At 32.0% G+C, this 72,089-nt stretch overlaps 1 protein-coding gene and 1 non-coding gene across 2 annotated transcripts; both read left to right on the top strand.

Annotated features, from left to right (window-relative positions):
* Positions 1-33,956: 33,956 nt before the first annotated feature.
* Positions 33,957-34,062, top strand: LOC112101320. The gene has a single exon (XR_002907446.1). It is a non-coding gene; the product is annotated as a small nucleolar RNA R71 (small nucleolar RNA).
* A 22,768-nt stretch (positions 34,063-56,830) lies between these two features.
* Positions 56,831-59,669, top strand: LOC18052626. Its single transcript, XM_006447259.2, has 2 exons — positions 56,831-57,389; positions 59,452-59,669. The coding sequence occupies exons 1-2, from the start codon at positions 57,102-57,104 to the stop codon at positions 59,617-59,619; spliced, it is 456 nt and encodes a 151-aa protein (XP_006447322.1). The 5' UTR covers positions 56,831-57,101; the 3' UTR covers positions 59,620-59,669.
* Positions 59,670-72,089: the final 12,420 nt, after the last annotated feature.

Here is a 72,089-nt window from a genome sequence, read left to right as displayed (position 1 = left end):
CGAGAGCGTAACTTATCTAGGAATAGGTGCAAGCGAGAATTGAATAAAAGCACTTTCTGACCTGGGGTGAAAAATTTTCTGATAATTTGCTTGTCATGAAAGACTTTCATTCGCTGGTTGTAAATCTTGGCATTTTCGTATGCATCATTGCGAATTTCTTCAAGTTCTGCCAGCTGTAATCTTCTTACTGAGCTAGCTTGCTGCATGTTAAAGTTGAATTTCTTAATGTCCCAATACGCATGATGCTTGAGTTCCACAAGTAGGTGGCAAACTTTTTCATACACTAGCCTGTAGGGTGACATTCCAATCGAGGTCTTGAAAATTGTTCTATATGTCCATAATGCATCATTGAGTCTTAATGATCAATCTTTTATGTCTGGCCTTACCGTCTTTTCTAATATGTGCTTTATTTCTCGATTGGAAATCTCAACTTGGCTACTGGTTTGCGGATGATATGAGGTCACCACTTTGTGAGTGATGGAATACTTAGTCAAAAGAGCTTTGAATGATTTGTTAAAAAAGTGGGTACTACCATCATTGATTATTGCTCAAGAGAATCCAAAACATGAAACAATGTTGTTTTTTAAAAATCCTATCACCACCTTGTGATCATTGGTTCTATATGAAATTGGTTATACCTATTTGGATACGTAGTCAACTGCAACCAATATGTATTGATGGCCAAAAGAAGGGGAAAAAGGTCCCATGAAGTCGATACCCCATACATAAAAAATCTTAACCACTAAAATTGGGTTTAGTGGCATCATATTCCTTCATGTAATGCTCCTCATTCATTGGCACCTATCACATGAAGAGTAAAAGGTGTAAGCATCTCAAAATATAGTTGGCCAATAAAAACCACAGTGTAAAACTTTAGTAACTTTTTTCTTAATGTTGAAATGGCCTCCACAAGCTTGTTCATCGCAGAATGAAAGGATATTTTGAAATTCAATTTCTGGGACACATCGTCTGACAATTTGATCTACACAATACTTGAACAGTGAGGGTCATCTCAAAAGAAATTCTTTATTTCCGCAAAAAAATTTTGGCTTTGTCCTTTTTGGTCCAATACTCTGGAAGTTGACATGTAACAAGATAATTAACTATATCAGCATACCATGGCAATACTTCTACACTCATTAATTTTTCATTTAGAAATGATTCATTCAATAGTAATGGTTCCATAATTGTGTCAAAATGAAGACGAGAGAGATGGTCAGCTACAACATTTTCTATGCCTTTCTTATCTTTGAATTCTAACTTAAATTCATGCAAAAGTAACACCCAACGAATTAGTCTAGCTTTTGTATATTTCTTTATGAGAAGATATTTAAGAGTAGCATGATCTATGAATAAAATTATTTTACAATCAATGAAATAAGATCGAAATTTTTGTAATGCAAATACTACTGCTAGCATTTCTTTTTCAATGGTTGAATAGTTCCACTGTGCATCATTTAATGTCATACTAACATAGTAAATAACATGGGGAATTTGATCAACTCTTTGTCCAAATACTGTTCCTACTGCATAATCAGATGCATCACACATGAGCTCAAATAGTAAGTTCCAGTTTGGGGGCAGAATGATGGATAATGATGTCAACAACTGCTTTAGTTTTTCAAATGCCAGAAGACATGCATCATAAAAAAAAAATGTACATCCTCAGCAAGTAGATTGCATAAAGTCTAGAAACTTTGCTAAAATATTTAATGAAACATCTAGAAAAACCAGCATGTTCAATGAAATATCTTACTTCTCTTACTGTTTTAGGTGGAGGAAGATTCAAAATGAGATCCACCTTGCCTTTATCAACCTCAATACCTTTATTAAAAATGATGTGACCGAGAACAATATTTTATTTTACCATAAAATGACACTTATCCCAATTCAAGACAAATTCTTCTCGATACATCTCTGTAAAGATAGAAAAGTCATCCATAAAGACTTCAAGGAATCGTTCAACCATATCAGAAAAAATGCTTAACATGCATCGTTGAAATGTACCAAGTGCATTACATAATCCAAATTGCATTCTTTTATATGCAAAAGTGCCAAAAGGGCAAGTGAAAGTGGTCTTCTCTTGATCTTTTGGTGTTATGGGAATCTAATTATATCCTGAGTAACAATCTAGAAAGCAATAAAATCCATGACCTACTAATCTATTAAGTATTTGATCGATAAATAGTAAAGGAAAATGGTTTTTACGTGTGACAGAATTCAACTTTCTATAATCACTGCATACGTGCCACCCCATAGTCACTCTAGTGGGTATCAATTCATTATCAACATTGGTAACTACTGTGACTCCTAACTTTTTGGAGACAACTTGCACAGGACTGGCCCATGAACTATCAGAAATGGGGTAAATGATACTTGCATTTAATAATTTAAGTACTTCAGTTCTAACTTCTTCCATGTTAAGGTTTGAACCGACATTGCATTTCCCTAGTAGATTTGGCATTTCATCAAGTTGAATATAATACATGCAGTCTACTGGGTTTATACCTTTTATGTCGGCTATGGTCCATCTTAATGCTCCTTTGTGCTCATTTAAAACTTCTAACAACTTACCTTTTTGTTTTTCATTTAGGGATGATGAAATGATTACGGGCAGAGTCCTTTCTTCTCCCAAGAACGCATATTACGAAGTGTTGGGTAACGGTTTGATCTCAAGTTTTAGTGGTGATTCTGATGATGGGCTGAGTTTCTTCTCTGATGGTGTTAGTTGTTCAACTCTTGACTTCCATTTATTAGTGTCCATGGATGGTGCTGAGTAAAGTAAGGCGTTGACCTCATCGACTGATCTGTCAATATCAAAATTCAAACCAAAGTGAGCTAAACATGTTTGTAAAGGGTCATTACTAAAGTTTGAAAAGAAAGTATTATCAACTAATTCTTCTATTAAATCCACATCAACAATTCCATAATCTACATTGTGAGGTTGTTTGGAAATGTTGAATATATTTAGCTCCATAGTCATACTGCCAAATGACAACTGTATATTTTCAGTCCTGCATTGAATGTGAACATCGGCAGTTGCCAAGAAAGGTCGGTCTAGGATAATGGGGATGTGCTTCTTTGAATCTTGGACTAGTTTAGTGTCAATTACAATGAAATCAATAGGAAAATAAAACTTATCTACCTGGATAAGCACGTCCTCCACAATACCATGAGGCATTTTCATGGACTGATCTGCAAGTTGTAACACCACCGGAGTTGGGTGTAATTCTCTCAGTCCAAGTTTTACGAATACTGAGTAAAGCAACAGATTTACACTAGCTCTTAAGTCCAACAAAGCATTTTCAATTGTATGGTTCCCTATACTACATGAGATAGTAGGAGAGTCTGGGTCTTTGTATTTTAGAGGAATTTTGTGTTGGAGTATAGAACTAACATTTTCTGTTAAAAAGTTTTCTTTTGAATGTGAATTTTTCTCTTTTTTAGTACAAAGGTCTTTAAGAAACTTGGCATAAGATAGCACTTATTTTATAGCGTCAAGCAAATGAATGTTAACACTTACATGTTTAAAGATTTCAAAAATCTCACATGTGGATTTTCCCTTCTTTGCTTTAGCTAACCTCTAAGGAAATGGAGCTGTAGGAACGTATTCTCGTGGGTTGGTTTCTTCTTTCTCCTTTAATGATGAGTCCTCAGCATTTACAGGTACAATTTGAGTTTTTTTTTTGTCACCAGCATCTCCACTATACTGTTAACTTTTTTTCCTTTTCGTAAGGTCATGACAGCTTTGACCTCTCCATACTGCTGAGGTGAACTGGTACTTGCTCCACAAACTCCTTTAGGATTAGGCACTAGTTGACTTTGGAATTTTCCTTTTCGAGATTTGAAACTGATTAAGTTTGTGAGTTGAAGCCTGCTCTGATCTCATTTCGTAGTTCATCAATGGTGTGGTTTTGTTGCTCAATCGTAGAGTGAGTAAGATTCTTAAAATTCTAAAATGCATCCTCTCATGGTCTGGGTTGAGGTTAGTTCAATTTCTAATTGCATAGTCTAAACGGTGGCTGAGAGGCTTAAGGAACTTGAGGAATTGGTTGCATTGGTGGAGTTGGAGCTGCTAGTCCATTCGGTTGGAATCCTTGAAACCATGAAAAATTGGGATGGTCTCTCCATCTAGGATTATACGTGTTGGAGTAAGGGTTGTAGTTTGATGGCTTTCTCATTACACTTATGGCATTGGCTTATTCTGTTTATGAGTCATGGTCATGTGACTCTGTTGATTTAGCAGCCGTTAACGATGTTATTTGTCGGTAAAGACCTTCAACCATCTCTTTGACTTCTTTAATTTCTGATCTTGACTCGCCAATGTAAACCTCATTCACTATGGTTTTGAAAAATGGAGATTTATACAATGTATTTATAATGGTTTATCCATGTTGAATCGTCATATGGTAGAGTCTGTGAATGATGGGAGAATTTTGAACCTACATGAAGGGGCTGCATGGGATTTCTTTAATTCACTTTATGAGAATTCTCAATAGTGGTATTTTTCAAATCAAAGAGAGAAATCATCTTAAGTTTCCAGAAATGGTCTATATGAAGTTAAGGATGATTTTGATGTGAAAGCCACTCTAGCTACACTTTATAAGAAAGTAGATGCCTTAACTCTGAACCAGTCAATGAATCATCATCCTAGTGTAACTAACGAGGTTTGTTCTAACTTGTCTTATACAGCACAAAATTGTCCATCCTTGAAGAGCAAGAGACTTTAGAAGCTCTTGATAATATCCTAGCTGATAATAATACCCTAGCTGAGCCTGAGCAAGGTAATACTACTAAAAACTGAAGGGATCTTAAGGCTTATCATGCTTGGAAAAAGAAGAATAACAATGCTCACATAACGATGTTGAACAGCATTCAAGATGACCTCGTATGTGAATTTGAGAGGAATAAGACTCCCCAAGATCAAGAGATGTGGCTCGCCCTGAAAGACAAGTGTTCAGTGACACTTCAACCACTAGGTTGAAAAGTGATGAGCATACAATATATACATATTTTACCCTTTATTATATAATTGCTAGTTATTTTTATTTATTATTTTTAATTAATTAAATTATTTTGTTGAATAGAGAATTAATTAGAGATTAGAGATAAAAATGAATGAAGAAACTCAATTTAGGAATCAATGGAGATTAAATTGGAAATCAATTGAAGGATAAGGAATTAAAAGAATTAATTTATTAAGATTTAATTCAATTTGAGAAGGGATGCATTATGTGATTGCCATTTTAATGCATGGCGTTAGAAAAGCAATGAAAATTTCAAGTGGAGTGCATGTGCAAGACCAAAGCAAATTAAAAGGCCAAGCCTTTGGGCTTTAGAATTGACAAGGTCGGTGGACCATTTTGGAGACTATAGCTGAACTTTGGCTTTTGAAAAAGCAACTGCCAGAAGAAGCAAAAGGGGACGCAAGACAAAGAGAAGAAAACTGGCAGCAGCAGTTCAATTTCCATGGCTGGTTTTATTTTATTTGTTGCTCCCAATTCAAGTATGTCAAGCTAATTTTCTTATACTGAGGTTAAGGATGAAGCCATATTCAATGAAATACTTATCTTTTGATTAATTCCCTACATATGTTCTTTAATATTTATGATTCTTGTTTCACATGATTAGTTGGATGTTATTAAAATCTTTTTACTAATTTTGTGATGCATTATTGATTGTTAGGATTGATATTTGACTAAATCTATGCTTGCATCTATAAAGTTTATATATGATTATCTTTGATTCTGTGTCTTTCATTAAATTGTTTACACAGAGTGCTTAGGAAAACTTTGACTCTTTGTTATTCAATATGTTTATATAGGATACTTAGGTGTCATACTATCAAGCAAAAAAAGAAATTACACAAGATTAATTTTAATTGGGCTTAATTGTTATATCCATTACATGACATAGATTGATTTCAAGTTGTCACTCTAAAATTGGGGATTAATTAATAACTAGATAATTACTAGTTGAATAGGGATGGATTCTGAAACCTTGCTAATTTTTGTATTATTTAATTCTCCTTTACTTTAATTGTTTTCTTATTTTAATTAGTTTTATTTCCCTTAAAATCTCAATTTGCTCAACTAGGTTAGGATTAATATTAATTTTAGATTTAAATTAGACTTTTCAATTTATAACAATCCCTATGGGTTCGACCTCTTACCACTATTCTATTTTTATATTCGTGCACTTGTGAGTATATTAAAATTTTTCAGAACAAATTTTTGGCGCCGTTACCGAGGATTGTGCGAGAAAGTCAGTATAATCTAGATTAATTTGATTCTTCCACTAGTTATAATTTAGGTTGTTTTTTAATTTAAAAAACAAAAAAATAGAATTGGATTTTAAATTCATTGTTTGGTTGTTTGATTCTTTTATTTTAAATTCTGTTTATTTTTATTATCGTTGTTTTATTTTATTTCTTTCCTTATCTAGTTAGTTTATGAGTGTTTGGGAATGTGATTCAACAAATCATTTGATAAAAAAGGAGTCGAAACTTGATAGTAGTCAAGCTAGTTCTTCTAAAGAGATGGATGACCCAAATAGAATATTACCAGTACCACCACCAGTGCAAGCTGAGAAAACCCTTAGAGAATATTTTTCACCATTTGCAGCCAATCAACCATCTTGTATTGTGTTGCCACAAACTACAGCAACACACTTTGAACTCAAGCCCTCTGTCATTCAGCTTTTACCATATTTCCATGGGTTAGAAAGAGAAGATCCATATTTGCACATTAAGGAATTTCTTGACATATGCTCTACATTTTGTTTTCAAAAATTTAATGATGAGTCAATTAGGCTTCGTATGTTCCCTTTCTCAGTAAAAGACAAAGTAAAAGCTTGGTTGAATTCACTTCTTCCTATGTCTATTACTACATAGGATGAATTGAGTAACAAGTTCCTCACCAAGTTTTTCCCTATGTCTAAAACAAATGCCCTTAGGAGAGAGATAACTGATTTTTATCAAAATGAGGGTGAACGATAATTCTCACTGATGCTGGAAATTTTCTATTTTCAACAGTAATTCTCACTTCTATACTTTATTTCATAACCCAAACAACGTCTGAAAATTCTGGGAATTTTTGTTACTGCACGCATACATTATTCTAAAAATATGCTTTGTTTATGGACAATATTGACTTTATTTGGGATTAGTTATTAGATTAATGTTATATGGTTTCATTCCAAATTCCTCTTGAGCTTTTGGGTGAATTTTGTGTGTTATATAGTAAAAATAATTAACAAAATCATCACTACAAGGGATGAGACCCTTATTCATAAAAGAAAATCTATAGATAAAGCAGAATCATGGAATCTACCTCAATTAAAAGTCTACCTTACTTTATAATGCCAACACAACCTACATACACTTCAACTTTGAAGTTAATCCCATATTATATTTAAAGCAAATGTTTTTACAGTATAAGAAAGCAACAGACAAATTCCTTTTTCACAACCCTGGCTAAGTTATAGGTAAAATAGACAAACTTCTTTAGTGTATGAGAAAGCAATACTCCAAATTATAGATACAATAACAGTTAACTAAAAAGAATCCATTGAAAGTTGATTAAACACGTCAATATATTATTTTTGAATTAATATGAATTAGCCTTACTATAAAAATTTTTTGCTATATTCCCAGTTAATAATCCATCTGACATTATTTATAATAGTTCTAAATCCAAAATAACTTTCGAAGCATGTAGTTGATGATGAAAATGAGGAAGTTAAAGAACAAATGGTAAATTGCAAACAATTGTAAATATTACTCCAAAAAATAAGAAAATAAAGATAAAGAACCAATACATCAAAATTGTAACAGAGAAAATTGATAAAAATGAACAAAATCTATTTCATAGTTTTCAATAAACAAAAAAATGAATCAAATGAGAAATCATATATCCACATTCAAAAATTGTAAATTAACAAATTAAAATAGAAAAGTTGATACTCACCGTTTAATTATTGATGAGAAGGCTTTGATAAGAAATCCTAAATTAACAATACCTCAGACAATAAAAAAATTACCAATTAGAAATATTTTTCAATTGATTGACTGGGGATATCAATCAAGTCATAATAAGAAGGGTGGTTTACATTAACAGAGTAAGAGGGGCGATTGGAAAAGCGAGGCACTTAGGGTTGTGTAAAAAGTTGGGGTAATTTGTACGGTGCCCACTTCTTTTTCTTATTGGTGATATAATTAAAATTGTTTTAGGCTTTTGGCCCCTTTCGTTTGTAGCTTTTTTTTTTTAAATTGTTATCAATTTATCATTTTTGTTTTGGTAGCATTCTCAAAATGCTATATTACTTTACATGATACATAGCATTTAGAAATATGTTACTAATAGGATGATAAATGTGATAAAAAGTAAAATATTATCACTTCTATAACTAATGGTAGCTGTTTTTCAGTAAGTGTTACCAAAAATTAACGTTTAATAGCATTTTACAAACAAATTCTACTGCACAATGCTACCAAAAGCGATCATTATTGTAGTGGTTGATGTGGGTTTTGTTGTAAATATTATTTCCTATTCACAAAGCAATGTAATTTATGAAAGTACTGACATTTGAGTTGAGAAATAAAAAGAAAATTATTGAAAATAATATAAATTCAAGGTAAAAGTGAAACTCATATTATATGAGATAGGCAAATTTATGTGCGATAGGCAATATGATAGTATGTGCAACAGTCATATAAAATGCGCCGCATATTCATTGTATCAAGTTTTATAGTGTATAATCATATTTTTTTTGTTTTTTAATATTTTCAAGTTTAATGGATTCAATTGTGCTTCAAATGTATCGTCATATTGGTGGGAGACAATGGCAGATAGCCATATAGAGTACATGAGTGCCAAGAATAGAGCTTTTTTAGTTCGGAAAGATTGTACATTTTGATTAGTTTTTTGCAAGAGTGTATGAGGTTTTGTAGATAAATTTTAATGAATATTATATCATGATGAACACAACTTTGAGATCTAATAACATAATCTATCATGCATGTTCACTACCTATGGACATATTTAATGATAAAATGGCCAAGGTTGTGTTATTTATGATCTTTGATGGGCTCAATTATGGGTGCATTCCTATATTTAACACCGCATTTCCTTGTGTTCTGAACCAAGATCTTATGCCACTTATATTCAAGAAGAGATGAAACTCAAAATTCTTTCAGAGCAAATGTCTTTGTCTCCAATATTCAAGAAAAGATGTTACTATATCTAATGTCATTGTAGCAAGTTACTCTCCACTTTGTGACAATTATGACACCATTAATGAGAACGATATTATGTTAGTGGATGTTGAACAAGAGATGTTACTTTTAATGAAATTGTTAGGGCAACGTTGCTCTTCATTCTGCAACAATAATGGTCTTATTGCGACATCGTCAATACAAAAGTGGATGATGTTTGCTTGTTTCTGTATAATAGTCCTATTGATGATCATTTCAATAGTCGAGTTAATGGTTAGGGATGACAAATTTGGTCTATCCAAATTGGATATTCATATATCGAATCCAATTGGATTAGATAATATCCTTCCAAAATCTTTTTGGATATGGATATTTTTAAAAATATCCAATTAGATATTGGATGGGTATGAATATTTAATGGATATCCAAAATCCAATTAATTTATCCATTTAAAGTTAAAAAATTATATTGTTAAACTAAAATGAAAAAAACAAAAACAAGTGTCCTAGATTATCGATTTAGCAAACCCTAAGATTATCAACAACCGCTCATCACTCCCCAGCTCTCATCGCTTTCTCGGCCACTCGTCGCTCACCGGCTCTCATTACTTTGCTGGCCGCTCGTCACTCACCGGCGCTCATCACTTGCTGCTAATCTCTTTTCTTCTCTTTTCTCTCTGTCACTAGAAAATGAACAAGAGATCACAGCTCATAAATCCTCCACTCCTTTTGAATCCTCATCCATTTCTAAATCTTCCTTGTATAATCACCCTCCCTCCATCTCACTAAATCCATGACCATCACTCCTGTGTTGAAGTGGTAAGGTCTTTTCCCTTTAAAAAACCTTGAAAACTCACGGCTGAACCAGAACTCATCGGAGAAATACTTGGTGAAATTCACATGACAGTACTCTAGAGCTCCGATTGTTCTTTGCCTAGATTGGGGAATCCTCTAGAGTTTCATACTTCGTGAAATTTGCACTTTATCTGAAGCGCGTTAAATCAAATTGAGACGTCAACTTTGACCAAACTCTTTGTTTTTTTTTAATGAATTAATTTCACTGGCTGCACTTCTTTTACTTCTTCGTCCAACTTGCACTTTGTCGTATATTAAAAATCTAGACTCTAGAGTCAATTTATCAAAAACAAAATCTACAGTCAAGGTATTATAATTTTTTTGTTAATTTATAGTTTTGATATTTGTTATGTTTATTATTTTTTATTTGATATTGGAATCTAATACTGGTTTTAATTATCTTATATTTTTATTTTTATTTTATATTTTATTATTTTTATATGACAAAAATAAAATATCCATAGGTATCCATATCTATATGGATAAAATCCATATCCATGTCCAGTATTAAATACTGGATGTGGATATGGATATATCCATCATGGATAATTATGGATTTGTATTTGGATGGATATTATCCATCCATAATTGGATATTTGTCATCCCTATTAATGGTAGGAATCACAATCATTTTAATATTCCTGTAAATGATGAGGACAAGGGTGAGTACAATATTGCTATTAATAATAAAGATAGCCTACTTGTTTCTCCAATGGCTCATTCGAGGAGGAGGATACAACTGACCCTCTTATAAGTCTTGCTTCATGTTGTCTTGCTGCTCATGAATATAGCTATTCAAGTTATTGATATATTATAATAAATCGATATCACAATTACTATCATTTCATAATTGCTTCAAGAACCCCTAGTAGATATGTTAAATAAAAAATAAGTACTTAACATGACTTCAAGGCATTAGGAGCTAAGAAATATCCATGAAATAATGCTTATATAAGCATTAGGCTACTATCTTTGCTTCTTATTGATTAAGCAAAGATACTCATAGGTATGTTGTACAGGAACCAAAGATAGTACACAAGATCAATAAGACTTCAAGAAATAATGCTTAACAATTTACCTCATCACTTATCAATCCCATTAAAGCGTGGCGCAAAAATACTTGAAAAATGTTATATGACTTTTCGATGGTATGATCCACTGTGATTTTATCAACAAACCACTAATCGTACTCATCTAATAGCCTTGGATCCTCCAGTCGTCTAAGTGGATTTATATCCATACTCATTCTTTCGTTGATCTCATGGTCCGTTATTTCAAGAGTTGGTAGAGGCTTGATGTTCTTTGTTCTCTTGAAAGGAAGAATCAAGTAAGAACTATTAAAAATATACAAGGGCTTGTAAGGTTGTCTAAATTTACATATGCCAAAAAGGGCCTCCGTGAAGATTTTCACACTATCACCCCTTAAATCTCTACATAAACTATACAATAAAATGGGAGTGTGATCTTTATGATTGCTGACATTAGTGTACACCCTGCAGTCATCAGAGGTCTGTCGTTTAGCCAAGATGAAAGTATTACACTCATATTGGATTAAAAGCTAAAAGACCACAATTGTCAAATGCTAAACTTGCTCACCATATACGAGCGTCTAATCAGAGAATCATCGCACGGGCATTAGGATAAATCATCATTATACGACCCAAAAAACCTCACAACAGCTTGTTTGAATTCTTTTTGTTCTTTGTACTTTACCGTAATAGCCAAAATGATGTTATCCATACTCTAATCCATTGCCGACTTCAGCTGAGAAATGGAACAATCAATCTTGTTCATCTGTTGAATGATATAGTCATAACGAAACGTTGTTCCTCAACTATTACTATAAAATAAAAATATAATAAGAGAGTATTCAAATCATTTATATATGAGGAAAGAAAATGATCTTTTAAACTAGAAAGTAACCTCTGAATCATGTACGTCATCAGAATCGTGTGCATGTTTATGACGGTCAGCTACAACATGCTCATCCTAAACAAGAATCTGTTACTCATGTGTTTGGCTCGTTGCATCGTCATGCTCCTCTATTTCCTCTGTAATAAGTCGCCCATTGATTGAAGGTTGATGCCACACATTAAAAATGAGTAAATAATTAATACGAATATCGAGTTTTGATTATATAGCACATAAACCATACTGTAGAATCTGATACTCACCTACATTCTGGACCCAATTTGGGATATATAGCACATAAACCACTACAGTCTTCCAATATTTTTCTACTTTCTCCTTTACATCTGGCTCGATGGTTTATAAACATTCCTTTACTATAGAGAAGCCCAAGTTTTACGTTAGTCTAACCATCTAGAGTTTAGTAATATGAAAAGTGGTTCTATACATACATACATACATACATAGTACTTACAAGATGAGTATCATCGTTCAAAAATGAATACACTTCAATAAAGTTTATTTTAGAAGAAACAATGGGCTTCCACTGTACAATGTGAGGAATCTTCTTTTTATTTTTCACGACCCTCTTTGACAACAGTACTTCGATTGCTTCAAAAATTCAGGCCTACAACAAGCAAAGCTACAAAGTCATAAAATTTATTATTAAATATCCATTATTACAAAACTAAGTAATCTAAAAAAAAAATTTAGCACACCTAAACCCTAGTCATAAAGCCATCAACATTGCATTTTTTTATTTAATGCTTGGCGTTTGTCGAGCAAGCATTCTTAAATTTCTTGCATTTATCGTTCAATGTATTTTCAAGACTATCATATATCATTTCCCATGACAAACAACCCCACAGACGATTTTAGAAGTGATCTATATCATCTACATTATCAAGCAATAAGAAATAATACAATGTGATTTTTAAGGCATCAATGTCGTCTATAGCCTCGAAGGTCTAAGTCCTCAAATCTTGAGCTGAATTCATCAAGAGTCAAGTTGGGTATCCTATCGTCAAAATACTTATTCAGTAACCGATGCACCATCTTTTTTTTTCTTTAGAGGAGGGTACCACGTGTTCACTATAGAAAAGTACCATAACAAGGCACCACTCTCTAATTGATAAGGATATCAAATGATCACTAATTTGAAACATGACTGATCTTTGTCATCGAATTTTCCATGGGCCACTAGCCTAAGCAATATGTTATGCATAATTACGCCACTGCATAGAAAACCACCTAACTCCATGAAATGCCCAAATGTCTTTCTTAAATAATTTATAATTATTGTTCTGTTAAACTTTCCTAAATGGCTTTTTGAACTGTATTTAATTTACACATGCTCGTAATATGCTTGGGAAAGTGATCGCCATAAGCTATCTTCATTATGCCCTGTTCTTTCCTCGTTCTAGGTGGATTATGTTTTGCTAGTTCTTCACCATATATCTATTACAAATTACACAATTAAATTGCTATATTACATTTATAACAAGTTAAGAACATTTAAAAAAAACACCAAAAACAAATTTGGTGTGAAAAGCGCAAGCTGTCGCACCAAATTTGGTACGGCAAGCACACTGATTGATAAATGCTGGAAAGAATATATTTATAAAGGTTAAATCATTATTTTACACTCTAAATCTCACTAACATCTCTACTTTTATGTATTTAAGTCTTTTAAATTTTGGTTGTGTTCTGTTATAATTTAAATATTTTATGCATTTCATAAGTATTTTGGTCATTGCGTGATCATCAAGAAATCAGACAGCAAAATAAACAACAGTTTTTAGCTTAGAATAATCTTTAAAAGGGTATAAAAGAAAAAATCATAATTTTACTCATATTCAAGGTCCTAGATGGTGGCACCGACATCATAAACAAATTCAAAAACCCTCAAAACCTATGGAATGATAGAAATCGAGGTTAAAACAAACTTCGATTACATGAAACAAGACTTATAAAGGTTCGAATCTAATGTGATAGGATCTATGCTAATTTTGATGGAGCCTGGCTAATGTGGCATTAATCGATAATAATCCCATTCAAATCATTAAAAAATAATAAAGGTAGCTTATCTACGGGTTTGGATTCTTTTCAATCCATTGGATTCGTTTTGGATTTAGATAAATTCGAGTGGATTCAGGTGGATTTAAATTTGCTATTACCTTTGTCATCATTGTTTGTCATCTTTCATCACCATCATTGTTGCCATTGATGATTCAAGAGAGAAAACCTTGTTTCGGTTTGTTACGAGAGATGAGTTTTGGTTGTGCAAATAAGGAGGGTAACTCAGTACAAAACAATTATGTTTGGCTCATTAGGATAGAAATAGTTTTGTTGCTTATATTTGAAAAATTATAAAATTTTGTGGTTATTTTTATAAATTTTCCCCAAATTAGTGGCAAATTTTGCCGCCACCAATCAAACTACTGTTGTATCATACGATGGCACCAATTGGGACTCAGTTGCATCTCTTGGCTGGTTATAGATGGCCTGAGCTGAGGAGATATTAAGTTTCTACTTGCGATTAAGGTGTTGTGGCTTTTAAGCTACAACTGCTGTGGAAAAAAAGCTGTAATTGACACAACTTAAAAGTGAGTTCTAACTCCCAAGTAGAAGAGTATCTTGTTATATTATAACTTGGTGAGTCCGAGGTCGATCCACAAAGAAATGATTTAATTTGTTTACTTAAGTTTATCAAAAAATAAAAATAAAATTTAAAAATATGCAATTTAATTTAAGAAAACTATAAAATTGAATTAGTTAGGATTATGGATCCACTCCTATTAATAAATACAATTTAATGAATTCTTTTTATTTTTATTGTATTTCCCAAAAGATTAATTGTATAAATTAAATTAATTTTCCCATTAATTTTATTATGGATTAAGAACTTAATGTGCCAAAACTCAACTTGTCTACAATAAGTCAAAATACCATTTTACCATATTTTATACTAATATTAAGAATTCATTGTGCCAAACTCCCATTTTTGTCTACAATAAATCAAAATTTCAAAATATAAAATATGGATAAAATTAAATAGAAAATAATTCAATTTGTACAATTCAAAATAGAATTTGATTAAATCATATTTCTCTACTAATAGTTTCACCTCACCCTAACTACTAATATTTAGCTAAACATATTTGAAATAGAGGAAATTATTAAAATTGAAAAACACATAATTAAAAAAAGGTGTGGAGAGGTGTATTCCTCCTCCCCCTATTTATACTAATACATGGTTAATCTACACCACACAAATAAATAAAACTAATTACATCTTAGCCTTAAATTTGTCCTACTAATAAAATATAAACTTAACTTAATTCACTTAAGCACATTCAAAATATTCCACTAACAATTACCATACCTAACATGATAAAAACTTGTAATTTCACAATTACCACATTTACCATAGTAAAAACTTAAAAATTTACAATAAAAGTATCATATCCTCCTCGATAACGACATAATTTCTCGAGCTTCCGGAATCCAAATTTGACATCCATACATTTGTTTGGAGCCTCAAATTGCATGAAATTATTATTTTTACCTAATAAACACACAAAATTACACAAAATCAAATACTTAAAAAAATAATTACAAATTCACAATATGTTAGACATTTACAAATATAAATTATATTAATAGCACAAAATAATATTTTTCCCCCTTAATAAACATACAATTTTTAACACTAATCACACCCCCCAACTAGCTTATTTCTAGACCTTAGCAATTAAAGCGTTCTATTAAATTAAGTTTATAAAATTCATATGCAACTCAATAGTTGTTCATCTATCCTCTAAACTACCAAATAAATAAACTCTCCCAAATTTTTCTAACTCTTGGTCGTTCACCCATTATCCAGAATATCATAAATCTTCTTTTGTGCTCAAGTAATTAACATGATACTTATGGGCTTCATTAAAAGAAAATAACATTTTCGTTCTAAAATTCATTAGAAATTCTATCTTTAGGCAATAGATTATTCACACTTTTTTTTAAAATATTACATTTTCAACCCATGTAGCGAGCTTTAGGCCAGTGACTCCTAGACCAGTTGACCTTAGGATACTAGGTGTTGAAATACCCCTATAGACTTAATTACTTGGCTTTTTAATAAATAAGTAAATAATATATTTATAACCCATGCAACGAGTTTTAGGCCAGTGATTTTCAGACCAGTTGACCTTAGGGCACTAGGTGTTGAAACACCCCTACAGACTTAATTACTTGGGTTCTAGATATAACAAAATTAAACACATTCAATTTTTTCTTTTTCTTTTTCTATTTTTGTTCTTTTTTTTTTGCAATATACACTTTCTACTACCTTAGATATTATCCCTAATAAATCAAAAGAACTAAATGCTGCAAAAATTTTAACTTACAAGTGTGAAAAATAATTTAATAATACTTGTTAAATGAGTAAACAACAAAATAATTTAATAACCGAATGGAGAGTTCGCAAATTTGAGTAATTCAAAGAAAAGGGAACAAAAACAATTTACTATGAATTTTAAAATCAAAATATAATACAATAGAACTATTAGGATACGTCTCAAGAATCGTGACTCTTTACACAGCCATCCTAGATAAGAAAAATTTTGTTATTTCTAGTTTTTTTTGTGTTTTTTAAAGATAAATAAATAAATAAAATAAGCACACCTAGTTACAATTTACGTCAACTATCCCTTCCACCCAACCTAATCGAAGCATGCAAAAAGGTGAAAAAGATAAAGAAAACGTAAATAATAAAAGAAGGAATAAGAAAGATCACACCTGAACAGGCCGTTGAAAATGTGTTTCTCAAGTCGCTACACGCCATATTTAGCCATCTTTGACATAAACATTATTAGGATTTACCATATTCCACAGCTGTCAACTATTCCCTTCCCCAACCTAAACAAGACATTGTCCTCAATGGCTTAAAGGAAAGAAATAGAGTTTAGAAGACATTACCTCATCACTTCAAAAAGATAGTTACAACCGAAGAGTTAAGTCCAACTTATACTTTTCACTAGGGCTAGGGTTAACATTATTAGTCAACCATTCCAATCCAATGTCCTAGGATCTAGCTAGGCTTGTAAGCTTATAAAAGATCAAGTAACACAAACAAAGAGATTTTTCGCAGAGATTGGAATAAAATGATTCTTAATTGCATGGTTAATGAATGTTAGCAACCCATCATAAAAATTATTAAGATTTAGTAAATCGATGGGTTTTTTTTATGGATGTTCAAATGGGCTCAAGATGCAAATGTAATCAGTGCATCTAAAGTTGCAAGATCTCCTGACAAGAAAATGAAAGTGTTAGCATGATTTAAAAGCTCAGATATTCACTCTTGCATACTTGAGACAACTAACTCTTCTCTAATTGGTACGTCGAACTGGCAACCCAGAGGTTTTAAGGCTTGTAGAATGATAACTAGCACCTGGTTTCCTCTAATAAAAACAGCTTCTAAGACAAGTTTTGAGAACCCGTATTCACCTCTTCCGTATACAAGGTATAGTTTCCTCTCAATTATGACACGACCAAGATCTACAGCTGCTTGAACGAACTCCTTGTATTTTCCATAATGAAATCCAGAGAGCACACAAATATTTTTGAATTGTCTATTCGAAGATGGTACCATTAGAATAATCTTCAAAAGCAAGTTGAGTGGTTGGAAAAAGAGCTCATATTTAAATATCTCAATGACAGACAAAATGAGAAACAATTATAAATGGGTTGGTGTATTTGTCAGATGATGCGTAAAGCTCATGTCTCAATAATTCAAAAGTACATAGTAAAAGAAAATGCAAACAATGAAAAAAAGAAAACAAATAATGACTAAATACAAAATCACACCACTAAACGCAATAATGTAAATGATAAAAGAACAACAAAATAAAAGGATATTTACTGGTAGTTGTGATTGTAGGTCACATATTCTTCTGGTTTTATGGCCAGTAACGGCTTGAACACCCTCTATGGGTCGAGGATAGGCATCCCATCCAGTTTTCTTATAAACTGGCAAAGATGGTCTTTTTGAGTCAGATTTCCAAGACTAAACTGTGCACTTTCTTTCGGAATAGTCTCCATAACTTGTGTATCTCATATTGCACATGTCCGCTTTGATGCGTCTCAAGAGATCGTAAGATATCATCCAATGATGCTTTACTCATGCCATCTTTAATGAATTTAATTTTATCTTCTCGATTATCAGAAAACATTCATAAAGATTTACAAACTTCTTGTTTGCAACTAAGTCTTACATAGTTATGACATTTTGAGCCAAGTCTTTTAGCAAATGTGCTTTTGCCAAAACCAAGCATGTAAGAAATAAATGAATTAGGAAACTCACCAGCTAATCAAACCTTTACTTCAATTAACCAACGAATATTAGAAGGAATTCTATTGATCATTAACAAACGCAATCTTTCACAACGAGATTTGTAAATTTTTTTTAGTGCATTTTGAGAGAGAAAATGAAAACGCTTATGCAATTTATGTTGTATTTCTTCCATGCTTGATTTTAAGATTTCAATTATTGTGAGAAACTGAGGATGCCGACTTAAGAAGTCACGGAGTACCATTATCTGCCATTTATACGGGAAAATAAATCAAAATACACTAAAATCAAATCTGCAAAATCAAATTAAACATGAAAGCAAACCACAAAAGGAAACACACAATGTAAAAAGGAAAATGAACTTACATTCGTCCTCTCATTGGGTTAACCTCAAGCTCCAATTGAAATTCGTATATACCACGCTCTATTTCTCTGATCTGTCTTTCTAAATCCTCAACGTAGGCCACTAATGTCGGTGGTTGTCGTTCCCAAATTGGATGTGATTTACAGCTTTGTATCTGGCCTCTCAAGTGAAATTTTATTCGCAAAAGGTTTTTAAGATGTTTGAACAAAATCTTCCTTATTGAGGTGCTCATGATGTATAATGATGAAAAATAAACACAATTATTAAACACACTTTAAGTAAGAAACATCACAACGCGTATCATTCAAGATAGTCAAACAATTCAAACGGTAAAACAACAATGAAAAGTTAAAACACTCATTAAAAATTTAATCAAGATTTGGTGGGTCACTAAAATTTATTTCGGTGCTTATTGTTGAGTGCTAGAAAGTGTATATTTATAAAGGAGAAAATCATCATTTTATACTCCAAGTTTCACTAACATCTCTACTTTTATGTATTTAAGTCCCTTGTGGTTTAATTATGTGTCTTTTATTATAATTAAGTATTTTATTTATTTTAAGAGGCATCATGGTCATTTTACAATGAACGAGAGATCAGACAGCAAAACAGACAACAATTCTGAACTCAGGACAGTCAAAAACCTTAAGATGAGCATAAAAGGATAAACAACACTGTTCACATATACGGTACTATTCACGACACTGTTCACATAAACGGTACGATGATGTGGCACTGACCGATGACGTAGGAGCATTCTATTGGATAAATAATGTGGCATTAACTGCTTATGTGGCATTGACTGCTGATGTGGCATTGACCGATGATGTGTTACAATTCTATTGGACTAAAATGCTTATGTGGTGTTGACCGGTGACGTGGCAGTATGTTAGTGGACCGAAAATGTGCGTACGGTAAATGCATATACACGGAATGACAGCCCTGATGACGTGTTCTATTCAGTCAGAACTTGCCACGAGTTGTAATCCTGAGCGTCTAAATTGTTTTAATTCGATTGCCATGATTTACTCATTGCATCTACAAATAGGGAGCTCCCCCCTAATTTAACACCCCTCAATTCATTTTTGAACTCTATATTTTGTAATTCCTTATCTATCTTGTATTTTCTACATATTTTAATAAATTTCTATTTTACCCCTAGTTCAATTATGAGTAGCTAATTTTCTTTCAAGCTTAGGTTGAAGGTGAACTCTTAACATGTTCCATCAGCTTAATTTAGTAAATTTATTTTTTCTTCTCCTCTAAGTTTTATGGATGTTTTGACTTTTCGTCGACAAATAGTAATAATCTTGTCTAGATATTGCACTGGTATAATTGTCTTCGTAGTGCAATGTTATTACTATTTGGCACGATAAGCACTTATAAGCACTTAGCACCATATTTATTAGAATAAAGTTCATGAGGAGTGGAAACCCCCATCATGATTTAATTGGCACTAATAAGGAATATTAAGCTCATGGTGCATGTTGAGTGCGGATATAGAGACGTAAACGCTTCATTTTAATAGTTTTCACTTTAATTTATTCCCGTCATTCTAATTTATATTTTAAGATAGTCTAAATCACTTTCACCACAAATCCAAACCACCCACTTAGAAAATTAACTCTACAAGCAATTAAAATCCACCGCCTCATGGGATCGACACTCGTCACTGTTGATCTATTTTGCAATAGATTCGTGCACTTGCGAGTTCAATAAAATTTACATAACAATTTTTTGGCGCCGTTGCCGGGGAGGTAAGTTATTTTAATTCGTATAATTAATTTTTAAATTTTTTAGTTGTTTTCTTGTAATTTTTTTCGTATTTAAAAAAAAACAAGAAGAAGAAAATGAATCTGCATTTTGAGGTAAGTTTTTCTTTTCTTTTTGTCCTCTTTAAATTTCTATAATTTAATTTTTTATGTTATTTTTCTTGGTAGTTTTTCGTTTATCTTGTTAATTTGACCGGTTCAACCGCCTATTAATTTATTTTAATTTTAGTTAATTTATTTCACTTTTTTAATAGCACTTGAGTGTATTTTCATAGTAAGCTTGTAACAGCATGATAATGTTAGTATCGTAATTTCTCACTCTTCTTTATTTTCTATTTGTTTTATTCTCATATTTTTGTGTTCTTTGCATGCATGGTCGAAAGTCACAATTACCTAATCTTAAGCCTGTAGGCTTTGAATTGGAAAAAACACTTCGCACACACAAACACGTTGCAATTAAAGATAAAATTGAAATGGATTTGCAACAACATCATCCAACACCACAGGAGAGGCCATTTCAGGACTACTTCAGTCCTTTAGCGAACTTGAGCACATCATGCATAAGATACCTAAATGTAACTGTTAGGAGTTTTGAGTTAAAACCTAGTGTGCTAAATTGTCTCCCAACATTCTATGGCTTAGAAATTGAAGACTCATATAATCATCTGAATGATTTTTATACTGTTTGTCAAACTTTTAAATATGAGAATTTTTTTAGATGATGATGTTAAACTTAGATTATTCTCATTTTCTTTAAAGGATAGAGCTCGTTCGTGATTCCATACATTGCCTGCTAATAGCATTACATCATGGGAACAAATGGTAACAAAATGTTTGAATAAATACTTCCCAGTGCATAAAAGCAATGCTATTTGCAGGAAAATTTCAAAGTTTACCCAAAGAAAAAACGAGCAGTTTTTGGAAGCATGGGAGCAACTCAATGGGCTACTCTTGAAGTGTCCACAACATGGGTATGAGAAATGAAACCAATGCCAATACTTTTTGGAGGGATTATTGTCTCATGTTCAAGAATGACTAATGGCAACAAGTAGAGGAGAGTTAATGTTAAAAAATGCATCAGAGATTTGTGATTTCTTTTAGTGACAAGCAGATAATTCCCAACAACGGAGTCAATCACTCAGGAATATCAAAAGAATTAAGGGAGTGAATGAGATTTACATTGGCGAGTCAAGTTCAGAAATTAAAGAAGACAAAGAGATAGTTGAAGGTCTTTCCCGACAAATAACGGTGTTAACGACTGCTAAATCAATAGAGCCACATGACCATGACTCATACCCAGATTAAGCCAATGCTATAAGTGTAATGAGAAAGCCATCAAACTATAACCCTTACTCCAACACATATAATCCTGGATGGAAAGACCATCCTAATTTTCATGGTCTCAAGGGTTCTAATAGAATAGACCAGTAGCTCCAGCTCCACCAATGCAACTAATTCCTCAAGTTCCTCAAGTCTCTCGGCCACCATTTAGACCATACAATTAGAATCTGAACTACTCTTGTTGTACAAATTTTAATGAACTCACAAGTGCACGAATCTATTATAGAATAGATTAATGGTGACGAGTGTCGATCCCACGAGGAGGTGGATTTTAATTGTGCGTAGAGTTAATTTTCTAAGTGTGTAATTGGATTTGTGGTGGAAGTAATTTAGATTATCCTAAAATTTAAATTAAAATAGCGGGAATAAATTGAAGTGAAATCTATTAAAATTAAAGCACTGGGGTATTTGGATCTGCATCAACATGCACAATATGATAAATATTCCTTATTAATGCCAATTAAGTCATGAGGGGGGTTTTCACTCCTCATGGACCATACTCTAATCAATATAGTGCTAAGGGCTTATCGTGCCAAATAATAATAACCTTGTACTAGGGAGCCGGTTAAACCAGTGTGGTATCTAGACAAGATTATTACTATTTGTTGATGAAAATTCAAATAATCCACATTAATTAAAGGGGAAGAGAAAGTAAATTTACTAAATAAAACTCATGGTACATGTTGAGACTTCACCTTCAACCCAAACTTGAAAGAAAATTAGCTACTCATGATTGAATTAAGAGTAAAATAGAAATTTATTAAAAAAAATAGAAAATATAATATGGAGAAGCAATTACAGAAAATAGAACTCAAAAATGAATTCAAAGGTGCCAAATTAGGGGGGAGCCTCCCTTTTACAGATACACTGAGTAAATCATGTCAATCGGATTAAAAACAATTTGGACACTCAGGATTGCGCCACGTGTCAACAGTACGCGGTTTGAATAGTGACTCGGTTTGAATAGTGAGGTGGCTTGAGTAGTGACATAGTTTGGTTGTAAATAATTCTGTGTAAATGCATGTACCGTACGCATGATTTTTGATCCACTAATATGCTGCCACGTCACCGATCAACAGTACATAAGAATTTTAGTACAATAGAATCGTGACACCTCATTAGTCAATGCCACGTCATCAGTTAATGCCACATCATCATTCCGTATATATGAATAGTGTTGTAAACAGTAACATGGACAATATCATACATGTGAATAGTACCGTACATGTGAACCATGCCATTTTTCCTTTTATACTCCTCCTAAGGTTTTCGACTGTCCTGAGTTCAAATGTGATGTCCGTTTTACTGTCTGATCTCTCGTTCATTGGGAAATGACCATGATGTCCCTAAAATACTTAATTATAATACAACACACATAATTAAACTACAATAAATTTAAATACATAAAAGAAGGGATATTAGTGAAACTTGGAGTGTAAAATGACGATTTTCTCTTTTATAAATATATACTTTCTAACACTCAGTAACTTTCAACCCAGACTATTGGAGGATGCGTTCCAGAATTTCAAGAATTTTACTCACTCCACGATTGAGCAACAAAATCGCACCATTGATGAATTACGAAATGAGATGAGAGCAAGTTTTAACTCACAAACCCGATCAGTTTCAAACCTCAAAAAGATGGTGGGACAGCTTGCCTCTTCAGTTCAAACCTTGACAATGACTGTTGAGAAAGGTAAATTCTCAAGTCAACCAGTGTTTAATCTTAAAAGAATGCATGAAGCAAATACCAGTTCACATCAACATCATGGATAGGTCAAAGCCTTCATGACCTTGCGAAAAGAAAAAAAAGTGGACAACAAAGTGGAGATGCCGGTGACAAAAAAACTCAAATTGTACCTGTAATTGCTAAGGACTTATTATCAGAGGAGAAAAAAGAAACCGACCCACAAGATTACGTTCCTAAAGCTCCATTTCCCCAGAGGTTAGCAAAAAATGAAAAATCCACAAGTGAGATTTTTTAAATCTTTCAATAGATAAGTGTTAACATCCCTTTACTTAACGTTATAAAACAAGTGTCATCTTATGCCAAGTTTCTTAAAGACAATTGTACTAAAAAAAGAAACATTCATATTCAAAAGAATGTCTTTTTAACAAAAAAACGTTAGCTCTATACTCCAACACAAAATTTCTCTAAAATGCAAATATTCAGGCTTCCCCAATATCTCATGTAGTATAGGGAACCACAAAATTGAGAATGCTTTGTTGGATTTAGGAGCTAGTGTAAATTTGTTGCCTTACTTAGTATTTGTGAAACTTGAATTGGGAGAATTACACCCAACTCCAGTGGTGTTAGAGCTTGCAGATTGATCCATGAAAATACCTTGTGGTATTGTGGAGGACGTGCTTATCTAGGTAAATAAGTTTTATTTTCCTGTTGATTTCATTATAATATACACTCAACCAATCCAGGATTCCAACCCAAAATGATTTTTTTAATCGTGTTTATTTAATCAGACTAATGATAGCAATCAAATAAAAGTATAAGTTTTATCTCCAGTCTAAAGAAATATCACTCCCACATCAACCATCAACATGAATCAGTTTAGTAGACTATGTCACAGCTACTTTCAAGAATGACACTCTCATAAGGAAATTAAACCCAATAAAAATAGTCACTTCAATGAATGCTAAATTTTAGAGAAAATAATAAAGAAGTAATATCGCACGCTCTCACTAAGATGAAAGAAATATGCCCACAACTTAAAAATAACACGATTTGAAGTCAAACAAAATGGTAGTCAACCCAATGCATTCATTTTTTATTTTTTATTTTATTTTTTTATGTATCACTACATTTTTTTAGCCCATATAACTAGCTTATACTTCAGACTATAGATCCTAAAAATCAAGAAGGACTTTTTTTAGGACATAACGTAGGCTAAGAACATGGCTGACAAAAGAGAGGAAATAAGGAAAACAAAATATATGTTTGAGAAAAAGTAGAGATCTTTTGTAAATTAAAAGGTGCATTTCACTTATTTATTATTATTGTTATTTTTTTTCTCTATTTTTTAAACAAGTATTTTTTTGTATGACACAATTTTACTGAACAAAATAATTATTTACACTTTTCTTAAACATGAATAGGTGATGAAACTTGTATGACATCGGGTAATATTCAAAATCGAAGTGGGTCAAGATGATAAGTTGACAAAGAAAAGTTTTTTTAATAAATAAAAGGCTCAAAAGGGCTAACTATAGATATTTCACAAAAGGGATGACTAGAAAGGCTCAAACGGGTCAAAGATGGTCTTTCCATTGTCTTTAAGGGCTCTAAATAATCTTCCATATCTACTAGTTAGATGGATCTTCAGATGTAGCAATGTATTTTTTTTTTTTTGAGGATTGACTCAAAGGCAATCTAGAGATCATATATAAAATAATTAACTGCTAAGTTGTATGAAGAATGGGCAAAAAAGATTACTCTCCAAGAAAAATGGCAGGCTCAAAAACTCACTTGGTATTTATTATGACATGTGCATTCCTTCAAGCAACTCATAATTGTCTCCAACATCAACATGTAGAGTAGCAAATATGGTGTAACATCACTTAAGACAAAAAATAATACAAACACTGAAATTTAAAAGTCATCATGTCATCCAAAAAAAATCGCACAATTTTTTTTTTTTTAGGTTCAAATGACATTCTACCCCCCAACCTATTCCAAACATGAAAAGAAAATATGCATGCAGAAAGGTGAAAATGATGTAGAAAAATTAATTAGAAAAATTACACTTAAAATGATAGAAAAAGAAAATGTTTGAATTTTTTTTTTTTACTAAGAAGATGCGTTTCTAGAATACCTACACTCTATATTCAGCCATCTTCGACTCAAAAATTTGAAAGTATATATTTATAAAGGAGAAATTAGAAAGAAGAAGTTAGAAAAAATAATTTATTGTCAAATCTTAATAAAGAAAAAGAAAATATCTGGATTTTTTTTTTACTTACAAACCAAGAAGATGTGTTTCTAGAGTCACTACACTTCATATTAAGCTATCTTCAACACAAAAAATTAGCCACGGTTAGTCTCTATAACAAACAATAGTAAAAACTTAACCAAGATTCCACAATTGTCAACTATTCCCTCCCTTCAACCAGAACGAAACATTGTCCTCAATGTTTTAAAGGAAAGAAGTAGAGTTTAGAAAACATCACATGGGTGGTGCAACACAGAAGAAAATATTTACAAGCAGAGAGCTAAATATAATTTGCACTTCTTACTACGACTACTGTTACTATCATTATTTGGGCACTCCAACACCAAGGTCCTGGGGTTTGGCTCTGGTTTATAAACCTGTAACGGATCTAGTAGCTCATTAGCAGTATAAGCACAAATAAAAAAAAAAATTTCGCTGTAAAAGAAATGAAATAGTTTTTTATTGCATGGTTAAGAAATGCGATAAAGCTATCATAAAAGTTATTGACATTTAACAAACTGATGAGTTTCTGGTGCATGTTCATATGGGCCCAAGATGCTAATATGATAAGTGCCTCTAGAGTTGCAAGATCTCCTAATAGGGAAATAAAAGAATCAGCAAGCATTCAATTATTCTCTCTTGCATACCTGAGACGACTAACTCTTCTCCAGTCAGTGAATCAGACAAACTTCCCAAAGCTTTTAGGGCTCTTCGGATGATGCCTAACACTTGGCTTCCTCTAATAAAAGTAGCTTCTAAGACCAATTTTGATAACCCTCGGTTACCTCCTCTATACACCAAGTGTAATTTCTCTCTGCTATGCTTCGACCAAGATCTATGGCTGCCTCAACGAGCTCTTTATGTTTACCATAGTTAAATCCAGAAAGCACACAAATGTTCTTGAATTGTTTATTGGGAGTAGCTGCCATTGGGATACTTCTAAAAAAAATTTGTGAGTGCTTAACAAAAAAAATCATATTTAAGAATCTTGGTAATAGTGGGTCATAGCTGTGTATGAGGTAGCATGTCTGTGTCAATTAAAGCGTAAAGCACATGGCTCGAGAGTCAAAAAGAAAACAGTAAAAAGGAAAAAAAACAATGATAAAATAAAATTATTAAAGATAATAATGCAAATGATAAAACAACAATGAAGTAAAAGGATATTTACAGGTAATTGTGACTGTGGCTCACATCTTCCTCTGGTTTTACGTCCAGAAACGGCTTGAACGCCCTCTATGGGTAGAGAATGGACTTCCCATCCAGTTTTCTTATAAACTGGCAAACAGGGTCGTTTATAGTCAAATTCCTGAGACTGTATCGCGCACGCTCTTTCTGGAATAATGGTCATAGCTAGAGAATCGCTCCTTGTACATATCCATTGGGATGCGTTTCAAGAGACAAAAGGATATCATCCAATGACTCTTTTTTCAAGCTATCCCTAATAAATTGAATCTTATCTTCCTTGTTATCAGACATCATTCCTAAAGAACATGATTTTTTATCGCATCTCATTCTGGCACACTTATGACAAGCAATATAAAGTTTTCGAGCTCTTCGTTTTCTTGCATAATTTTCTTTACCACAACCAAACATTTATGCAATAAATTTAGGAGGCAACTCACCTGCCAATCGTACTTTGGCCTCTATTAACTAGCAAATGTCAGCAGGTTTGTTATTCCTCATAAGCAATCTCATGCATTCGAACCGAGCTTTATAAATTGTAAAGAGGGCATTCTGAGGAAGTGAAGGGAATTGATTGTGAAGCTTTGCAAGAATCTCATTTTTGTCCATACTTTCGCCTCAGAATATCAGTTATTATGGGAAATCGAAGTAACCGACTTGATTATCACGGAGTACTGTTATCAGCCACTTAACGAGGGTAACACACTCAAGCTCCAACTGGACGTTGTAGACACCTCCCTCAATGTCTCTGAGTTGTCTTTCTAAAGCCTCAACATGGCATACTAACTCTGGTGGTTGTAGATCTTAAATATGATGTGTTTTACAAAATTGAATCTGGCTTCTGAGATGAGATTTTACACATTGAAGTCGTCTAAAAAGGTCCAAGAGGATCTGTTTAGCTGAGGTACTCATGATTAACAATAATGAAAGAAAACTTAATGGTTAAATAAACACACTTATAAAAAAATAACTTCAATTAACAAAAGAATAGTAAAAAGAAAGAAAAAAATCAAATTACTGAAAAGAAAGAAAATTCTCAATTCAAATCTGGTGGGTCACTCAAATTTATTTCGGTGTCCTCTCCATGTGGTTGGTACTCTATATATGGCTTTAATATTTGATCATTAACTTTAAAAGTGACATCGTTCTTTGGGTCTTTAATTTTAATTGCCCCATGTGGAAAAATAGTGTGAACAATAAAGGGGCCAGACCATCGAGAGCGTAACTTACCTGGGAATAGGTGCAAGCGAGAATTGAATAAAAGCACTTTCTAACCTGGAGTGAAAGATTTCCTCATAATTTGCTTGTCATGAAAGATTTTCATTTGCTGCTTGTAAATCTTGGCATTTTTATATGCATCATTGCGAATTTCTTCAAGTTCTGCCAGCTGTAATCTTCTTTCTGAACTAGCTTGCTATATGTCAAAATTGAATTTCTTGATGGCCCAGTATGCACGATGCTCGAGTTCCACAAGTAGGTGGCAAGCTTTTCCATACACTAGCCTGTAGGGTGACATCCTAATCGGGGTCTTAAAAGTCATTCTATATGCTCATAATGCATCATCAAGTCTTAATGACCAATCTTTTCTGTCTGGCCTCACTGTCTTTTCTAATAAGTGTATTATTTCTCGATTGAAGATCTCAACTTGGCCACTGGTTTGCGGATGATATGGGGTCGCCACTTTGTGACTGATGGAATACTTGTCAAAAGAGTTTGAATGATTTGTTGCAAAAGTGGGTACCACCATCACTAATTATTACTCAAGGGAATCGAAAGTGTGAAACAATGCTGCTTTTCAAAAACCCTATCACAACCTTGTGATCATTGGTTCTACACGGAATAGCTTCTACCCAGTTCGATACGTAATCAACATCAACCAATATGTATTGATAGCCAAAAAAAAGGGGAAACGGTCCCATGAAGTCGATACCCCACACATAAAAAATCTGAACTACTAAAATTGGATTCAGTGGCATCATATTCCTTCGTGTAATGCTCCCCATTCATTGACACCTATCACATGAAGAGCAAAAAGTGTAAGCATATCAGAATATAGTTGGCCAATAGAAACCACATTGTAAAACTTTAGTAGCTGTTTTCTTAGCGTTCAAATGGCTTCTACAAGTTTTTTCATAGCAGAATGAAAGGATATTTTGAAATTCATTTTTTCGGACACATCGTCTAATAATTTGATTTGCACAATACTTGAATAAATAATGGTCATCTCAAAAGAAATTCTTTATTTTTGCAAAAAAATTTGTCTTGTCTTGCTTGGTCCAATGTTCTGGAAGTTGATCTATAATAAGATAATTAACGTTATCAGCATACCATGGTAATACTTCCACATTCATAAATTGTTCATTTAGAAATGACTCATTCAATGTTAATGGTTCTGTAATTGTGTCAAAATTGAGAAGAGAGGGATGGTCAGCCACAATATTTGATGTGCCTTTCTTATCTTTGAATTCCAAGTCAAATTCCTGCAAAAGTAACACCCAACGAATTAGTCTAGCTTTTGCATATTTCTTTGTGAGAAGATATTTAAGAACAGCACAATCTATGAATACAATTATTTTACAACCAATGAGATAAGATTGAAATTTTTCTAATGCAAACACTACTGCTAGCATTTCTTTTTCAATGGTTGAATAATTCAACCGTGCATCATTTAATGTCATACTAGCATAGTTAATAACATGGGGAATTCGATCAACTCTTTGTCCTAATACTGCTCCTACTGCATAATCAGATGCATCATATATAAGCTCGAATGGTAAGCTCCAGTTTGGGGGATGAATGATGGGTGATGATGTCAACAACTGCTTCGATTTTTCAAATGCCGCAAGACATGAATCATCAAAGATAAAAGATACATCCTTAGTAAGTAGATTGCATAAGGGTCTAGAAACTTTGCTAAAATCTTTAATGAAACGTCTATAAAAACCAACATGCCCAAGGAAAGATCTTACTTCTCTGACTGTTTTAGGTGGAGGAAGATTGGAAATAAGATCCATCTTGGTTTTATCAACCTCAATACCTTTGCTCGAAATCAAGTGACCGAGAACAATACCTTATTTTACTATAAAATGACACTTCTCCCAATTTATGACCAAGTTTTTCTCTATACATCTCTGCATAACTACTGTTAGATGATGTAAACATTGATCAAATAAGTCACCGAAAGTAGAAAAGTCATCCATAAAGACTTCAAGGAATCGTTCAACCATATCAGAAAAAATGCTTAACATGCATCGTTAAAATGTAGCAGGTGCATTACATAAATCAAATGGCATCCTCTGATATGCAAAAGTGCCAAAAGGGCAAGTGAAAGTGGTATTCTCTTGATCTTTTGGTGCTATGAAAATCTAATTATATCCTGAGTAGCCATCTAGAAAGCAATAAAATTCATGGCCTGCTAATCTATCAAGCATTTGATCAAAAAATAATAAAGGAAAATGGTCTTTACGTGTGACAGAATTCAACTTTCTATAATCAATACATACATGTCACTTTGTAGTCACTTTAGTGGGTATCAATTCATTATCAGCATTAGTAACTACTGTGACTCTTGACTTTTTAGGGACAAATTACACAAGACTGACCCATGAACTATCAGAAATTGGGTAAAGATACCTGCATCGAATAGTTTAAGAACTTTAGTTCTAACAACTTATTTCATGTTAGGGTTTAACCGACGTTGTATTTTCCTAGTAGGTTTAGCATTTTCATCAAGGTGAATGTAATGCATGCAGTCTACTGGGTTTATACCTTTTATGTCGGTTAAGGTCTATCCTAATGCTCCTTTGTACTCTTTTAAAACATCCAACACCTTACCTTTTTGTTCGTCATTTATGAATGATGAGATGATTACTGGCAAATTGTTTTCTTCTCCCAAAAACGCATATTCCGAAGTGTTGGGTAATGGTTTGAACTCGAGTTTCGGTAGTGATTCTGATGATGGGTTGAGTTTCTTCTATGATGGTGCTAGTTGCTCAACTATTAACTTCTATTTATTAGTGTCCATGGATGGTGCTGAGTCAAGTAGAGCGTTGACCTCATCTACTGATCTGTTAATATCAAAATTAAAATAAAAGTGAGTTGAATATGTTTGTAAAGGATCATCACTAAGGTTTGAAAGAAAATTATTATCAACTAATGCTTCTATTAAATCCACATCAACAATTTCATCATATGCATTGTGAGGTTGTTTGGAAATATTGAAGATGCTCAGCTCCATAGTCATGTTGCCAAAGGACAACTGCATATTTCTACTCCTGCATTAAATGTGAGCATCGACAGTTGCTAAGAAAGGTCGACCTAGGATAATGGGGATATGCTTCCTTGAATCCTAGATTAGTTGAGTGTTAAGTACAATGAAATCAACAGAAAAATAAACTTGTCTACGTAAATAAGCACGTCCTCCACAATACCACAAGGTATTTTCGTGGACCGATCTGCAAGCTGTAACACCACTGGATTTGGGTGTAATTCTCCCAGTCCAAGTTTCACAAATACTCAGTAGGGTTTACACTAGCTCCTAAATTCAACAAAGCATTCTTAATTGTGTGGTTCCCTATGCTACATGAGATAGTGGGAGAGCCTGAGTCTTTATATTTTAGGGGAATTTTGTGTTGGAGTATAGAGCTAACATTTTTTGTTAAAAAGACATTCTTTTGAATGTGAATGTTTATCTTTTTAGTACAAAGGTCTTTCAAAAACTTGGTATAAGATAACACTTGTTTTATAGTGTCAAGTAAAGGGATGTTAACACTTACCTATTTGAAGATTTCAAAAATCTCACATGTGGATTTTCTATTATTTCCTTTAGCTAACCTCTGAGGAAATGGAACTTTAGGAACGTATTCTCTTGGGTTGGTTTCTTCTTTCTCCTCTGATGATGAGTCCTCAACATTATTGTTGACTTCTTTCCCTTTTCGCAAGGTCATGATGGCTTCGACCTCTCCATGCTGCTGTGGTGTGAACTAGTACTTGCTTCATGCACTCCTTTAGGATTATGCACTAGTTGATTTGAAAATTTGTCTTTCTCAACAGTCATTGCTAAAGTTTGAAATGAAAAAGTAAGTTGTCCCACTATCTTCTCGAAGTTTGAAACTGATTGGGCTTATAAGTTGAAGCCTACTCTCATCTCATTTCGTAGTTCATCAATGGTGCGATTTTGTTGCTCGATCATGGAGTGAGTAAGATTCTTAAAGTTTTGGAATGCATCCTCCCATGGTCTGGGTTTAGAATAATTCGAGTTTTGATTGTATGGTCTAAATGGTGGCTGAGAGACTTGAGCAACTTAAGGAATTGGTTGCATTGGTGAAGCTGGAGCTGCTGGTCCATTCTGTTGGAATCCTTGAGACCATGAAAAATTAAGATGGTCTCTCCATTTAGAATTAGGGGTGGGCATGGGTTAGTTTAGATTGGGTTTTAAGTCAACCCAAATCAAACCATAAAAGTTTGGATTTGGTTTGAATTTTATTATCAAAATATTTTTTATTTTGATAAATTTAATTATATAAAATTTATAATAATTATTAATTGTTATTAATTATTAAATTGATACTAAAATTTAAAACAATAGTGGATAAAAATTATAAATCATAAATATTACAAAAACTTAATCCTTAAATTAAAGAATACTAGAAAATTAAAATAAATTTTAATCCCAAAAATCATTAATTCTCCATAAATAAGAACGTAAACTCTAATAATAAATTTCCACAAACATGACATCAACAGGTAAATTCAAAGAAAGAAAAAAAAAACAACTTATGTGAGTGCCATTTAGTTAAAATAATAAAATTTCTTTAACTAAAAAATTGTAACCTTTGACTTATAATTATTGAGATGATAATTTTCTATCAAATGGTGTTTTTTTTTTTAAATAGGTTGATTGCTCATGAATTTCAAGATGGAGGATCAATGTCAATAAATCCCATCAAAATAAAAAACGGAGTATTATTTATGCTACAGTATCAATATAGCACGCAAAATGTTAATTTTATTTATAATAAGGCTTTATAATTTTTGTCACAATAATATTTTATCAGTAGAAATATCATTTTTCATAATTATTAATTATTTCCTTCCAATGGACTGGGTAACTATGCCCTCAAAAAGCATCTCAACATTATTACTATAATTTTCCTTGATTTAAGTACGAAAACAACAATATAGATTTGATATTTTTCTTATTACTGTTAGAAACATAAAAGCGGTAATTACGTAAGTATAATATGAGTTCATAAATTAAAAAAATATATATTTCATTTCATCAAACACTAATTTCATCTCATTTAACTATTTACAATAACATTTATTTAATTCATATTTGTTTTACATGTTGCTTTCCTTTTCTAACTGTTAACAATTGATCACGCTGTGAACAATTTAATAATGACTTTTCACTTATTTGTTTTTATTTTCATTTATTTCATTTGACAAGTTTGAGTGATGGAGTTTTGTTCACGATCCATGGATAAACCATACCCAACCCATAATGAAATTGTTTTTTTATGTAAAACCCACATTTAACCCATTTTCATAATTTACCCAACCCAAACCATTTAATTTGGTTTGGGTTTGAGTAAACCCATGGGTTGTGGGTTTATGCCCAACCCTATCTAGGATTATATGTGTTGGAGTATGGGTTGTAATTTGATGGTTTTCTCATTACACCTATGACATTGGCTTGATCTGGGTATGAGTCATGGTCATGTGGTTCTGTTTATTTAACAGTCGTTAACGATGCTATTTGTCGGGAAAGCCCTTCAACCATCTCTTTCACTTCTTTAATTCCTGAACTTGACTCGCCAATGTGAATCTCATTCACTCCTTTAATTCTTTTAGTATTCCTGAGTGATCGACTCCGTTGTTGAGAATTATCTGCTTGTCGCTGGAAGAAATCCCAAATCTCTTATGCATATTTTGACATTAGCTCTTTTCCACTTATTGCCATTAGTCATTCTCGCACATGTGGCAATAATCTTTCTAAAAAGTATTGGCATTGGTGTCATTTCTCGTACCCATGATGTGGACACTTCAAGAATAGCCCATTGAATCGCTCCCATGCTTCGAAAAACTGCTCGTCTTCTCTCCGGGTAAACTCTGATATTTCCCTATGAATAGCATTGGTTTTATGCACTGAGAAATATTTATTTAAAAATTTTTTACCATTTGTTTCCATTATATAATGCTATTAGTAGGCAATGTATTAAGCCATAAATGAGCTCTATCCTTTAAAGAAAATGGAAATAATCTAAGTTTAACATCATCATCTGAAAATTTCTCATATTTAAAAGTTTGACAAACAGCATGAAAATCATTCAGATGATTATATGGGTCCGCATTTTCTAGGCCAAAAAATGTTGGGAGACAATTTAGCACACTAGGTTTTAGTTCAAAACTCATATCAACTACATTTGGGTATCTTATGCATGATGTACTCAAGTTAGCTAAGGGACTAAAGTAGTCCTTAAATGCCCTCTCCTGTGGTGGTGCTTGTTGTTGTTGTTGCAAATTCATTTCAATTTTATTTTTAATTACAACGTGTTTGTGTGTGCGAAGTGTTCTTTCAAGTTCAAAGTCTATGGGCTCAAGATTAGGTAATAATTACCTTCAACCATGCATGCAAAGAACACAAAAAAAAAATAGGAGCAAAAGAAATAAAAATAAAGAAGATGGAGAAATTACAATACTAACCTTATCACGCTGTTACAACCTTACTATGAAAAAACATTAAAAAAATACGTGAAATAAATTAACTAAAATTAAAATAAATTAATAAGATAAAAAAATTACAAAGAAAAATAAATTACAGAATTTTAAAGAAGAGAAAAAGAAAAGAAATTCTTACCTCAAATTACAGATTCACTTTTTTTCTTTTTTTTAAATAAGAAAAAAATTACAAGAAAATAATTAAAAGAAATTATTTACAAAAATTAATTTTACGAATTAAAATAACTTACCTCCTCGGCAACGACGCCAAAAATGTGTTGTGCAAATTTTATTAAACTCGTAAGTGCACGAATCTATTGTAGAATAGATTAATACTGACGAGTGTCGATCCCGCGAGGAAGTTGATTTTAATTGTGTATAGAGTTAATTTTCTAAGTGGGTGATTGGATTTGTAGTGGAAGTGATTTATATTATCTTAAAATTTAAATTAAAATAGCGGGAATAAATTGAAGTGAAATCTATTAAAATTGAAGCACTTTGGTATCTAGATCTGCATCAACATGAACACTTGGGTATCTAGATCTGCATCAACATGCACCATGGGCTAAATATTCCTTATTAATGTCAATTAAATCATGAGGGGGGTTTCCACTCCTCATGAGCCACACTCTAATCAATATGGTGCTAAAGGCTTATTATGCCAAATAATAATAACCTTGTAACTAGTTAAACCAAATCGGTATCTAGACAAGATTATTACTATTTGTCGATGAAAAATAAAAAATCCACATTAATTAGAAGGGAAGAGAAAGTAAATTTACCAAATAAAGCCCATAGCACAGTTGTGAATAATTTCGTGTATATGCATGTACCGTACGCATGATTTTTGGTCCACTAGCACGCTGCCACATCACTGATCAACAGTACATAAGAATTTTAGTATAATAGAATCGTGACACCTCATCAGTCAATGTCACATCATCGGTCAATGTCATGTCATCATTCAATATATGTGAACAGTGTTGTGAACAGTAACATGAACAGTACTGTACGTGTGAATAGTACCGTACATGTGAACAATGTCATTTTTTTCTTTTATACTCCTCCTAAGGTTTTCGACTGTCCTGAGTTCAAAGGTGATGTCCGTTTTACTGTCTGATCTCTCGTTCATTGGGAAATGACCATGATGCCCCTAAAATACATAAAATACTTAATTATAATACAACACACATAATTAAATCACAATAGATTTAAATACATAAAAGAATGGATGTTAGTGAAACTTGGAGTGGAAAATGATGATTTTCTCCTTTATAAATATACACTTTCTAACACTCAACAACTCTCAACCCAGACCATAAGAGGATGCATTCCAAAATTTCAAGAATTTTACTCACTCCACGATCGAGCAACAAAATCACACTATTGATGAACTACGAAATGAGATGAGAGCAGACTTCAACTCACAAACCCGATCAGTTTCAAACCTCAAAAAGATGGTGGGACAGCTTGCCTCTTCAGTTCAAACCTTGGCAATGACTGTTGAGAAAGACAAATTCCCAAGTCAACCAGTATTTAATCCTAAAGGAATGCATGAAGCAAATACCAGTTCACATCAGCATTATGGAGAGGTCAAAGCCTTCATGACCTTGCAAAAAGGAAAAGAAGTGGACAACAAAGTGGAGATGCTGGTGACAAAAACAACTCAAATTGTATCTATAAATGCTGAGAACTCATTATCAGAGGAGAAAAAAGAAACCAACTCACGAGATTACGTTCCTAAAGCTCTATTTCCCTAGAGGTTAGCAAAGAAGGGAAAATCCACAAGTGAGATTTTTTAAATCTTTTAATAGATAAGTGTTAATATCCATTTACTTGACACTATAAAACAAGTGTCATCTTACACCAAGTTTGTTAAAGACTTTTGTACTAAAAAAAGAAACATTCACGTTAAAAAGAATGTCTTTTTAACAGAAAATTTTAGCTCTATACTCCAACACAAAATTCCTCTAAAATACAAAGATCCAAGCTCCCCCACTATCTCATGTAGTATAGGGAACCACACAATTGAGAATACTTTGTTGGACGTGGAGCTAGTGTAAATTTATTACCTTACTTAGTATTTATGAAACTTGGATTAGGAGAATTACACCCAACTTCAGTGGTGTTAGAGCTTGCAGATCCATGAAAATACCTCGTGGTATTGTGGAGGACGTGCTTATCTGGGTAAATAAATTTTATTTTCTTGTTGATTTCATTGTAATTGACACTCAACCAGTCGGGATTCAAGGTAAGTTGCCATTATCCTAGGTCAACGTTTCTTGGCAACTGTTGATGCTCACATTCAATGTAGGACTGGAAATATATAGCTGTCCTTTGTCAGTATGACTATGGAGCTAAGTATCTTCAATATTGCCAAACAACCTTACAATGCAGATGATGGAATTATTGATATGGATTTAATAGAAGAATTAGTTGATATTATTTTTATTGCAAACCTTAGTGATTACCCTTTACAAACAAAAAGGTAAGTTATTGGAAGTTTTAAATGAGCACAAAGGAGCATTAGGATGGATCATAGCCGACATAAAAGGTATAAACCCAGTAGACTACATGCATTACTGATAACTCTATGAAATGAGAGTTATTATGGCAATTCTAGACTTAAATCAAGATCACGTAGAGAGTGAATGATGTGTTTTTGCTGTATTTTTGTTACATTTTGCATAAACATTCATTTTAGTTTAGTCTTAATAAGTTTTGCTTGATTTAAAGTAATTTGTGCTCAAATTATGTGCATAATTGTAGGTTTCCAGAAGCTTATAATTCATGTAAGGAATGCTGATTCAATAGGCTGGCAAAAAGGAGGAAGAATATGGCCATAAAAGAATTAAAACAAAATCTAGAGCAGTGCAGTGTTATAGCTGTTACTGGAGCGACCATTGCCGTAGCAATCCTGGAACAACTATAAAGAAAACTTAGCACGGGATAGCTACAGAGTTGCGATCTGTAGTTTCCTAATTTAACTCATACGTGCCCTAGGCTTCTGTTTACCCTAGTTTTCAGTTATAAAAAAAGCGCGTATCACGTGAAAAGGTGGTGGGGAATTAACATTGAATAAATCGAGAGGAAAAGAAGGGGAGAATCAGAATTCAAGGGAAACAAGTTTGCACCAGTGAAGAATTCAGCATAATTACCTGGATTCAATTTGTCATCGTTCTTTACTTGTTCTCTTCCTTACTCTTTGATTAAACCGATGTATTTCGTGATCAATATTTTACTGTTTGTTTTTCTTTTTCAAAGTATAAACTAAATTTTATTGTAGTTAAGTGACAAACAATCTAAATAGGTTTTTTATTGTTCTTATGAGTTGCTGCAAGATTGCTATAGCATTTTACTCTAATAGCTATTATTATAATTATTATTTCGGTTGACCACCCATTTAATGGTTCAAGTTAAGATAGAGCCACACAAGGGCCTGTATTAGTGGAAATTATTAGAGTAATACTTGATCTTAATTTAAGTTTCCTGTACTAAAATTACTTGAGTCCCAAAAGGGTTATATTTGAGTTAAGATTTGTAAAGAACTAAAGATAGGAATTCACCTTGTAGGGTAGAGAGAGTGTATGCTCATAATGCCATATTATAGGTGGGTTAACAACTGGTCATTGTTAGGGTGCTTAAGGGTATGAGAAATCTGATAAGCGACAATTGAGGATGCAAAATAATTCAGCTCAGTGCTGTAGGAATTGGTGTAGCAACTGGTGTTAATTTAGACAAAATAGTCAGTCCATGGAGAGAGTTTGATCACTTAGCTACCTCATTCCCATTGAAATCTTTTTACACAATTCATTTAATTTTTTTATTACTGCATTGATTTTTTTTATTTTTCTTTTATTGTCTATTTTAGTAGTAATTCACTTTTAATTAGAATCTTTTCGAGACAAAGGAAGTTTCCATTATCGTGATTGCTATAGCCTTTCTAGTAACATCAATCCTTGTGGAGACGATCTCGAATATTCATCACTTTATTACTTGTTGTGTACACTTGCACATTAGCATCAATAGCAATTGAGTAAAAATAACCAACAATTACATTCACCGTGATGAAAATGCTAAACTTATCAGGGAAATGCAACGTTAGTTGAACCCTAACATGAAAGAAGTTGTTAGAACTGAAGTCCTCAAACTATTAGACGTAGGTAAGATTTACCCCATTTCTGATAGTTCATGTCTTAGTCCTGTGCAAGTTGTTCCTAAAAAGTCAAGAGTCACAGTAGTTACCAATGCTAATAATGAATTGATATACACTAGAGTGACTACAGGGTGGCACGTATACATTGATTATAGAAAGTTGAATTCTGTCGTACGTAAAGACCATTTACCTTTACCATTTATCGATCAAATGCTTGATAGATTAGCATGTCATGAATTTTATTGCTTTCTAGATGGCTACTCATGATATAATCAGATTCTCATAGCACTAAAAGATCAAGAGAAGATTACTTTCAGTTGCCCTTTTGGCATTTTTGCATATAGGTGGATTCCATTTGGATTATGTAATACACCTGCTCCATTTCAACGATGCATGTTAAGCATTTTTTATGATATGGTTGAACGATTCCTTGAAGTCTTTATGGATGACTTTTCTGTGTTTGGTGATTCATTTGATTAATGTTTACATCATCTAACACTAGTTATGCAGAGATGTATAGAGAAGAATTTGGTCTAAAACTAGGAGAAGTGTTATTTTATGGTAAAACAAGGTATTGTTCTCAGTCACGTCATTTCGAGCAAAGGTATTGAGGTTGATAAAGCCAAGGTGTATCCCATTTCCAATCTTCCTCCATCTTAAATAGTCAGAGAAATAAGATCTTTCCTTGGGCATGCTGGTTTTTATAGACACTTCATTAAAGATTTTAGCAAAGTTTCTAGACCTTTATGCAATCTACTTGCTAAGGATGTACCTTTTGTCTTTGATGATTCATGTCTTGTGGCATTTGAAAAACTAAAGCAGTTGTTGACATCATCACCCATCATTCAACCCTCAAACTGGAACTTACCATTTGATCTCATGTGTTATGCATCTAATTATACAGTAAGAGTAGTATTAAGACAAAGAGTTAATCGAATTCTCCATGTCATTTACTATGCTAGTATGACATTAAACTATGCACAGTTGAACTATTTTACCACTAAAAAAGAAATGCTAGCAGTAGTGTTTGCATTAGAGAAATTTTGATCTTATCTTATTGGTTTTAAAATAATTATGTTCACAGATCATGTTGCTCTTAAATATCTTCTTACAAAGGAAAATACAAAAGCTAGACTAATTTGTTGGGTGTTATTTTTGTAGGAATTCGACCGTGAATTTAAAGATAAGAAAGGCACAGAAAATGTTGTGGCAGACCATCTCTCGTCTTAATTTTGACACAATTACAGAACCATTATCATTGAATGAATCATTTTCAGATGAACAATTGATGAGTGTGGAAGTATTACCATGGCATGCTGATATAATTAACTATCTTGTTACAAGTGAAGTTCTAGAGCATTGGACTAAGCAAAACAAAGCCAAATTTTTTTTTTGGAAATAAATAATTTCTTTTCGGATGACCCTTATATGTTCAAGTATTGTGCAAATCAAACTATCAGACAATGTGTCCCATAAAGTGAATTTCAAAATATCCTTTCATTCTGCCATGAATAAGCTTCTAAAGGCCATTTTAGCGCTAAGAAAACAGTTACTAAAGTTTTGCAATGTGCTTTCTATTGGCCAACTATATTTCAAGATGCTTACATTTTTTTCTCTTCATGTGATAAGTGTCAACGAATGGAGAGTGTTTACATGAAGGAATATGATGCCACTAAACCCAATTTTAGTGGCTGAGATTTTTTATGCATGGGGTATCGACTTTATGGGACCTTTTCTCCATTCTTTTGGCCATCATTGGTTACTGTTAACTATATATCAAAATGGGTAAAAGTGATTCCATATAGAACCAATGATCACAAGGTGGTGATAGGATTTTTGAAAAGCGACATTGTTTCACGCTTTAGATTCCCTCAAGCAATAATCAGTAAGGTGGTGCCCACTTTTGTAAAAAAATCATTCAAAACTCTTTTGAAAAAGTATTTTATCACTCACAAAGTTACGACCCCATATGATTCGCAAACCAGTGGCCAAGTTGAGATCTCAAATTGAGAAATAAAGCACATATTAGAAAAGACGGTGAGACAGGCAGAAAAGATTGGTCATTGAGACTCAATAATGCATTATGGGCATATAGAATAACTTTCAAGACTCCGATTGGAATGTCACCCTATAAGCTAGTGTATGGAAAATCTTGCCACTTACTTGTGGAACTCGAGCATCATGCGTACTGGGCCATCAAGAAATTCAACTTTGACATGCAGCATCCAGTTGGCAGAACTTGAAGAAATTCGCAATGATGCATACGAAAATGCCAAGATTTACAAGCAGCGAATGAAAGTATTTCATGACAAGCAAATTATGAGAAAATCTTTCACCCCAAGTCAGAAAGTGCTTTTATTCAATTCTCGCTTGCACCTATTCTTAAGTAAATTACGCTCTCGATAGTCTGACCCTTTTATTGTTCACACTATTTTTCCACATGGAGCAATTGAAATTAAGGATCCAAAGAACACGATTTTGGTAAAGTTTCATAATCGATTTCCTTTATTTCCTCAAAATGCCCTCCTTACAACCTATAAAGCTTGGTCTGAACGCATACGATTGCTTATGAGGAATAACATCCCTACTGACATACGTTACTTAATCGAGGCCAAAGTACAATTGGCAGGTAAGTTGCCCCCCAAATTTATTACATACATGCCTAGTTATGGTAAAGGAAATTACTCAAGAAAACAAAGAGCTCGACCTGTTGCTTGTCATAAGTGTGCCAGAATGAGATGCGATAAAAATCCATGTTCTTTAGGAATGTGTCTAATAACAGGAAAGATAAGATTCAATTCATTAAGGACGGCTTGAATAAAGAGTCATTGGATGATATCCTTTTGTCTCTTGAAACACATCCGAGTGGATATGTACAAAGAGCAATTCTCCAGTTATGATCATTATTCCATAAAGAGCGCGCATGAAATAGTCTCGAGAATCTGACTATAAACAACCTTATTTGCCAGTTTAAAAGAAAACTAGATGGGAAGCCTATCCTCAACCCATAGAAGGTGTTCAAGCCGTTTCTGGATGTAAAACCAGAGAAAGATGTGAGCCACAGTCATAACTACCTGTAAATGTCCTTTTATTTCATTGTTGTTTTATCATTTGCATTCTTGTCTTTAATAATTTTTATTTTATCATTGTTTGCTTTTTCTTTTTATTATTTCTTTTTTGACTCTCGAGCCATGTGCTTTACGCGTTAATTGACATAGACATGCTACCTCATACACAATTGTGAACCATTGTTACCAAGATCCTTAAATATGATTTTTTTTAAGCACTCACAAATTATTTTTGAGAAGTATCTGAATAACAGCTACTCCCAATAAACAATTCAAGAACATTTGTTTGCTCTCTGTGTTTAACTATGACAAATATAAAGAGTTCGATGAGGCAGCTATAGATCTTGGTCAAAATATAGCAGAAAGAAAATTACACTTGGTATATGGAGGAGGTGACCGAGGGTTAGCAAAACTGGTCTCAGAAGCTGCTTATATTAGAGGGAGCCAAGTGTTAAGCATCATCCCAAGAACCCTAAAACCTTTGGGCTGTTTGTCTGACTCACCAACTGGAGAAGAGTTAGTCGTCTCAGATATGCAAGAGAGAATAACTGAAATGCTAAATCATGTTGATGCTTTTATTTTCCTATCAGGAGATCTTGCAACTCTAGATGCACTAATCATATTAGCATCTTGGACCCATTTGAACATTCATAAAAAACCCATCGGTTTGTTAAATGTCAATAACTTTTATGATAATTTTATTACATTTCTTAACCATGCAATAAAAAACCATTTTATTCCTTCCACGGTGAAAAAAAATTCTTATTTGTGCTCGTACTACTAATAAACTACTTGACCTGTTACAAGCTTATAGACCAGAGGCAGATCCTAGGACCTTTGTGATGGAGTGGCCAACTAATAATGGTAACAGTAGCCGCAATAAGAAGTGCAAATTAGATTTAACTCTCTACTTATAAATATTTTCTTGTGTTGCAACACCCAGGTGATGCCTTCGAAACTCTACTTCTTTCCTTTAAAATATTGTGGACAATGTTTCGTTTTGGTTGGGGGGAGGGAATAGTTAACAATTGTGGAATATCTCAATCTTGCCAAAAGTTTTTATTGATTTTTGTTGTAGAGACCAACCGCAGCTAAATTGTTTAGTCGAAAATGGCTGAATATGGTTTGTAGTGACTCTAGAAACGCATCTTCTTAGTTTGGATGTTAAAAAAAATTTACTTTCCAAATATTTTCTTTTTCTTCGTTATCTTATTTTTAAGCTTTGACAGTCATTTTAAGTGTGATCTTTCTAACTTCTTCTTTTACCAATTAGTTTTTTTACATTATTTTCACCTTTCTGCATGCATATTTTTCATATTTAAAATAGGTTTGGGGGTAAAATATCATTTAAAATTTATTAAAAAAAAATTATTTTTTGTGATCTTTTAAAATTGGATGACATGATGACTTTCAAATTTTAGTATTTGTATTATCTTTGGTCTTGAGTTATGTTACACTATGTTTGCTACTTTACATGCTGATGTCGGAGACAAATATGAGTTGCTTGAAGGAATGCACATGTCATAACAAATTCCAAGTGAGTTTTTGAGCCTGTCATTTTTCTTAGAGAGTAACCCTTTTTGCCCATTCTTCATACAACTTAGCAGTTTATTATTTTATACATGATCTCTAGATTTTCTTTAAGTCAACCCTCTAAAAAAAAGGTGTGTTGCTACATCTAAAAGTTTATCTAACTAGTAGATATGGAAGATTATTTAGAGCCCTAAAAGACGATGGAAATGACATCTTTGATCCGTTTGAGCTTTTCTAGCCATCCCTTTTGTGAAATATCTATAATTAACCTTTCGAACCTTTTATATAAAAAAATATTTTTCTTTGTCAACTTATGATCTTGACCCACTCCGATTTGGAATATTACCCGATATCTTAAAAAAATAGTTCAAAAAAAAGAAAGAAAGAAATAATAATAAATAAGCAAATTGTACCTTGTAATTTGTAAAAGATCTCTACTTTTTCTCAAACATATATTTTGTTTTTCTTATTTTCCCTCCTTTGTTAGTCATGTCTCTGGCCTACGTTACGTCCTAATAAAAGTCTTTTTTTTATTTTAAGGAACTATAGTCTGAAATAGAAGTTAGTTATATAGGCTAAAAAGATGTAGTGGTGCATAAAAAAATGAATACATTGGTTTGACTAGCATTTTATTTGACTTAAGATCGTATTATTTTTAAGATGTGTGCATATTTCTTTCATTTTGGTGAGAGTGTGTGATATTACTTCTTATTATTTTCTCTTAATTTACCATTCATTAGAGTGACTATTTTTATTGGGTTGAATTTCTTTGTGAGAGTGTCACAACTACCGGTGTGATTTTGGGATTTGACATGTCATTCTTAAAAGTGGCTTGATTATTGTAGTTGTGACAAATTCTACTGGACTGATTTATGTGAATGGTTGATGTGGGGGTGATATTTCTTTAGGCTGAAGATAATGCTTATACTTTTATTTGATTGCTATCATTAGTCTGATTGAATAAACACGACTGTTTTAAAAAAAATCACTTTGGGTTTGACTTTTTTTTTTTTTTGCTTAATTTGCTAGGGACTAGCAATAAGCTGGTTGGGAGTGTGTTGAGTACTAAAATGTGTATATTTATAAAGGAGAAAATCATCATTTTACACTCCAAGTCTCACTAACATCCTTACTTTTATGTATTTAAGTCTTTTGTGATTTAATTATGTGTGTTTTATTATAAATAAATATTTCATGTATTTTAGGGGGCATCATGGTCATTTTATAATGAACGAGTGATTAGATAGCAAAACATGCAACAATTTTAAGTTCAAGACAGTCGACAACCTTAAGAGTATAAAAGGATAAACGACACTGCTCACATATACAGTACGATGATATCGCATTGACCAATGACGTGGCACTGACCGATGATATGGCAGCATTCAATTAGACGAATGATGTGGCATTGACTGCTTATGTGGCGTTGACCGATGATGTGTCACGATCCTATTGGACCAAGATGCTTATGTGGCATTGACCAGTGACGTGGCAGTACATATAGTGGACTGAAAAACGTGCGTACAGTACATGCATATACACGGAATGACAACCCTGATGATGTGTTCTATCCAATCAGAACTTGCCACGAGTCGCAATCCTGAGCGTCCAAATTGTTTGAATCTGATGGTCATGATTTACTCATTATATCTATAAATAGGAGGCTTCCCCCTAATTTGACACCCCTGAATTCAATTTTAAGCTTTATTTTCAGTAATTTCTTCTCTATATTGTATTTTCTACATATTTTAATAAATTTTCATTTTACCCCTAATTTAATTATGAGTAACTAATTTTTTTTCAAGCTTGAGTTGAAGGTGAACTCTTAACATGTTCCATGGGCATAATTTGGTAAATTTACTTTCTCTTCCCCTCTAATTTGTGTAGATGTTTTGACTTTTCATCGACAAATAGTAATAATCTTGTCTAGATATTGCACTGGTATAACTGTCTCCCTAGTGCAAGGTTATTACTATTTGGCACAATAAGCACTTAGCACCATATTTATTGGAATGAGGTTCATGAGGAGTGGAAATCCCCTCATGATTTAATTGGCACTAGTAAGGAATATTAAGCCCATGGTGCATGTTGAGTGCAGATGCAGAGACCCAAGCGCTTCATTTTAATAGTTTTCGCTTTAATTTATTCCCGTCATTTTAATTTTAATTTTAGGATAGACTAAATCACTTTCACCACAAATCTAACCACCCACTTAGAAAATTAACTGTACACGCAATTAAAATCCACATCCTCATGGGACAACACTTGTCACCGTTGATCTATTTTACAATAAATTTGTGCACTTGCGAGTTCAATAAAATTTACACAACACTTGCTTCACCTAGTTGGTATTCCAAATAGGGCTTTATTCTTTGTCCATTAACTTTAAATGTGACACTGTTTTTTGAATTATGAATTTCTACAACCCCATATGGATTTATATTTTTTTTTTTACAATATATGGGCATTGCACTTTGACTTTAACTTTCCTGAAAACAAATAAAGACGAGATTATAAAGCAACACTATTTGACCAATCTCAAATGTGTTAACATGTATATGTTCTTTATAATGATTTTGATGATAACAAACTCTAAATGTTTTTTATGAAGTTTTTCTTTAATAAACATTTCATTAAATAGCCGTATAATATTTCTAAATGTGTTCATAAAATTTGAGTAATCATTAACCTTAAACTGGAAAAACATATTTTACAAAATGTTGATTAAAACTGTGATTCTGGAAACAAACGGTGAACCGTTTACATTGAAACGGTTAACCGATAAATTCTAGAGATGAGTATTTCCTTAAGCTTGAACCGGTTAGCAAAAACAGACAATATAAGTATACATGGAAGGTTACTGGAATTAAACGGTTAACCAATAATTTCCAGAGTGTAAACATGTGTTAATCTTGAACCGTTGAACACAAACGGATAAGCCTATTCTATTTTGTAGGCTACTGAAAATAATCGGCGAATCGTTAAATTCAAACTACTAACCGATAATTTTCCAAATGTCATTCCATGCTAATCTTCAATCGTTTAGCAAGAACGGATAGTAGAAATTTATTTTGCAGGTCTCTAGAAATTAACGGCAAACTGATAGTGGCAAACGGTCAATCATTAATTTGAATTTTAGCTCAACGGTTACTTGGATCAGTCAAAACGGTTAACCGTTAATGGTTAATGGCGATCCGATTTCCAGAAAGTCAACAACGTCCATATTTCAACTCCAACTATAAATAAGCTCAATCAAATTCAAACAATAGTTGATCACAACGTTATCATTGAGCTTATAATCAAGAATACAATCTTCATTGAGTCTTAAATGCATTCTTGTTTCATTTATTCTCACATTTGGGCATTGATTTGTAACCATATATTTTGTGTGAGAGAAAAATAATTTTGTAATCTTTGTTTGAGTGATTGTAAGTGTTGGGATACACTTGAGTTAAGAGATTGGGGATAATCTCTTGGTGTAAAGGTTGATTGACACCTTAGAAGTCAATTGTGAGTGTTCTTGACCCCCTCTTGGGTTACTTAGATATTATTTCAAAATGATTTCTGAAAAATTATTTTATCATGAAAAGCTTTTGTTCTTACCTTAATAATTCTTGAATTTTCATATGCATCATTCTTTAATTCCTCAAGTTCATTCAATTGCAATTTTTGCGCATTACCAAAGTTTGAATTAAAAGTTTTAATAGCCCAAAATGATTTATGCTCAAGTTCAACAGGTAAGTGGCAAGGTTTACCATAAACTAGCCGATAGGGTGACATTCCTAAAGATGTTTTAAATACAGTATGGTAGGCGCAAAGTGCATCAATCAGTCAAAGAGACCAATCTTTGTGGTTTGGGTTTACTGTTTTTGCTAAAATTTGTTTTATCTCCCTATTTGCGAATTCAACTTGACTATTTATTTGAGGATGATAAAGGGTAGCAATTTTATATGTAATTCCATATTTTTTCATTAAAAACTCAAATGACTTATTACAAAAATACTTACTTCCATCACTAATAATGGCTCGAGGGATTCCAAATTGACTTAGAATGTTTTCTTTTAAAAATTTAACGACAATTTTACTATCATTATTTCGACAACATATTGCTTCAATCCATTTTGAGACATAATCAACTGTAACTAATATGTACACAAATCCAAAAAATGATGGAAATGGACCCATGAAATCAATTCCCCAATAGTCAAATATTTCAATCTCAAGTATGGGATTTAAGGGCATCATGTTTCTTTTAGTAATTGATCCTAATTTTTTATAGTTTTCACAAGTTTTTCAAAATTCATATGTGTCTTTGAATATGGTAGGTCAATAAAATCCACATTATAAAATTTTAGTTGTAGTTTTTCTTGAAGAAAAGTGTCCACCACATGCTTCAGAATGACAAAAGTTAATGACACTACTTACCTAATTATCAAGAATGCATCGCTGAAAAATATGATCAGGGCAATATTTGAAAAAGTAAGGATCATCCTATTTAGTCATCAAATATCTCACAGCAAGTAATTCTTTTTCAGTTGTCGAATAATTCATTTGAATACTATCTAAAGTCTTACTCGCATAATAAATCACAAACGGCTTACAATCATTTCTTTGTCCTAAAACAGCACCAACAGCAAAGTCACTTGCATCACACATTAATTCAAAAGGTAAAGACCAATCAAGATTTTGCATAATAGGTGCAGATGTCAAAAGAAATGACTTTTTGTAATGTGATTGCACATCTCTAACTTTTTTTCGTTGTGGCAATTTAGATATGACTTCAACGTTTGCTAATTTAACACGAGTTCTTTTTCAACACATCTTTTTAAAACTTTTTCCAAATTATCAAGGCAATCATCAAAAGAATTCCCAAATACAATCAAATCATCCATAAAGACCTCTAAACAATGTTCAACCATATCAATAAAAAAAAACTTAGCATGCATCTTTGAAATGTTGCAAGAGCATTACAAAGAACAAAATGACATTCTTTTAAATGCAAATGTTCTAAAGGGACATATAAATGTGATATGTTCTTGGTCTTCAAGTGCTACAGGAATTTGATAATAACCTGAATATACATAAAAAAAGCAATAATAGGGATGTCTAGTTACTCTTTCTAAGATTTGGTTAAGAAATGATAATGGAAAATGATCTTTTCTAGTGGCTTCCTTTAACTTTTTATAATAATGCACATGCGCCAACTAGATGTAATTTATGTTGGAATTAATTCGCCTTTTCATTTTTAACAACATTGATTTCAGATTTTTTAGGAACTACTTGTGTAGGACTTACCCACTTACTATCAAAGATAAAGTAGATAATTCTCGCATAAAGTAACTTATGAACTTCTATTTTTACGACTTCTTTCATGTGTGGGTTTAATCTTCTTTGAGATTATTGACATGTTTTAGCATTTTCTTCCAAATTGATTCTATGTGTGCAAATTAAAGGATTAATATCTTTAATATCATTTAAAGTCCATCCAATTGCGTTTTTATACTTTTTAAGAACAGATAGTAACTTACGTTCTTGGTCGCTTGATAGGGTCGAAGAAATCACAACAAGATAAGTTTGTTCTTCTTCAAGATAAGCATACATTAATCTCTCCGGCAAAGGTTTCAATTCCAATTTAGGTGTTTCTTGTTGTTCAGTCTTTTCAATGATTCTAAGCTTGTCAAATTTTCGTTTCCCATCATCATTTTGTAAAGTCTGACAAGAATCAAATAACAAATTTATATTAGAAGTATCATGTTCAAGTTGCTTATTTGATTCAATTGAATTAAACAAACAAATATTTATAAGTTCAGAAAAATTCCCTTTTTGAATATTCCCCTCTATACAAGATTTAAGCAATTCCTTGTGTTTATCAATTTCAACTTCATTCTCATTTTCTTCATTAGGTTACCTACACATGTTAAAAACATTCAATTCCTCATATTTCCAAATGACAAATTCATTAAATCATTCCTACAATTAATCAAAGCATTGGCAGTTGCTAAAAATGGTCGACCCAAAATTATAGGAATTGGTTTATAATTATTCATAACAAGTTTAATTTCTAAAATAATAAAATCCACAAGGTATATGAATTTATCAACTTGTACTAAAACATCTTCCATTATTCCTTTTGGTACTTTAACTAATCTATTGGCAAGCAAAAGTGTAGTTGAAGTTGATTTTAACGCACCAAGATTAAGTTGAAGATAAATTGAATATGGAAACAAATTAACACTAGCACTAAGGTCTAACAAAGCATGCTCAATTTTGTGATCTACAATAATACAAGAAATAGTAGGACAACCAGGATCTTTATATTTCAACTTATTATTAGTAGACAAAATGGTACTTACATGTTCAGCCATGAAAGCACTCTTTCTTACCTTCAATTTCCTTTTAACAGTGCATAAGTCCTTTAAAAATTTGGCATATTAAGGTACCTACTTGATTGCATCTAACAAAGGAATGTTAACTTTCACTTACTTAAAGATTTCATAAATTTCAGAAGAGTGGTTTGATTTCCTTGGTTTATTCAATGCATGCGGAAATGGTGGTTCAAATGAAACAATAATTATTTCTTCACTAGGTGTAAGTTTATTTAGTTCTTCCTTACCCTTTGAATTTTCATTATCTTTATTTTCACAAGGTTCAAGAATAGGCCGATCAATAACCTCACCACTACAAAAAGTTATAACTGACTTGACTTGGTCCATGGGTGAATTTTATTGAATCTTGGGATTTGGTTGTGGTTGAGCTGGGAATTTTCCTTTTTCTTAAATTGTGAGTGCAGAAGCAATTTTAGCAAGACTATTTCCTTTTGCTTGAATTGTGAGTGCAGAAGTAATTTTAGCAAGACTATCTTTCAAATTAGAAAAGGTTTGTGCATTTTGATTGTTAATAGCATCTTGCTTCCTAATGAATGAATGCACTGTATCTTCTAAATTTTTCCATAGTGGTGGAACATATGGTGCATAAAGCTGAGTATTTTAAAAATTATGTGGCGGTGGTGCTTGTGAAGATTGTGCATTATTATTATTCCTCCAACTAAAATTTGGATGATTTCTCCAACTAGGATTATAAGTCTGTGAATATGGGTTTGGCTTGTTAAAAGTGTTCATGGCATTAGTTTGATCATGCAAACATTCTTTAAGTACAGGCAGAGTGGGACAATCTTGAGTGAAATGATCATTAGAACTACAAACATCACATGCAATTTCTTGAACAGATTTTACTTGATCACTTCTTTTTTTTAATTTTCCAATACTTCAACCTTCCTAACTAAGGATGTAAATTTTGCTTATAAATCATGATCTTCCCTAAGATTATAGATTCCTCCACTAGAAGAATATGGTTTTGGTTTATTTGTCAATTCAAAAGTGCCAACTGTATCCCAATGTTGCGCATTTTCAGCTAATTGGTCAAGGCAATCTAGCTTAGGATTTTTATCTCTAAATTACACATCATTTCTACAACTTGTCTATTTTGTGGTGTTAATCCCTCGTAGAAATAAGTGACAAATCGCTAAGTTTCAAAACCATGGTGTGGACATATGTTAAGCAATTCTTTAAAGCTATCCAAACATTGGCATAGCATTTCTCCATTTTTTAAAGTGAAATAAGTGATTTGCCTTTTAAAAGAATTGGTTTTATAAGGTGAAAAGAATTTTTAAAAAAATTGTTCTTGTATGTTATTCCAAGTTCTTGTTGATCCAGATTTAAGGTTTTGTAGCCAAGTTTTAGCTTTATCTTTTAATGAAAATGAAAAAAGCTTTAATCTAATTATGTTCATGCTACAATTTTGCTCTATGTATGTATTACAAACTTCCTCAAAATCTCTTAGATGCAAATATGGATTCTCATATTCTAAACGATGAAATGTAGGTAAAAGTTGGATAATACATGGTTTGAAGTTGAATCGATATGCTTCTGGAGGAAATAATATACATGATGGTGCTTTGGTTCTAGTTGGATTCATGTAGTCTTTCAGAGTTCTTGGTTGATTCTGATCATGTTGAGATTGGTTGTCTCCCTGATCAATTGGAGGATTAAGTTGGGCCAAAATATTTTTGTCTTTAATCTCATCCATGATTGGTGGTGGTGATTGGGATCTACGAATTAACCTGCCACTTGAAGTTCGAGACCAAACGTCTCATGCAATTATGATAATGTGTGAGTGTAAAATTATGTTGTAAATATGATACACAAACAAATGAATAACAAAAAAATGAAAAATTACACAAATTAAAGACTAAATGAAAATTAAATAAACAAGATAAATGTACAAGAAAAAAATACATGACAAAAATAAATTAACTAAAATTATTTAACTAAAAATAAAATAATCAAATAGGCAGTAAACCAAACATATAAACAAAGAAAATACCAAAAAGAAAAATAAAATAAATGCAAAAATTAAATTACAAAAATAAATAAATAGAAAAAGAAAGAAAAGAAATAATTAAAGTGTAGACTCTTTTTCTTTTTTTTCAAATTTTAAAAATTAGCGACCAATCAAGTGATTAATTCAAATTAATGGGCCTTGTAATTTTTAAAGTCAAAATTTTTTTTATTGAGTCCCAATCAGGTACAAAAGAAATCCAATTATGGTCCAAAAAAGTTCAAGTTGTAGGTCGAATTTGAGATTTATGAGAAATATTGGCTAGGGACCTATTCAAAAATGTTCTATGATTTTGTGGTCAAACAGTAATTAGGAGAAGAATGAGCCAAAAACGAGATTTTTGGGGGTAAAACTGTAATTATAAAATATGTGGGGATAGAAGAGAATTTAAGAAAAGAAAAAGGGGATAAACTATAATTTACACAAAAAGCAAATGCCAAAAAGAAAATAAAACAAAATAAATATATTTCATCGGCAACAGCGCCAAAAACTTGACACAACTTCAAAGTGATTTCTAACTCACAAGTATAAGAGTGTCTTGTTATATTATAACTCAGTGAATCCGAGGTCAATTCACAAAAAAATGATTTAATTTGTTTATTTAAGTTTATCAAAAAAATAAAATTTAAATTTAAAAATATGCAATTTAATTTAAGAAAAACTATGAAATTGAATTAGTTAGGGTTATAGATCCACTCATAATAATAAATACAATTTAACAAAAATTTTTTTTTTATTTCCCAAAAGATTGATTGTATAAATTTAAATAATTTTCTCATTAATTTTATTATGAATTAAGAACTTAATGTACCAAAACTCAACTTGTCTATAATAAGTCAAAATATTATTTTACCATATTTTATAGTACAATTAAGCATTCATTGTGTCAAACTCCCATTTTTGTCTATAATAAATCAAAATTTCAAAATATAAAGTATGGATAAAATTAAATAGAAAATAATTCAATTTGTACAATTAAAAATAGAATTTAATTAAATCATATTTTTTTACTAAGAGTTTCGCCTCACCCTAACTGCTAATATTTAGCTAAACATATTTAAAATAAAGAAAATTATTAAAATTGAAAAACACATAATTAAAAAAAAAGGTATTTGAAAATTGAAATAAAACTAATTTTATTTATTGAAAATTACAAAGAGAGATGAAAAGAAGAATTTGAGAGGAAATAAGAGAAGAGAATGTATGGTGTGAAGAGGTGTGTTCCCCCTCCCTCTATTTATACTAATACATAGTTAATTCACACCACACAAATAAATAAAACTAATTACATCTTAGTCTTACATTTGTCCCATTAATAAAACATAAACTTAACTTAATCCACTCAAGCACATCCAACATATTCCACTAACAATTACCATACCTAATATGATAAAAACTTATAATTTCACAATTACCCCATTTACCATAGTAAAAACTTAAAAATTTATAACAAAAGTCTCAGATCCTCCTCGACAATGACATAATTTCTCGAGCTTCCAGAATCTAAATTTGACATCCGTATATTTGTTTAGAGCCTCAAATTGCATGAAATTATTATTTTTACCTAATAAACACACAAAAATACACAAAATCAAATACTTAGAAAAATAATTAGAAATTCACAATATGTTACAAATTATAAATATAAATTACATTAATAGCACAAAATAACATTTTTACCCCTTAATAAACGTATAATTTCTTAACACTAATCAGTAACTATAGAACAAAAGTTAATAATATTTAGTGAATATAGATTTTAAATAATAATTTTAACAAAATTATTAAAAATATAATAGATTTTACATCATACAAGTGAAAAATCATATGAACACAGTTTTTAAATTACAGCAGATAATATTTACCAAATACTTTAGTGCTGTAACTTTGTCCAACCTCAATTTCAAACGCACCCTAAAGCTAACGCTTAATGTCCACGTGTTTGACACTTTGGCAAATGAGTGGAACTTAGAGCCAATGGAAGATGATGGAGAACAAGAGCTTTGTAGCCAATTGCTGAGTAGTTAGACTTAGCTAAATTTAAATTTTAATGGAAAATGGAATTTTTATTTTAATAAGCCATGGAAAATGAAAATGAATTCGATACTGTCATTTCTCTTTCAAAGTTATAATGGAAGTTTTATTATAATGTAATTAAATTTTAAAAATTGAAAAAGTCAGTTCTATTTTTTTAAATAAAATACCTCATTTATTTCTGAATCTCAACAATCATAAGATAAATGAGGTCAGAATAAAATATCTATAGATAAAAATTAAAACAATAAAAAATAAAATGGTTAAGAAATAATTCAAAATAATTCAGTATGAATATGTTGAACACCCTTTACCAACCAAACAATATATAGAGACTACCACTCAATTAGCAACCGAGATAAAGTTGGTGTTGATTTTAATTGATTGTAACTACATAATTATGTACATATGTTGGTTATATGACAATTTATTTTTATTTATTTAAATTATTTTCTCAACGCAATGTAAAACTGTGCAAGTTCCTTTGTCGATGCATAACGTGGGTCCAGATTTTCGATGCCGAATGAAAGAAAAGGAGCTCGATGCGCAGAGCCCAGGCTACAACTCGTGTTACAATCAAAAGAAGAGAAAGAGATGGCACGAACATGAAGCATCGGATCATCATTCATGACCAAAATACAGAGACCAAAAATTGTCTTTCACGTGAATCCGAGACAAGCACGGTCTCTTGTGACCCGGCCCCACAATCTGATCACTCCAAATTCAATGCTATGTTGATTGATAATAATCTTCCGATTTCTGTAAACAACTACAATATGAAGTTAACGGTCGTGATTGGGCCTGCGCAGTTAACCTGAGGGATCAGGGTCGCAGCGTAAGACACCCATCTCAGGTGCAATACGCGGGGTACACGTGGCGAAGTGTCCCCTTTCGGGACCACAGTTTGGGCATCTCGTGCACGGGAGTCACGTGATTCCTTGAGGCCTGAGGTGAAAAATGAGGGGACCATTACCATTGATAAGTGGATGGAATGCAGTATGTTAGTGGATCATAATGCAATTAAAGAGAATGTTATAGATGAATAAGAATGCTCTTCTGAAGAGCCTCTTCACTTGAAGTATTCAATTACAATTATCATAATATGATTTTCTCCTCAAAAAATAATAAATAACTTTGAAAACTTTTCAACTTTTTTTTATGGATTATGGCTCAAATTTTCATTTTTATGAAGAAAAATAGTGCTTATTTGTATCTTTGTATAAAAATTAGTATGTAAAAAGTTTGATGGATATTAATTCATTAACCCCCTAGAAACGATAAATATAATGTTAAACTTTAAAAAAAATATTTTGTGGATAATAGTTTATTCAACTGGTAAAATTTAATAAGTGAAACAAGAAACTAAGAGCTTATTTCTTGAAATTCTGAGGTTTGAAATTTTATTAAATTCAGGGCTTTTTTATTTCTCCTTTTTTTATAACTTATATATGATTTTCAGATATTTACATTTTAATGAAAAAAGGTATGAATAAAAAGTAAATATTATATTTTAAAAATATTTTTAATAAATTTATTTATTTCTGAAATATAAAATCTAATCTCCTTTCTTTGTTTTGATTTACAAAGACATAAATATTAAAAAATCATGTTTAAAAATATTTTTTAGTATAAAAACAAATAAGATGCCACTTATATTCATATATTAAAATAAGAAAAACAAACATATTATTCATATATTTGTATTCGCATCCATTTACACTTTAAAAAATTAAAGCAATTCAAATTTTAGATAAAAAAATAAACGTTATCTAAGAGTTTGAATCTCACTCAATTAAAGAAAAAGAATTCAATTTGAAAAAATCCTAGGCCAAACCTTTTTATTATTTTTTGGATAAATTAATAAGTTTATCATTAGAAGTTTATTGATATTTATAATCATAAATCTATATTTCTATTCCTATATTAGGATATATTTACTTTCACTAATTCGAATAATTATATCTAGTCCACCCACATTTATGGGAAAGGGTTATTTTATGTTGAAACATATTCAATTTTTCATTTAACTTGGAATTAGATCATATTCTTATTGGAGTTCCACGAAGCTTGGAGTTAAGGAGATGAGGTGCCAATCAATTTAGTCAAAATGTATTTGCAACCTTAAACTTGATATTTGTAACGTATATTGTTATGTACTATAAATAATTGAATATAAATCATTTTATATTAACTAAGGAGAAGATTTTGAATTTTTTGAGCAGTCATTCTTGGTAAAAAAAAAAAACAATAGCCAATGAAAATTTCTATATATTAGTAATTTTTTAGTTCGGGATTTTAAAGTCCAAGAAAACTTTAAAATAGTAGGGTTTAATAGTATTATGAAATTAAATTTTAAAGTCAGCACAATTTTAAAGTTTTCTCATATTTTCCCGCACTTTAAAATTCTGAATTCGAAAATTTCTATACACACACACGCAATATAACTAATGCCGACATATAAATATACAATTGAAGTTCAACATATCAAAGTCCAAAACCCAAAATATAAGCTGAAATCCACTTAAATCTAGTAAATAAAATAAAGTTCCATAACTATATTCAAACGCTCTACCTTAGCTATACTCAAACTTCCATAACCATACTCAAATGCTCTATCTTAGAGTTCAAGGAATGAGGTGCTAGTCAACCTAATCAAAATGTATTTACAATCTTAAACTTGATATTTCTAATTTATGTTGTCCAAGTACTATAAATAATTGAATGTAAATCATTTTATATCAACTCAAGGAGAAGATTTTGAATTTTTTGAGAAGCCGTTTCTTGGTCAAAAAGAAAAAAAAAAACAAAAAAAGGAAATTTTTTCGAGTTTTATTATAAACTGTCCTTTTAGGTGCGAAATACCCTATTCAAGTAAAGCAGTCAAAATGAGAAAAGCTAACCGCACATGCATGTAGTAGAAATTTTAACAAAAGCCACCAAGTAAAAAGCTTACCCTGAGATTTATCATTTATTTATATATAAAGAACTCATAACAAAAAGCTCTCTTTTCAATCAACCTCTTAGAACTCATAATCCAAGAGTCCATTTTCAACCTCCACCCATTTTTCACTCTCACAAACACAAACACATCTTCGTCTTTAAACAACCGTTCTTTCTTTAATTTTTTTTTTTTTTTTGGGTCAATTCTCCATCCACAAGCATGTTCAAAAACTAAAGATTAATGCATGCATAAGCATAATGCTCTCAAAAAGACAGCAGAGACTTGTCTTTTGTTGTGTTAGTTAACAGTTATTACTTAATACATGCCTCTAATGAATGGTGAAGATCATAGCAGCTGGCTAATGGCACCACCACCAATGGCTCCTTTGAATATGGAAAGAGAAGAGCACTGGAGGCGTTTTGACAACTCAGTGAACGCAGTCTCATTTGGGTTTGTGGCCACAGCCATTCTCATTTCAATGTTCCTTGTTATGGCCATCTTTGAGAGATTTCTAAGGCCAAGATCATCAATGCCTCCAGGTCCAAGCTCTGCTTCTGATCTTGAAGCACAGATGATGTTCAATGGCAAGCTCAATTACCCTTCTCCCAAAGTATGCTTTCTCTCTCTCTCTTACATTGAAAATAGAAATTACTTTTTCTCTTTTTGCTTTCTGCCTCTGATGGCAGCAGCTGCAAGCACCGAAAATTTGCTTTCATTTTTACAACATCACTTTCTATATTATCGGCAGATGCAATGAGTACACTTCTAACATGATTGTGACTGTTCATATACTTTCTTTTTATGTGTCATTATAGCTAATTCATGCACTTTGACTAGTTATTTTGCAAATTGCTGCTTAATTTTTTCAGTAAGCACTTTTTATACTTGCAAATGATGGGTTTTCAAAGATTGTTCTGTGTTTGATGCCCTATTTTTTTTCAATTCTTTTTCCTCCGGCCACAGATTTATAATTATATGCTTATTTATTTTTATACGTTTTCTGAAAAGATAAATAGTAGTATTACACAAGAAAGGCTGATAAAAGGGACCCATTAGTTCTAAATGTATTTGAAAAATCCAATCACCATAGGCTCCATTGGACGGCTCATGTTCACATGGCTCCATGTTCTTTCTTCATCAAGCATTAATGCTTCAGTTCCCCTTCAAAACAAACGTGGGTTAAGTTATCCCAAATCAAATTTTGATATAGTGCTCTTTTAACTTTTTTTCATAGTGCTATAGTTGCAGTATTTTACAGCCATGATTGCAAAGGGCAATGTAATCTTTTGATTACGATTGTGGATTCATGGAAAATGACATGGATAATTACTCATGGTTAGGGAGCTTCTATAGTGGGTGCAGTATGCATTGTGAATCATAATATACTTACAATAATTTATTGCAACGGCTATCCAACGCAACCTTATTTGATTATTAAGATCTTGGAATAACAATATTTGATCATCCCAAAGCATATTTATATACACCATTACTAGTTAAAATATTAGTATTTTCCTTATCATTCTTCTTAAGTTATGGCACAGTTTTGTCTTGTTCATATGTATTCAATAATATATATATATATAGGTGGATTTATTTTTGCTTCACCATTCACCTACGAATAACTTGATTCTACTCATTAATTGCTGCCAATTTCTGTCGTGCTTGAGTTGAAAATGTTGTCTATGAAATGGATTTGTTTAGATGCAATTTTCCCCCTTCTCTTCTTTAGTGTTTACGCACAAGCACAAATTGATCATGATCTAATCAGTAACTTCATCTACTACGCCTTGTGAATGGTGTTAAAATTGTGGATTAATCAAGTAGTTTCAGGTGACGATGTTAGTCACTAAAACTTGTCTAATAGTACTCTATATTTTTCTGTTTGCAAGGTAAATAGACATATATAGTTCTCTAGTTCTTTAATGAGATAAAGCGCTTAATTTGAACCATAGTCTTTGTAGGGCTAATGGGACCAAGAAATCACACAAAGCATGTGGGTTTTGTCTCGAGTGTCATAACAAGCCAAAACCATAGAAGTTTTGTCAAATCTTTGTGTCTAGCTTATTGAAAACTCAAACAGTGTAAGCATCGATAAGGCCATGGTGTGAAATCTTCAACGTTTGAGTGTTCGCATATATATCCACGTGGTTTTTGTCTTTAAAAAATCACCTTAATTTAATGTATGGAGTTGACGATCTCCATTTTGTGCCATCCCAAGATTTGTCCCACGCTAGTAAATGAATACAAGCATGTCGACAAATTTGTTTTCTTGCCCCAATTATTTGCTGTGTTGCTTGTTTTTTGAAGCTTAAGATATTCGTGTAACGTGGCTTCGGTCACCAATTTCAGAATGTTAACAACTTTCAATAACCTAATTACGTATGGAGCATGTCCTTGATTTATGGATAGAGTTATGAAATCAACAGACATTGGTGTTATTTTATAGTATTGGAACTAATCCTTTTGATAAGGTTACCTCCACTCTGTTATGTCTCTATTCTTGTATCTTAAGCATGATTAAAGGTTATCCCTTTTGGTCTCTTCTATCAACTGTGGTTAAAATAATCAAAATTAGCTCTTCTTGTCCTTAATACTTGAACCCATCTGGCCATTTCAAGCATTGCCACATTAGAGCATGAAGTGTATATTGATTTTATATGTTTGTGCAGATGACAGTGTATGCCAAAGGGGTATCAGTCTTGATGCCTGGCGAGCAAATTCCTACATTTATAGCACACCCAGCTCCGGCACCTTGTCCTCCAGAGCGCATCTTGCAGCCTCTTCATCAATATAACCAAAGCTTCAATTTCACCTCAAGCTTAGTTGAAAATAATTGAAGGAAATACTGAGTCTTTCAAGCTTAGTTGAAAATAATTGAAGGAAATACTGAGTCTTTCAGAATATATATTTTGATATATATCATATCATTTTATGAACTCAAGTTTAGTGTCACAACTAGTGAAGATAGAACGAAACACCAGATAGAGCCTAATAGGTCTAGGCGCATTTCATCATGTGTGTATATTTTTACTTGATGATTGTGGCATGTTGTCTTTATTTCCCTGGTCATTTGTCTCATTTCTTACCTCTTATGAATTGAATTTCTTTAAAAAGACTCCAAAAAAAAATGAAGATGTGAATGCCATTCCATTTAATTTTAGACATTTTTCTAGTGAAATGCTTTTAGGATTTTCTTTGCACTGTTGACAAGAAGTACGAAATTGATATTTATTAGATAACTAGGAAATAGAACCGCGCTTCGCGCGGCTTTGAAAAAAGAATTTAGTTTTATCCTGTTTTCTTATTTTATTTTTAACGATTTATTCTATTCAATTAAGAGGTAAGACTTCAAAAAAAAACATGAAAAAATAAAGCAAAGCTAAAACCAAAAATACTTTTTTAATTATTTAAAATTGCATTAGCTAAATTAACACCACGGAAATAGAAGTGCCATAGATACGCCTTATCTAAGCCAAAACCTTGGAGGCTGATTTATCACCACGAGACCACTTGTAGAAAGAGCAAAAGATGCATCACAGTAGCCTCTCAGTATGTTCCCTTCTTCGGCAGTGAATCCGAGAGAGGTGAGCATTGCAGGCTAGCAATTACGGGCGATGATTCAATAGAGCGGCAACAATCAGGGCCAATATCAGTTTAGCTATTAAGGAAGAATATAACAATCTCATTTGAGCATGATTTCTACTCCATTAACGCGTTCTATCACTCTGTTAGGCCTCTGCTAACTTCAAGTCTTGTTGCAAGATTGTAGCTTGGTTTCGTATTGTTGTTGAGGCGATCATTCTTATTGGTTGCATTTGCAATATTTGCCATGATCAGATAAGTCAGGGCCAAAATGAAAAACACATATTTTAGAGCCATTGCTATTTTCTCTTCTTTTATGTTGTGTTTATGTTTACATGAGATATTATATTTTTTGTTGCTATTAATAAATTAAGGTAAGGCAGAGGAGAAGAGTGATTAAAAATATTTTATAAATTATTACTTAATTTATGATCAAGAAGGTTTCAATTAGAGAAGATAGTGGGTCTTTTGATGAATGATTATATATTGATTGTGTAATAACAGTCAAATTAATTATGAGAAGATGAAAAGCCAAATCTGAAAGAAAATTTCTCTATTTATTGATAATAGAGAATATACAAAGATGAAAAATGGTGATGCCGCATCACTTCTTGTAGTCCCAATTTTTTGTTGCTATTTATAAATTAAGGTGAGGTAGAGGAGAAGAGTGATTAAAAATGTTGATAAATTATTGCTTAATTTATGATCAAGAATGTTTCAATTAAAGAAGATAGTGGGTCTTTTGATGAACTGTTACATATTAATTGTGTAATAACGGTCAAATTAATTATGAGAAGATGAAAATCCAAATCTGAAAGAAAATTTCTCTATTTATTAAATAATAGAAAATATATAAAGATGAGAAATGATGATGCCACATCACCTCTTGTAATCCCAACTTTATATAAATATATAGATTCTTTAAACTGCATCTTCTTTTGTAATATACATTATTTAATGGACAAACGAGACATGACATGAAAAATTCTTTGGGGTGAAAAAGAGCACGCAATCAATAGTGGAATCTTTTTCTAATAAGTGTGATTGGGCAACCTTAAGATGAATTTGTACTGTTTTACACAAGCCATACATTTAAAATAGGTAAATAATCGAATAGTAATTATATTTTAGGTTAAGGTCTTATTTAGCTTCTATATTTTAAAAAATGTCTTAAGAAATTTTTATTATTGAATATTGACACTCTTGACCCTTATTGATTTGTCTTTTACAATAATACCATTACTATAATTTTGGAGACTTTGGTTATTTAATCTATGAAAAAGTTAATTAACAAATTGAACTATAATCATTTATAAGCAAATTAACCAATAACTATCAGTCTGAATGAACTAATATTTTCATATCCTTAAAACAATCTTCTAATTACTTGAAATAAATTAATACTAGTTAACTTAAAGTAATGTTTAATACATTTGCAATTATAATCTTGCCAGTAATTATTTATTAAAAAATTAATTTATTGAGTTAATCCTAAAGTAAAAATATTAAATTTTTATTTTTATTTTTATTTTATTTTTAAGGTTAATTTGTTAATTAACATTATTTTATAAATTAATTAATTAATATCTCTAAGAATATTGTTGTAAGGATATTATTTTAAAAGTAAAGAAAAAAAGGGCATGAACATAATATATTTAGTAACAGGAGTCTCTTGAGGTATTTTTAAAATATAAGAATTAAATAGACATTTACATCAAAATATAAAAGTGAACAAACATTTAACCCATTTAACATTGAACAATGCCATATGATTGGGAGTTTCAACATGTTAAACCCTAAGTCCGTTTCGATCACTAGTCCTCACAGCCATAAACTTTTTGCATAGCTGTCAATAACTATAGAATATTTATGTTATAATGTTAATGCATGCATCGAATGGTTAAAAAAAAAAACCAATCAAACTTGTTTTCAGTTTTCTATTTTCCATTTTGGGAAAAGGAAAATGAATAAAACTTGTTTGATAGACTCATTTTGGAGGGAAATGCTACACTTAAAAAACAAATCATTTTTATTCTTTATATAGTGTCAAGGAAATTGGCTTAATTTTATTCTAAGCAAATGTTTCCACAAATTTTGACTTTGTAACATTGCTGCAAAAGTTGTTGATCTCAAAATTAAGGTGTGTTATATATATATTATTGTAATAATAATTTTGCTAAGTTAACTTACAAAATCCTAAAAATAGGTACTATTATCTATGTTTGTTTTACATCATTACAAGAAAACTGCTAATAGATGACAGACAACTTATGACAGATTTTGGGTATATCATAAAATTATGATAGACTTGTAACATAATTTTCAATCTATCATGAATTAATGATGGCTTTGTGATAGAATTATTTTCTATCACAGATTAATGATGGTTTTATGATAGAATTATTTTTTATCATGGATTAATGATGAGTTTGTGATAAAATTATTTTTTATCATGAATTAATGATGGTTTTATGATAGAATTATTTTTTATCACAAATTATTATTTTTTACCTAGCCACGTGTCGACTTATAATTTATTACTTAATATGTGAACAATTACACTATATAATTTCTGAAGTATAAAATGAAAAAGTGAACCCTAAATCTACCTTAATTAAACACGCTACTTGTTAAGTTGTTGCCACCGCTCCCCTGCTGCTCTTCGATTTCTCCGATCGAGATTTCCATTGTACGCAGCAACGTTTTCGATGCTTGCACCAATCTCATTCTCGTCCCCTTAGACGGCCATCCCGTCTCCGTTGCAACCATTCTAATGTCGTCGTACTTCAAGGCAAACAAGGCAGTGAAAACGACGTGGATTTGGGCATCGAAGAGGCTAAAATAACAACAAAGGTGTTTTAGTGATAAGATGCCTACTAGTGTGTTTTATTTAGTCATTTAAAAAAAAGGTGTCCTTATAAATTCTAATTTTCTTGTTCTTTACAGTCTTTATGAGTGGTTGTGTTGGTAGTTGTACACTGTTCTATTTCAGTTCTATATGCAGGAATATTATTCTTGTGCCTTAAAATTTCACACTTCTTGTTTTTATCAGGTAAAGAAAAGAAACTCAGAAGAAAGCTCTACGCAGTGGACTACAGGGACCACTGAGGTTCAGCTCCCGACTACGTATGTTGGGTTCTCTCTCTCTCTCCCCCTCCTTAGAGAATTTGTATTTTGAGTTCACTTGAAGATAAGCTCTGGAATGAAATGGTGATATTTTACAGAGTTATGCCTAGCAAGTGTTTGATAGAATGTCTAAAAGGATAAAAATTGTTATAGGCTTTTATTTATGAGAGGTTCTACCTTTAAATGCAATTGAGGGACTTGAAAATTGCAAGGAACCCGTTTAACAAACAACATCTTTTTTTGCAGTGGTCTTAACTTGTGTACAAACTTGTGTACAAACTTGATGAGCTTAGATAATGAATGTCCCTTTTACAGTGAACTCAATGACACCAAAATAGAACCCATATATTTTGTCCCATCCATATAGTACAATCAATGTCTCATTTTGTATGTGTAAGAAGTGGCAATTCTTTTGTTTGACATGCAACAAAATTGAAACGCCATCTTATAAAAAACATTGTATCCATGAGAGCGTTTTGCTTCATTGAAAGCAATTATGAGCCCTGCTTTTACATTCGCTTTTGAAGGTTTATTGTGTAAGAAAAAGCTGTCTTTTCTTTTTTAATTTTCTTTTAATGTTTGATTTAATTTTTTAAACTTATTCTACCTTTTTTTCATATTCTTTTCTTTCTTCTATTGTGTTTTTTTATTAAGTTTAAAACTTTGTTTGGAGGTTAGAAGCTTCGAGAGTAATGAAAAAAAAGGACAAAAGGGAAAAAGGTTTTTACTTTTTAGGAAAATGTTCTTGGTACATGTGTTTATCTTTTTATTTATTTACTTTAAAATTTGAGCTTTGAGGTTCTTTGCATGTTTTCTTAAGCATGTTAAAGAAACATTGTTGTAGAGATAAAAAGCTGAAAGTCAAAGAGCGTGTTTGGTTTCCTTTGTTTTCTCTATAATTTTTGAATAATGGGTTTGGAACACTAACATTTTAATGTGGTGACAAATTAATCAAACCTTTAATTTACTGCTCTATTGTTGGGTTAAATTGATGAAAGTTCTAATTTATTGTTTTAAGGGATTGAAAATCTGCATTTTTGAATAATGATTGTCCATTCAATGCATGTGAAATTCTCCATTTCTAACTTCAATTATAAATGTTTGGAGTGAGTCTTGTGTGAAGATATTTGCATTTCATAAAATGTGAACTTTTGGGTGTGTGCACTTGGAACTCTGTAGAATTCAAGCAATCCAGAAAATATGGACATCCGTATTATAGAAAATTTAAATAAAGAAGTGCCTTGTTCTAATTTACTATATTCTTAAATAATGCTTGTAGTTTGTATCAGTTCATGTATTTATTCCAATCATTTTTTCTATTATGCAGTTTCAACATTTCATGTTTGATTATGCATGTAAAGTTCATATGTGAATGTTAAGTTGTTGCCTTATACTAAAGTGGCAGAGCTGATAAGCCCTGAAGGGGAGTGGAAGAGGGATTGGATCCAGCAGCATTTTATTAAAGAAGATGCAAAAATCATTTCAAGGATTCCATTGCCAAGGCACACAGCATTGGATGAGTTGTGTTGGCACTATGATAAGCTTGGGAATTATTTGGTTAAAAGTGGCTACCAATTAGCTTTAAAAGAAAATTTTCCAAGTGCCCCAAGTAGCTCAAATCCAGACCCCAGACAATGGAATGCCATATGGAAGCTAGACCTCCCGGAAAAAATAAGGATATTTATGTGGAGGGCTGTTAAAAACTTGCTACCAACAGCCGAAAACTTGTGGAAAAAGGAAGGTGGTGCCAGACCCAATATGTCAAAGATGCAAGCGGGGAATGGAAATAGTGTTCATGCAATGGTTGAATGCAAAGCAGCAAGGAAGATTAGGCAGCTTTCTCACCATGCAGCTGAGGAGATCACAGCCTCTTGTGGGAGGAATATGTTTGATATATTTCTTGATATAACAAGGCTCCTAAACAAAAAAGAGACAGAGTTGTAGGTTGCATATTGGTGGGCTACGTGAAACGCGAGAAACCATTTCCTCTTCAAAAAGGAAAAGCTGGATGCTTTAATTTCAGTTGTCAAAGCTGAAGGTGTAGTAGAAGCCTATAGAAAGTTCAAAAGGACTGAGCATCAGCAGTTGGAAACCTCAAACATGGAGAAACCTAAGCAATGGAAACCTCCACCCGAAAACTGGTGCAAAGTAAATGTGGATGCTGTAATTGACCATCAAAGTCAAAGAGCTGGGTTAGGAGTAGTGATAAGGAATGATAAGGGAGATGTGGTTGCTGCAGCCATTAAGCCCTCAAGTTTCAACGGAGATGTGCCTTTTGCAGAAGCTGAAGGAATTGAATGGGGAATGCAAGTGGCCAAAAAGGCAGGAATCACTGCAGTCATTTTGGAATCAGATTGTCAAGCAGCCATTGATTTGGCAAACAACAGAAAGGGCAGCAAAACTGAGATTTTTTGGGTGATATCAGAAATCAATAAGAGACGAAAAGAGTTCCAGGAAGTCAGATTTCAACACACCCTTAGGTCTGGTAATGTAAATGCCCATACCTTATCTAAGTTAGCTGTAAAAGGTTCAGAATCTGTTTTATGGCTGGGAAATATACCAGCACAAGTCATGTGTTTATTCTCTTTACAATAATGAAGTTTCTTTCCTTTCAAAAAAAAAAAAGAGTAGTTAAGGTGTACTTAGAGAATAGCTTAGGTGGTTTCACAGAGTACTTAACGTAATTGGAGTAGTTTATGCTCATACATGAAACACAATTTCGACCTCAAATTGAAAATATAGTAAAACAAATATAAATATAAAGAACACATTATTTTTATGTAGTTTGGCCTTTGACTTATGCTCACAGGAGAAAGTGGTCACCAATCTATTAAATAAATGAGAAATTACATGAAATTTTCATTATCCAAGATGAACAACACTAGCAAGATTAACTAGCAATAAAATTTGATAAGTCAACTTAAACAAATATGTCTTTCAATAAAGGGTAAATATGAGAGGTCAGCTTTACACTCAGATATTAAAGGATTTCTATAAGACACGCATTTTACATCTTTGACCCAAAATGTACCAAAGCATATCAAAATGTTATCAAACCAGAAAAGAGACTTCTCAAATGGTCAATTTACTCAGTGAAGATGAGGATAGTGAACAAAGTACAGAGGTCAATAATAAAGATGATGAAGGCAGAGAACAGAAAATAGCCTCCAAAAAAAGGTAAAGTGGCTAATGATCTAAAAGATGGAGAGAGAGAAGAACCTCGTCATATGGATTGAATGAGACGTTTATGTAGTGGGGTTAGTGGTAAGGAGAGTGAAAGTCTAATTAAGCAACCCAAGGAGTGGTGAATTGGGTTTCTAAAAGTTATGAAGCAATAAGCGTAAAAATCAATACAAATTTATGCTACGAACTTGAAATAATAAATATAATACAAATAAATTTAAAGGAGATAAGAGAGAAGACAACAAACTCCGCCTACATCCACGCCTCCAAGTTAACCGAGCTTGAGAATTTCACTATCCAAACCTTTATAATCTAAGGCTTCAAGGTGCATACAATTAGCTTCCAATATGTCAATAATACTTTCAAAATCTAAGATGATCTCTCACTCTTTTCCTAAAGTGTTCCCCACAATTACAATCATTTAATTTTGATATTGAAATGAAGATTACACAAATTTTCTCTCATATAATGTATGTGTTTAGAAATGAAAGCTCAAAATGTGATTTGATAAAGGAATAAACAAATTTTAGCTCAAAATAGATGAATATGAAATGACAAGCTTGATGATAATCATTGAACATGCTTACGATTGTATTTGATGGTGCATTTTACAGTTGGAGAAGAAAACTAGTTGTTGTTGACTTTCTAGACATTATCAAATTAACCTTAATTGGTTTGCCGTTCTTACTTGTACCAAGTATCGTTATGCTGAAATTTGAATTCCCGGATTACCATTTGAAATTATTGGTTTACTGTTTAATTCTAGAGAGTTTATTGATCGAACTCCGCTTGTTGTTTTTGGGTAACAGTTTGTCATTTAATTTCAAAAGCTCACCTGTTCGAAGTCGGCTTGCCTTTGCGAATATCTGTTTTTCGTTTTCAGATAGATTCCTTTATGGAATTGATCAATTAGCCATCTTCTCAAAAATAGTTAATCGTTAATTTCCAGAAGCTGTCAATAACTCATCCATATGTTATCGGTTTTTCATTTTAGACTTAATAGTTATCTGTTTGTTTCCAAAACTTTAATCTTGTCTAAAACATTATACAACCTAAAAAATCTAATCAATTTAAAGATTTCATTATTTTTAATCTTAATTGTTATCATCAAAATCAATGTTATGGATATATTTATGTCAACAATCTCCCCTTTTGATGATGACAAACCCTACATGTATTCAGAATGTGAATGATTCAAAATATATTAGCTCCCCCTTAAGTATTTCACAAGTTTTAAAAAGTGCCAATATGACAAGTTCAATTCAACTCCCCCTAAGTAAAAGAAAAAAAAATTAACAAGTTCAAAGTTCAAATACATTCTTCTCCTTCTTCATTATTAAAAAGAAAGTTTTGTGTTAAAGGGAAAGAAATGCAGTGAAAAAACCAAAAAAAAAAAAATTACCCATGTTGTCGAAGTTGAAATTTCAGCAAAACCTTCCCTTATCATCAAGTATCTCCTCAAAAACACTTTTAGTAACATTACACCTAAATCATCAAAGTACAGAAACCATCATCACACGATCAAATCATCAAAGTCATCACAAATCCATCAAATATCAAAAGATCACATAAAACAATCATGTAATTAAAGATCAAAACATCATCATAAAAACCAATATCAAATCTTAGAAAAGAAAATGTAACATAAAGTTAACATAAAATGAGAAATGTTTATGTGAAAAGTAAAGTAACAGAGAGTAAAGAAAATTATTGATGCGGATCTGATGAAAAGCTAAGAGATGGAACATAGAGAGTAAAAAGAATGCGTTGGTGGCCATCCAGAGGCTGTTGCTGCTAATTGAGAATGCGCTGCTACTGAAGCTGGAAAGTAGCAAACTGAGTTTAAAGCTATTACTGCTCTAAAAGTGATCAAACCTCACCTATCAACTATTGTAGAACACCCCTAGAAGTTGGAAGCTCCTAAGGAACTAGATGCTCACCAATATTTATCTTGTGGTCCCTGAAATCAGGCTCTATTGGAGGTTGTGTTGCTACATGAAGTTTTGGATCCTGAGCTCTAGCTCCTAATCAAAAGTCTAATAATTGATTAGCTGAGTAGACATCGTTGAGGACTCTGTCATCCTCAGGGGCTACGAGGGTATCTTGGTTCTTAATAGATGTGGTCTTAACCCATTCCTCGTTCCTCTTATGAAATCCTATTGTGGAAATAGTCTCTCCCCCTAACTTCTCGGACTCCTTATAAACCGACTCATAAAGGGGAAGTATAAAATGACGTAGGATTCTAGTAATGATACTACAACAAGGAGGCAACCTGTTACGAAAGGAAAGTTGGCAAATATCATCGGAAAGGTCGCTACACCCACGAATGTTCCTAACCACATTAACATAGAGAAAATGGTTGAACATAAGTTCTCTCCTAGAAGTGTATATCTCTAAACTCTCATTCTCGATTCCTAAAATTAAGTTCCATATTGAACTCTGTAGGCATCCTTCCAACATTGGTAATTATCCTATCTAGTCTAGTTGCGGAATGTTCCATATTCGAGTATAATACTCTAAGTTAAAACTTACCCTCTCTTCAATACTCATCCAAGATTCCAACATCTTCTTCATACTACTACCACACACAACTAGCCCCTCAAAATCATCCAAATCCACAAAGTAAGGATCTATTACTTTGCATTTCATAAAATGAGGACAGTAGGGAAATGGGTTCTTTCGAACTCTAGGACCTCTTTGGGAGGTCTTGGATTCCTCATTGCCGTTTGTTTTCGTTTTGCTCTAGCTCTTGAAGACTCTATCTCAACCATAGATATACAACAGAGTTTTTGGGAAATTTAATGTTTTGAGAGAAAATGAATCAATTAGAATGTAAATGAACAGTATAGGAAATTATGTATTGATCGCATAAAAATTTTCCTAAAGTGCTTAAAAATGATCGTATGGTTTCAATTTGGCAAGAAAACACAAGGAAATAGAGGATTTTAGAGAAAGAAAGCACAGCCGCCGCGGTCTAGAAAGAAAATGGTAAAGGGTTTGTTGGAAATGAAGAAGAAAACCCAGAACTGTTCTATTATCATGCGATAACGGCGAACTGTTTTCTACAAACGGTTAACCAATAATTTCCAGTAACCACTTAACGTGTAATCAGCTCACTTTTTATGCGAATTAGTTAAGCGTTATAAAATGGAATGTTCCCTTCATTCAAATGTTCATCCATTTACCCGAATCAGTTATCCGTTAATACAAACAACCCTTATGTTTTTAATCGGAAAACTGTTATTCTCAATCGCTTGAACAATAACCTGCAGTTTTCATTTCCTAAGTTTTTATTTTTAAATGGTAAACTGTTTATTTACAAATGACCATTTTTTTATTTTAACTATAATTTCGCACATCTATTTTGATCTTTGGCTAATAATTGTTTAGTTTCAAGGTTATTTAATGAACCTGAAATGTCTCAAAGGCCATTTTTAATGTATGATTCATAAATGCATGTATAAGCGAACAAATTTCAAAATCATTCAGAATCAATCAACAAAAAAACAACTATACAAACATAACACATAATCACAATTTCATGTATAGACATGTTAATGTACAAATTTTATCATCCTTAGTTCATGTCGAATTTTGATAAATTGATCCTCCCTAAGAGATTTTGTAAAGATATCCGCAAGTTGTTTTTTAGTTGAAACAAATTATAATACTACATCCCTTTTTTATCATAATCTCTCAAGAAAAGATGCCTAATCTCTATATGTTTGGTCCTAGAATGTTGAATGGGATTCTTTGATAGATTTATAGCACTAGTATTGTCACATATGATAGGTATATGATCAAGTTTAATTGACATATGATATGTATATGATCAAGTTTAATCTCATAGTCTCTAATTATTGTTAAAAATTGTATGTTTATTAAGGGGTAAAAATGTTATTTTGTGCTATTAATGTAATTTATATGTGTAATTGTGTAACATATTATGAATTTCTAATTATTTTTCTAAGTATTTGATTTTGTGTATTTTTCTGTGTTTATTAGGAAAAAAATAATAATTTCATGCAATTTGAGACTCCAAACAAATGTATGGATGTCAAATTTGGATTCCAGTAGTCCGAGAAATTATGTCATTATCGAGGAGGATCCGAGACTTTTTGTAAATTTTTAAGTTTTTACCATGATAAATGTGGTAATTGTGAAATTATAAGTTTTTATCATGTCAGGTATGGTAATTGTTAGTGGAATATGTTGAATTTGCTTGAGCGGATTAAGTTAGGTTTATGTTTTATCAGTGAAACAAATGTAAGGTTAAGATATAATTAATTTTATTTATTTGTGTGGTGTGAATTAACCATGTATTAGTATAAATAGAGAGAAGGGGGAACACACCTCTCCACACCTTCTCTTCTCTTCTTTACCCTCAAATTCTTCTTCTCATCTCTCTTTGTAATATGATTTCAAAAAATAAAATCAGTTTTATTTCAATTTTCAAATACTTTCTTTTAATTAGGTGTTTTTCAATTTTAATAATTTCTTTCATTTCAAATATATTTAGCTAAATATTAGTAGTTAGGGTGAGTTGAAAATCTTAGTAGAAAAATATGATTTAATTAAATTCTATTTTAAATTGTACAAATTGAATTATTTTCTATTTAATTTTATTCATATTTTATATTTTGACATTTTGATTTATTGTAGACAAAAATGGGAGTTTGGCACAATGAATTCTTAATATCTTAGCATAAAATATGGTAAAATGGTATTTTGACTTATTGTAGACAAGTTGAGTTTTGGCACATTAAGTTCTTAATCCATAATGAAATTAATGGGAAAATTATTTTCATTTATACAATTAATCTTTTGGGAAATAAAATAAAAATAAAAAGAATTTTTTAAATTATATTTATTACTAGGAGTTGATCCATAACTCTAACTAATTCAATTTCATAATTTTTCTTAAATTAGATTGCATATTTTTATTTTTTGATAAACTTAAATAAAAAAATTAAATTCTTTCTCTGTGGATTGACCTTGGACTCATCAAGTTATAATATAACAAAACACTCTTATACTTGGGAGTTAGAAATCATTTTTAAGTCGTGTCAAGTTTTCGGCACTATTGCTGGGGAGAGGTATTTATTTTGTTTTATTTTTTCGTTTTTATTTTTTACTTTTTGTGTAAATTTTCAATTACCCCCTTTTTCTTTTATTAAAATCTATTCTATCTCCAAATCTTTCATAATTTTAGTTTCACCCCAAAAAACTCTCATTTCTGGCTCATTCTGCTCATAATTACAATTTAACCACAAAATTACAAAAAGTTTTCTAATAGGTCCCTAACCAATATTTCCCATAATTCTTAAATTCAGACCTACAACTTGAACTTTTTTGGACCATAATTGGATTTCTTTGGACCTGATTTGGACTCAATAAATATAATATTAACTTTAAA

This window comes from Citrus clementina, unplaced genomic scaffold (genome assembly GCF_000493195.1).
Source record: "Citrus clementina cultivar Clemenules unplaced genomic scaffold, Citrus_clementina_v1.0 scaffold_2, whole genome shotgun sequence".
In the NCBI taxonomy this organism is placed as follows: Eukaryota; Viridiplantae; Streptophyta; class Magnoliopsida; order Sapindales; family Rutaceae; genus Citrus; species Citrus x clementina.
This window is presented reverse-complemented; position numbering and strand designations above follow the sequence as displayed.

Coding starts and splice junctions, on each gene's coding strand:
- LOC18052626 (XM_006447259.2), top strand. CDS start 57,102: ATGCCTCTAATGAATGGTGAAGATCATAGCAGCTGGCTAATGGCACCA. Junction 57,390..59,451: donor TCAATTACCCTTCTCCCAAA/GTATGCTTTCTC, acceptor ATGTTTGTGCAG/ATGACAGTGTATGCCAAAGG.